The sequence below is a fragment of the Ambystoma mexicanum genome, chromosome 13 (assembly GCF_040938575.1).
Source record: "Ambystoma mexicanum isolate Mex_15411 chromosome 13, UKY_AmexF1_1, whole genome shotgun sequence".
Classification (NCBI taxonomy): Eukaryota; Metazoa; Chordata; class Amphibia; order Caudata; family Ambystomatidae; genus Ambystoma; species Ambystoma mexicanum.
Window position 1 is genome coordinate 300,957,649 of NC_090938.1, and position 72,089 is coordinate 301,029,737.

The following is a 72,089-nucleotide window of genomic DNA, read 5'->3' on the forward strand; positions in this document are numbered from 1 at the left end:
TACCTCCACAGCATCATTTGTTTTGGCAACGGTGTGACATTCTTTTATATTGCTGTTTTGTGATTTTAGTTTCTTAGGCCTCAATGGTTTTTTGGTTAAGGACCACAGCACTCCATTCACCCCATCTATGAGAGGAGACAATCTTTTCAGGCAATCTGTCCCCATCAGAAATGGAATTTCACAAATAGATGTGATCAATACCTCTTGTTTCATTCTGTGCTTTCCTATTTTTATGTCAACCTCAGTTACACCTATGATGGGCACCTCCTCCCCATTAAAGTTATGCACTGGGCCTTGATTTGCCTTCACTGTGATCTGACTCTGTGGAGGCCTCCCTTCATTGATACTCTTTACCAGCTCCTTGGACATAATTGTGGCCTGTGCGCCAGTGTCAATCATAGCGAAGGTGTGGCATTTTTCTTCTACAGTGATGGGTGCATAATATCTGTCCTCAACTTCCTCTAATACACATAAGAAATGTGAATTCTTACTGATTTCAGGGCTCACCTTTCTCAGGTCTTTTTCACTTTTGGCTAAGCACATTGGTAAATGAAAAGACATTTTTCCCTCCTGTTTACCCATTTCTGTGCGAGATATTTTATTCATTTCTCCATGTTCAGAGGTTTTTTGGAGTGTGGCCACCGTTCGCCCATCCATCTGGGTAACATCAGAGACCACATTACAACCTTCCAACTGAACATGTGTAACAACATCATTCAGCAATTTGTCATTTTTTAATTCTGTGCATTTGTGATCATTTAGTGTAATACCAGCCCTTTCAGCCTCTTCAAAAATATGTGGCTCAAAGAATTTTTCAGGCGATTGACTTGTACCCTCCTTGTGAGTATTTCCTTTTTCTGTCTGTGTTTGGTCATTGTTTTGCTTGCCCAGGGAAGGAGTTATGGCATCCCCACTTACTCCCTGTTCACTGGTATTCCCCATGCATGAGTTATTTTTCTTAAATCTGTCCCTTTGTTCTTTTGGAATTCCTAATGTTTCTTTTTCATTTGTGCAAATCTTTACTGTTTTATTTAGCTCTAAGTTAAACCGTACCTCTTTTTTAGAAGTATTTACACTTTCTATCACAATTTCATTTACTGGTACTTTCATTTTTAATCCATTAGTCACCTCAGAGTTGTCATGCAAAATTATATCAGAGCAATCTGTCATTTTGGCACTGCAGTTATCATGAGTACTTAGTCACTTTTCGGAAGCCCCCCGGTCATTGCTATGGCCATCAGCCCCCTCTTTGGAAGGTTGTTTTTGCGCTGTATAGAGCTTTCCTATTTGCTCAGCTAACATTTTCACTTGGGCCTCAAGGCACTGGAACCTTTCCATCTCTCTAGGATCCTCTTTCTGTGGCCTAGGTCGATATTGGTTGTTTTCCCCCTGATTGGATCTATTCTGATACCTCTCAGGTGATTGATACCGGTTGGGATGGTTTCTGAACTCTTGATTCATTTGTGGAGGGGAGCGGGTTGCACCCATCCTTTGATTATAGTCCCCTGGTGGGGAATCATTGTACTGGCGTGGACTGTAGTTCACGTTTTGCCTCATGTCCTGTCTCTCAGATTGTGGGTACTGGCCCCTATGTTGATTTCCATTATCAGTAAATCGATCCACATATCGGGGCCTATCCTGATTACCATATATCATGGTGTTGGGATCAAACCTACTCTGTGTCCCCAATGACTGGTAGGGACCATCATTTCTTTGATCTTGATTTTGTCTCTGGTTATTGTTCATACCTGCCATATCAGACCGGTATCTTACCCGGGGTCTATCTCCTAAATATCTAGGGCTGATGTAGCTCTCTCTATTACTAGGATCATGTGATTGGAACATTGGTACAGGAAATGGCGATCTTTGTTGATTACCCCTTTGTTCAGGTGTCACATTATTTTTACCTTGGCTTTGAGCAGACTCAAGGGACATTTTGGCTGACCTGATTTCCATTACTGTGGCTGAGGGTTCTTTAGATTTAGGCCTAGTATCTTTCATTTTATCACTTTCTCTACCCTGACAATAGAGTACCTCATATAGCTTTGTGCTTTGATGTACAATCCATTCAAGGGACTTGTCACGGTCAAATTCACGGACCAATTGAGATATGATGTCTTTCTGTAGCCCATAGAAGTATGCGGTTTTAAACTCATTGGAATTTGAGTCAAAAGATACATCAAAGCGAGAGAATGCTCTTTTTAAGTCTTGTAAAAATTGGCGAGGTGATGTATTAGGTCCAGCAGTAATAGTGTACGCGACTTTCTTTGCCTCCTGCAATGACTGAAAAGGAGAAAAATGACGCCTAATTTCTTTTTCAAACTCCAGCCATGTCATATTTTGCTGTTCATTTAATCCCCTTATGATGCTGGCCGTCGGGGCATCTAAAGTTAAATGAAAATATTGTCTGTACTGTTCCTTAGGTATCTGGAGCGCTTTAAAAATGTCATGCACCGCTTCTAAGTGATCCTCAATGCAGCATTCACCTCCCTTTTTAAATGGTTTGATCAGGGCTTTAATGGATTTCATTATTTTTATGGGGCTACTTGTTGCAATGCATGGAATTGCACTATTTTGTGATTCAATCCTGTTTTCAGGTGTATGAGATTGGTGGCTGCCCCCAATGGGAGTATCAAATCCCCCAAAGGCGCTGCAACCAAGTTCAGTCACCGGCCCAGTCACTGGGGCACTAGCTCTTTGGGCAGAGCTAGAATTCACCTCCACTCCATTGAATGTGGTACCCTGCCGCCTCTCTTGGGACCTGGGAATGCACATTTGCTGTTCTAAGTCCTTACACTTTTTAAGGAGTCTAGTTGCTTCATTCTGCAAATAATTATTTTCATCGCTCATTTTATTAATCGCCTCCTGCATATCGCACATTTGCATTTGGCATTCATTGAACTCTTTATTTCTCTTGTCTCTTTCTTGAATCATTTTAATCATTTCTTGTTCTACACTCTGGAGATCACCTTCTTTTTCGCAATGTTCTTTTTGTAAAATCTGCATTTCTGAAACAACCTCATCTTTATCCTGCCTAATGTGATCCACTAATGCTTTTAAGTGTGTCAATTCTTGCTCACTATCTTCAAATTGTTTCTTGCTTTTGGATAACTGAGTATCAAAGTCTCTGCATTTTAATTGCATGTCTTTTTGGCATACATCCAATTCTGCTCTCAACATTTCCTGATTTTTACTTGCCCCGTCTAATTCAGTCTTTAACCTGTTAATTAGCTGAGTATCATTCTCTTGCATTCGCAGGGACTTGTTTAAAATAAACCATATTTTGCCGCATAGCCGTATTAAACAGTCTTTCTCTGCACTTTTATCGGCTGCATTCAATAATCTTGTAAGGCAGACCTGAATTATGCTGCCTTCTGCAAAAATATTGTCTAGTTTTTCTTTCTGCACCTCACCCTGAATGCGGTTACTCCATTCTAACGTGGTATTCGAAGACCAATTCCCATGTGCAAATAACTTTGCCTCTAAATATTGCACTAGATCTGAGAATGTGGTTTCCCTTTGTGACATTCTGAAATTCGTTTTTAGTGGCACACTGCTATTATAAAATGGGTTCCCTTTAATGTGCAAATGGCAGTGTGAGACACGCTTGCCACGCCCAGTAGGTACTCTATGATCACTTTCCCGGCCTGCAACGCACCATAAATATGTAGGGTATTTTGTGGAGATTTGGGGCCTGACGGTATTTTATTACCGCCGAAAAATAACTTAGCAATAATCACTCTTTGTATTCAGATTTGGCCATGTGCAACAATAATACAATGGACATGCATTATTTCAGCACCCAGACCTGCTTATTTGGTATACGTGGTTGGTGGTATTTTGGTGAGCATAATTCCCTTGTTTTATTTGTGGCCCCAATGTCCAGAATCCCTTATCTTCGCTTAGATTTTTCGTGTGATCACTAGAGAGACCTCAGACCTGCATTCTAGAGATACCACATTTTCCAGTGATAGTGTTGGTGCGCCACCATGGGCAAACTCACTGACTTATTTACGACAGAGAGCTATATGTGGTAGTCTTGTGGTAATTTCCACTACCTTATATACGGTAGGGAGCTATGTTCAGAGAGTCTCTCTTCCCGTTGGCTCATGTACCTCCAACAAGTTATACTACAGTCACTCACAATTATTCATACTGATTCTGACATGCACACATCTGTCTTAAAATGACCATTGCACTGTTTAAAATCCCCCCACATCATCAGCATTGTAATGATAAACAGTAAATACACCATCCGTCTGTTTTCAAATATTTTTCTGTATTATAAAAGTTGTATTTAACACGATCTCATTCTTTACAGCAATAAAATGGCACAATCAAAGCATTTTCTATGACACACTGCAAATAGAGTGGCGGAGAACAGAACTCAAATTGCAACATTAGCACTTGATTAAGACACGCACGGGACTTTCATTTTTTCTACACTGACTGCATATCTTCGTGCACACACACAGCTCCCCCAGTTATGTAATTACCTTATCTGTTCAGAGGCTTCTCTTTGTGAATGTGGCTCTCTTGGATTAACTCCAGCAAAAAGGAACGCTTGCCTTCTCAAGCCGGGGTCATTGCCTGGAATTCTCAGCTTTTTCAGATAGGAATGCCTCAGCCAGTGGAAAGGTTTTTCTTTCAGCTCTCCCCAATGTCGACTGCAGCAGGACACCGGAATCTGCATTCAGTCAGGACCCCACAGCCAGGTCTTCTCCCCAGTAGTGCAGAAAGATGTCTGCCTGTCTTTTTCCCTGATACTGCCCACTAAATCTTTCCTCTCAGCCCTCTTTATGACGTGTCCCAATGAAATCCATCATCTCTCATCCTCCTACTCTTCAACAATAGCTTCGCTTATACATTTGCAATTGTTGCAAATCTGACTTCCTCCTTCCTGCAGTTACTGTGCACAACAACACGGAGAATCAGGCAGAGAAGAGAATAGAAAAATCTGCACACTCATTTAAATGGTTTTCAGAGTATGCCTAATTCTGCATTAGAGAACACATTTTATTAGTGGGTTATATTACAATAAGGTTTTATTAGTCAGGTTAATGGTTAATAGGTTAGCTGTTAATTTTCAAATGTGTCTCTAGCAATATAGGCATTTCAGGTGAAAAATAGTGTGCATTTTTAAATGAACACGTGTGCTTTTAACTGTAAAAATAGATTTGCATCTTATATGTTAAAATCGTTTTTTACTGAATAGTCTGTCTTTCCTTGTTAATCTGCTAACCCATATAGCAATGCACCGCACCCTTGTGGTGGTGGTGCTGCAAAAAATTGTGCTACTTGTGCAGTATTGCTGTACTGTGTACTGTAACACGCCAAATATCCTTACATATCCAAATCCTTCCCCTTCCAAACCTTAGACCCTTCCTTTATCATGAGATGTGATATCCAACTCCTTCCCATTCCAATCCTGAGACCCTTCCGATATCATGAGATTTGTTATCTCAATGCTTCTAATATCAAACTTGAGACCCTCCCTATAGCATGAGATGTGACACCCAAGTCCTTCCCATTAGAATCCTGAGACCCTTCGGATAGCAGAGATGTGATATCTCAATGCTTATACCAAACCTGAGACCCTTCCTATGGCCTGAGATGTCATATACAACTCCTTCTTATTAAAATCCTGAGACCCTTCCTATAGCATGAGATTTGATATCCAACTCCTTCCCATTCCAATCCTGAGACCCTTCCTATAACATGAGATGTGATGTCTCAATGCTTCTAATACCAAACCTGAGATCCTTCCTATAACATGAGATGTGATATCCAACTCTTTCCCATTCCAATCCTGAGACCCTTCCTATAGCATGAGATGGGATATCCAACTCCTTCCAAATCCAATACTGATACCCTTCCGATAGCATGAGATGTGATATCCCAATGCTTCTACCAAACATGAGACCCATATTATGGCATGAGATGTGATATCAAACTCCTTCCCATTCAAATCCTGAGACCCTTACTATAGCTTGAGATGTGATATCCAACTCCTTCCCATTCCAATTCTGAGACCCTTCCTATACCATGAGACTTGATATCTCAATGCTTCTAATACCAAACCTGAGACCCGTCCTATAACATGAGATGTGATATCCAAATCCTTCCCCTTCCAAACCTTAGACCCTTCCTTTATCATGAGATGTGATATCCAACTCCTTCCCATTCCAATCCTGAGACCCTTCCGATATCATGAGATGTGATATCTCAATGCTTCTAATATCAAACTTCAGACCCTCCCTATAGCATGAGATGTGATATCCAAGTCCTTCCCATTCCAATCATGAGACCCTTCCTATAGCATGAGAAGTGATATCTCAATGCTTCTAATACCAAACCTGAGACCCTTCCTATAACATGAGATGGGAATATCCAACTCCTTTCCATTCCAATCCTGAGACCATTCCGATAGCAGAGATGTGATATCTCAATGCTTATACCACACCTGAGATCCTTCCTATAACATGAGATGTGATATCCAACTCCTTCCCATTCCAATCCTGAGACACTTCCTATAGCATGAGATGTGATATCTCACTGCTTATACCAAACCTGAGACCCTTCCTATAGCATGAGATGTGATATCCAACTCCTTCCCATTCTAATCCTGAGACCCTTCCTATAGCATGAGATGTGATATCTCAATGCTTCTAATATCAAACTTGAGACCCTCCCTATAGCATGAGATGTGATATCCAAGTCCTTCCCATTCCAATCCTGAGACACTTCCTATAGCATGAGATGTAATATCTCAATGCTTCTAATACCAAACCTGAGACTCTTCCTATAACATGAGATGGGATATCCAACTCCTTCCCATTCCAATCCTGAGACCCTTTCAATTGCAGAGATGTGATATCTCAATGCTTATACCAAACCTGAGACCCTTCCTACGGCATGAGATGTCATATACAACTCCTTCCCATTCCAATCCTGAGACCCTTCCTATAGCATGAGATGTGATATCTCAATGCTTATACCTAACCTGAGACCCTTCCTATAGCATGAGATGTGATATCCAACTCCTTCCCATTCCAATCCTAAAACCCTTCCTATAGCATGAGATGTGATGTCTCAATGCCTCTAATACCAAACCTGAGATCCTTCCTCTAACATGAAATGTGATATCCAACTCCTTCCCTTTCCAAACCTGAGAGCCTATCTATAGCATGAGATGTGATATCCAAGTCCTTCCCATTCCAATACTTAGACCCTTCCTACAGCATGCAATATGATATCTCAATGATTCTAATAACAAACCTGAGACCCGTCCTATAACATGAGATGGGATATCCAACTCCTTCCCATTCCAATCCTGAGACACTTCCGATAGCAGAGATATGATATTTCAATGCTTATACCAAACCTGAGACCCTTCCTATAACATGAGATGTGATATCCAACTCCTTCCCGTTCCAAACCTGAGACCCTTCCTTTAGCATGAGATGTGATATCCAGCTCCTTCCCATTCCAATCCTGAGACATTTCCGATAGCATGAGATGTGATATCTCAATGATTCTACCAAACCTGAGACTTTTCCTTTAGCATGAGATGTGATATCTCAATGCTTCTAATATCAAACTTGAGACCCTCCCTATAGCATGAGATGTGACATCCAAGTCCTTCCCATTAAAATCCTGAGATCCTTCCGATAGCAGAGATGTGATATCTCAATGCTTATACCAAACCTGAGACCCTTCCTATGGCCTGAGATGTCATATACAACTCCTTCCCATTCCAATCCTGAGACCCTTCCTATAGCATGAGATGTGATATCTCAATACTTCTAATACCAAACCTGAGATCCTTCCGATAACATGAGATGTGATATCCAAATCCTTCCCCTTCCAAACCTGAGACCCTCCCTTTAGCATGAGATGTGATATCCAACTCCTTCCCATTCCAATCCTGAGACCCTTCTGATAGCATGAGATGTGATATCTCAATGCTTCTAATACCAAACCTGAGATCCTTCCGATAGCATGAGATGTGATATCTCAATGCTTCTAATATCAAACTTGAGACCCTCCCTATAGCATGAGATGTGACATCCAAGTCCTTCCCATTAAAATCCTGAGACCCTTCCGATAGCAGAGATGTGATATCTCAATGCTTATACCAAACCTGAGACCCTTCCTATGGCCTGAGATGTCATATACAACTCCTTCCCATTCCAATCCTGAGACCCTTCCTATAGCATGAGATGTGATATCTCAATGCTTATACCAAATCTGAGACCCTTCCTATAGCATGAGATGTGATATCCAACTCCTTCCCATTCCAATCCTGAGACCCTTCCTATAGCATGAGATGTGACGTCTCAATGCTTCTAATACCAAACCTGAGATCCTTCCTATAACATGAGATGTGATATCCAACTCCTTCCCATTCCAATCCTGAGACCCTTCCTGTAGCATGAGAAGTGCTATCTCCATGGTTATACCAAACCTGAGACCCTTCCTATAGCATGAGATGTGATATCCAAATCCTTCCCATTCCAATCCTGAGACCCTGCCTATAGCATGAGATGTGATATCTCAATGCTTATACCAAACCTGAGAGCCTACCTATAGCATGAGATGTGATATCCAAGTCCATCCCATTCCAATCCTTAGACCCTTCCTACAGCATGCGATGTGATATCTCAATGATTCTAATACCAAACCAGAGACCCGTCCTATAACATGAGATGGGATATCCAACTCCTTCCCATTCCAATCCTGAGCCACTTCCGATAGCAGAGATGTGATATCTCAATGCTTATACCAAACCTGAGACCCTTCCTGTAACATAAGATGTGATATCCAACTCCTTCCCGTTCCAAACCTGAGACACTTCCTATAGCATATGTGATATCCAACTCCTTCCCATTCCAAACATGAGACCCTTCGTATAGCAAGAATGTAATATCCAACTCCTACCCATTCCAATCCTGAGACCATTCCTATAGCATGAGATGTGATATATCAATGCTTCTAATACCAAACCTGAGATCCTTCCTATGACATGAGATGTGATGTCTCAATGCTTCTAATACCAAACCTGAGATCTTTCCTATAACATGAGATGTGATATCCAACTCCTTCCCATTCCAATTCTGAGACCCTTCCAATAGCATGAGATGTGATATCTCAATGCTTATACCAAACCTGAGACCCTTCCTATAGCTTGAGATGTGATATCCAACTCCTTCCCATTCCAATCCTGAGACCCTTCCTATAGCGTGAGATGTGATATCTCAATGCCTCTAATACCAAACCTGAGATCCTTCCTCTAACATGAAATGTGATATCCAACTCCTTCCCCTTCCAAACCTGAGAGCCTTCCCATAGCATGAGATATGATATCCAAGTCCTTCCCATTCCAATCCTGAGACCCTTCCTATAAAATGAGATGTGATATCCAACTCCTTCCCATTCCAACATGAGACCCTTCCTATAGCATGAGATGGGATATCCAACTCCTTCCAAATCCAATCCTGATACCCTTCCGATAGCATGAGATGTGATATCCCAATGCTTCTACCAAACCTGAGACCCATACTATGGCATGAGATGTGATATCAAACTCCTTCCCATTCCAATACTGAGACCCTTCCTATAGCTTGAAATGTGATATCCAACTCCTTCCCATTCCAATTCTGAGACCCTTCCTATACCATGAGACTTGATATCTCAATGCTTCTAATACCAAACCTGAGACCCATCCTATAACGTGGGATGTGATATCCAAATCCTTCCCCTTCCAAACCTTACACCCTTCCTTTATCATGAGATGTGATATCCAACTCCTTCCCTTTCCAATCCTGAGACCCTTACGATATCATGAGATTTGTTATCTCAATGCTTCTAATATCAAACTTGAGACCCTTCCTATGGCCTGAGATGTCATATACAACTCCTTCCCATTAAAATCCTGAGACCCTTCCTATAGCATGAGATGTGATATCTCAATGCTTATACCAAATCTGAGACCCTTCCTATAGCATGAGATGTGATATCCAACTCCTTCCCATTCCAATCCTGAGACCCTTCCTATAGCATGAGATCTGATGTCTGAATGCTTCTAATACCAAACCTGAGATCCTTCCTATAACATGAGATGTGATATCCAACTCCTTCCCATTCCAATCCTGAGACCCTTCCTATAGCATGAGAAGTGATATCTCCATGCTTATACCAAACCTGAGACCCTTCCTATGGCCTGAGATTTCATATACAACTCCTTCCCATTCCAATCCTGAGACCCTTCCTATAGCATGAGATGTGATATCCAACTCCTTCCCATTCCAACCTGAGACCCTTCCTATAGCATGAGATGGGATATCCAACTCCTTCCCATTCCAATCCTGAGACCCTTCCTATAGCATGAGATGTGATGTCTGAATGCTTCTAATACCAAACCTGAGATCCTTCCTATAACATGAAATGTGATATCCAACTCCTTCCCCTTCCAAACCTGAGAGCCTTCCCATAGCATGAGATATGATATCCAAGTCCTTCCCATTCCAATCCTGAGACCCTTCCTATAACATGAGATGTGATATCCAACTCCTTCCCATTCCAATCCTGAGACCCTTCCTATAACATGAGATGTGATATCCAAATCCTTCCCCTTCCAAACCTTAGACCCTTCCTTTATCATGAGATGTGATATCCAACTCCTTCCCATTCCAATCCTGAGACCCTTCCGATATCATGAGATTTGTTATCTCAATGCTTCTAATATCAAACTTGAGACCCTCCCTATAGCATGAGATGTGACATCTAAGTCCTTCCCATTCCAATCCTGAGACCCATCCTATAGCATGAGATGTGATATCTCAGTGCTTCTAATACCAAACCTGAGACCCTTCCTATAACATGAGATGGGATATACAACTCCTTCCCATTCCAATCCTGAGACCCTTCCGATAGCAGAGATGTGATATCTCAATGCTTATACCAAACCTGAGACCCTTCCTATGGCCTGAGATGTCATATACAACTCCTTCCCATTCCAATCCTGAGACCCTTCCTATAGCATGGGATGTGATATCTCAATGCTTATACCAAATCTGAGACCCTTCCTATAGCATGAGATGTGATATCCAACTCCTTCCCATTCCAATCCTGAGACCCTTCCTATAGCATGAGATGTAATATCTCAATGCTTATCCCAATCCTGAGTGCCTATATATAGCATGAGATGTGATATCCAAGTCCATCCCATTCCAATCCTTAGACCCTTCCTACAGCATACGATGTGATATCTCAATGATTCTAATACCAAACCAGAGACCCGTCCTATAACATGAGATGGGATATCCAACTCCTTCCCATTCCAATCCTGAGCCACTTTCAATAGTAGAGATGTGATATCTCAATGCTTATACCAAACCTGAGACCCTTCCTATAACATGAGATGTGATATGCAACTCCTTCCCGTTCCAAACCTGAGACACTTCCTATAGCATATGTGATATCCAACTCCTTCCCATTCCAAACATTAGACCCTTCCTATAGCAAGAATGTAATATCCAACTCCTACCCATTCCAATCCTGAGACCATTCCTATAGCATGAGATGTGATATATCAATGCTTCTAATACCAAACCTGAGATCCTTCCTATGACATGAGATGTGATATCCAAATCCTTCCCATTCCAATCCTGAGACCCTTCCTATAGCAAGAGATGTGATATCCAAATCCTTCCCATTCCAATCCTGAGACCCTTCCTATAACATGAGTTGTGATATCCAATTTCTTCCCATTCCAACCTGAGACCCTTCCTATAGCATGAGAAGGGATATCCAACTCCTTCCCAATCCAATCCTGAGACCCTTCCGATAGCAGAGATGTGATATCACAATGCTTATACCAAACCTGAGACCCTTCTTATGGCATGAGATGTGATATCCAACTCCTTGCCATTCAAATCCTGAGACCCCTACTAAAGCATGAGATGTGACATCTCAATGCTTCTACCAAACCTGAGACCCTTCCTTTAGCATGAGATGTGATATCCAAATCCTTCATATTCCAATCCTGAGGCCCTTCCTATAGCATGAGATGTGATATCTCAATGCTTCTAATACCAAACCTGAGATCCTTCCTATAACATGAGATGTGATAGCCAATTCCTTCCCATTCCAAACCTGAGACCCTTCCTATTGGATGAGATGTGATCTCCAACTCCTTCCCATTCCAACCCTGAGACCCTTCCTATACCATGAGATGTGATATCTCAATGCTTCTAATACCAAACCTGGGACCCGTCCTATAACATGAGATATGATATCCAAATCCTTCCCCTTCCAAACCTGAGACCCTTCCTTTAGCATGAGATGTGATATCCAAATCCTTCCCATTCCAATCCTAAAACCCTTCCTATAGCATGAGATGTGATATCTCAATGTTTCTAATAAAAAACCTTAGACCCTTCCTATAGCAAGAGATGTGATATCCAAATCCTTCCCATTCCAATCCTGAGACCCTTCCTATAACATGAGATGTGATATCCAACTCCTTCCCATTCCAACCTGAGACCCTATAGTATGAGAAGGGATATCCAACTCCTTCCCAATCCAATCCTGAGACCCTTCCCATAGCAGAGATGTGATATCTCAATGCTTATACCAAACCTGAGACCTGTAGGGTATTTTGTGGAGATTTGGGGCCTGACGGTATTTTATTACCGCCGAAAAATAACTTAGCAATAATCACTCTTTGTATTCAGATTTGGCCATGTGCAACAATAATACAATGGACATGCATTATTTCAGCACCCAGACCTGCTTATTTGGTATACGTGGTTGGTGGTATTTTGGTGAGCATAATTCCCTTGTTTTATTTGTGGCCCCAATGTCCAGAATCCCTTATCTTCGCTTAGATTTTTCGTGTGATCACTAGAGAGACCTCAGACCTGCATTCTAGAGATACCACATTTTCCAGTGATAGTGTTGGTGCGCCACCATGGGCAAACTCACTGACTTATTTACGACAGAGAGCTATATGTGGTAGTCTTGTGGTAATTTCCACTACCTTATATACGGTAGGGAGCTATGTTCAGAGAGTCTCTCTTCCTGTTGGCTCATGTACCTCCAACAAGTTATACTACAGTCACTCACAATTATTCATACTGATTCTGACATACACACATCTGTCTTAAAATGACCATTGCACTGTTTAAAAATCTCCCCACATCATTGGCATTGTAATGGTAAATAGAAAATAAACCACCCGTCTGTTTTCAAATATTTTCTGTATTATAAAAGTTGCACTTAGACATGATCTCATTCTTTACAGAAATAAATAAAATGGTACAGTAAAAGCATTTTCTATGTCACACTGCAAAGAGCGTGGCGGAGAACAAAACTCAAATTGCAACATTGGTATTTGATTAAGACACGCACAGGAATCCTACACTGACTGCATAATTTCGTGCACACACCCGGCTCCCACGCTTAGGTAATTACCTTATCTGAGTGTTCTTCAGTTGTTCTCTTTGTGAATGTGGCTCTCTTGGATTAACTCCAGCAAAAAGGAACGCTTGCCTTCTCAAGCCGGGGTCATTGCCTGGAATTCTCAGCTTTTTCAGATAGGAATGCCTCAGCCAGTGGAAAGGTTTTTCTTTCAGCTCTCCCCAGTCTCGACTGCAGCAGGACACCGGAATTTGCATTCAGTCAGGACCCCACAGCCAGGTCTTCTCCCCAGTAGTGCAGAAAGATGTCTGCCTGTCTTTTTCCCTGATACTGCCCACTAAAACTTTCCTCTCAGCCCTCTTTATGACGTGTCCCAATGAAATCCATCATCTCTCATCCTCCTACTCTTCAACAATAGCTTCGCTTATACATTTGCAATTGTTGCAAATCTGACTTCCTCCTTCCTGCAGTTATTGTGCACAAAAACACGGAGAATCAGGCAGAGAAGAGAAGAGAAAAATCTGCACACTCATTTAAATGGTTTTCAGAGTATGCCTAATTCTGCAGTAGAGAACACATTTTATTAGTGGGTTATATTAAAATAAGGTTTTATTAGTCAGGTTAATGGTTAATAGGTTAGCTGTTAATTTTCAAATGTGTCTCTAGCAATATAGGCATTTCAGGTGAAAAATAGTGTGCATTTTTAAATGAACACGTGTGCTTTTAACTGTAAAAATAGATTTGCATCTTATATGTTAAAATCGTTTTTTACTGAATAGTCTGTCTTTCCTTGTTAATCTGCTAACCCATATAGCAATGCACCACACCCTTGTGGTGGTGGTGCTGCAAAAAAATTGTGCTACTTGTGCAGTATTGCTGTACTGTGTACTGTAACACGCCAAATATCCTTACATATACCCTCCTTTTGTTTTTAGAACTTGGCTATAATCCAAGCCAATTCCTAAAAACAACTTGTTCTATTTTTTTTTACAATATAGCAATCCAACAAAATGAATATTCATGTGCATCAATGACAATTTGCAATCAACATTTCATCTGAGTCCATCAGTTCATAAAATGTTCCACATTTGCCTTCTCAGTGGAAGTGGCATTACTTTAAGTTTAAATTTTCCAAGTCAATCAAAAACAATGAAATAAAACAACTAACTAAAACAAATAAGTAATATAACAAGTTAAAATAAATAATTAAAATAATAAATACGTGGAACTTCATATGCCGGAACTTTTGCTTTGTCTCTTTTGGTATGTCTCGACCAGCGATGTTATTCGGTTCATTCGAGTACTCTTTCATCTTGGCAATCTTGAATCCACAGTAGTCATCTCTTTTGGCATTCCGGTTATTTTGTCTTCACCTCCACCTGGAGGCAGGCATCTTTTGGTCTTCATCCAGGGGACTCCAGGACTCCATCGTCTCCCGTGGCCTCTGATCCCGGAACCTCCGACCAAATAATGTTAATTGTCTAAATCAAAATAGAAAATAAACAGATTAAGTACATAGCACAATACTAACTTCATCCTTTTGCCAAAAATAAAACATGCTTGGTAAAAATACTTCGTTTTTTTTTTTCTTTTTTCTGAAATTAAACACAAGTTAAAAGAAAACAAACACATATAAAACAGCATTCAATATTTAATACACTTTCTCTCTGCACACCAACCACGAGCTTCCGTTATATGTGTATTTATTTATTTATTTATTTATTTATTTATTTATATTATATATTTTTACATATATTACAGTGTTTATGTGCCATCATAACAATCAACTTTTTTTTAACTTCTTTGTCACTGCCTCCTGATTACACCCATTTATTTTCTCAAGGGACTCTATCCGTTTCCACATGCTCAAGCTGCCTGATCTCATGTCTGGGATGGCATGGTTTGATTTGATTTACATGGACAAACTGCTCTATTGCTGTTTCACCTTCATTTTTCAAAATTTTATACACTACAGGAGAGACTTTATCTATAATTCGAAATGGCCCCTGCCAGGCTGCCAGAAATTTAGAATTTTTCTGTTTACATTTTCCAAAATGAAACTTGTACACCTGATCCCCTACACTGTATTCCTTTACTGATGTCTTTTTATCATAATATGACTTTGCACTGTCAGCAGCTCTTTCCAGATTTCTCTGCACAAAAGCAAATGCATGTTGCAAATGCCTCCTCAGTTCATCAATATATTCATGAACTGTGGATGCACTCACTAGAGTTTGCTCATGTGTTCTGTATAGTAGGTGTTGTGGTAACACCATTTTCCTACCTGTTAAGACCTCATGGGGGCTAACACCTGTTGCTTTGGCAGGAGTCGACCTGATTGCCATCAAAACCAATGGTAAACGCAAATCCCAGCTGGAACCTGCTTCTGCCGCAAATTTCTTTAAAATATCCACAACAGACCTATTGCTTCTTTCAACTGTACCTGAAGACGCCGCCCGATATGCGATATGTAGTTTCCTTTTCACACCTAGTATTTGCCATACCTTACTCATTAGAGTACTTGTGAAATGACTTCCTCTGTCTGACTCAATTCTTTGTGGCAACCCAAACCTTGAGAATACATGGTTCACCAGCAATGTGGCTGCTGTTTGCGCACTACAATCTGGTGCGGGAATGCACTCAATCCACTTTGACATCAAACATACCACACTCAAAATATAGCGGTGTCCCCTGCTCGACCTTTTTAAAGGACCTACATAGTCTATTTGCAAATCTGACCATGGGAGAGTTAGGCCTCTTTTCATCAATGGTGCTCTATGCATTGGTGAAGCAGGTTTAAATTGGGTGCATACTAGACATCCTCTAGTATATAATTCCACATCTTGGGACATATGAGGCCAGTAAGCATAATCTTTTAGTATTTCTAATGTTTTTTGTGAACCTCTATGGCCTGCAGTTATGGCATCGTGTGCATGGTGTAGCATTAGTCCTCTGAATGAAAGGGGTACTACCCACTGTATTTGCCCTGTTATGGACTCTCTAATCATGAGTCCATCCTGTAATCTAATTCGTGTTTTGTTCTTTAATAACACCCTCAACTCTTCTTTTCCCATACAATCATTTTCTGTTAAAGGATTTTGTTCAGGATCTATCAAATGATTATAATAGATTCCCAAAATTTGATCATTCTTTTGTGCCTCAATCAAATCTTGGTCTGGCGTGTCATGACTCCACTGCACCACCGGTTGATCTACCTCCTTTGGTGCTTTAGAACGTGTGACTGCATCAATTTGTATTTCACCCATTAAATAATCAATAGGTAGCAATTCTCCCATCACAGCCCCAATCTTAGCCAGATGGTCTGCCTTATCATTTCCCTCCTTATCCTCTCCTGGTGTTTTTAAATGCCCACGAATTTTTCTCCAGTATATTGTTAAATTATTTTCTGACACCAATTTGTCTATGGCTTGTATCATTTTTCCATGTTTAAGTGGCTTTTTGTTGTATGTAACCATGCCTCTTGCTTTCCAACCAGGCAAATACTCCACAAAGCTATTCCGTGCATAGTCAGAATCAGTCACCAGGACAATTTCACTGAACTTTTTATCAACTGCAGTAGCAATTGCTTTATAGATGGCTGCCAATTCCGCCACCTGACTGCTCCTATCTCCAATCCTCATCCCTATACTAGGAACGCCTTCACATTTCAACCAGACATTTCCTATTCCTGCCACTAATTGTTTATTACTGTCATTTTCAATGTGAAAAGCACAACCATCCACATATACAGTTGGCAAATCCTTGCATGTTTTTTCATCAAAAGCTTTGTGTGGTGATTGTTCAAATCCCTGTAAACTAGCTTCCACATCCATTTCATTTGTTATTTGTTCAGCTGCACAGTCATGTAAGTCAGCTAACCCTTGAGCAATTGGGCTCTTTTTATTTTGTCCATATCTTACTTCTACGGGAAAACCTTGTAATGCCAGCGTCCATGAAGTGATTCTGGATTGCGCTAGATTGCCTGATCTAATTCTTTTACTCTCTAAAAATTGCAAAGGTTGATGATTTGTTTCAATAATCACCTTTTCTCCCTGAACAATGGGGCGGAAATGTTGTAGCGCCCACACAGTGGTTAATAGGGCCTTTTCGCATTCATTAAATTTCATTTCAACTTGGGAAAATGCCTTACTTGCATATGCAATGGTTTTGTGATTCAAATCGTGTTTTTGTGATAACACTGCTGACATACAATGTTCAGAAAAGCCTATTTCTATAAAGAAATCCCTGTCCTTTATGGGGTATGCTAAACATGGTGCCTTTACAAGACATTCCTTCAATCTAGCCACTGCATCAGACTGCTCTCTTTCCCATCTCCAGGGAGTATTTAGTTTAAGCAGTTTAGTCAATGGTTGAGTGATTTCTGCATAATTCTCAATGAACTTTCTGTTATAGCCTGTCATCCCTAATAAACTTTTTACTCCTTTCACATTTTTAGGATCTTTTAATCTTTGTATGGCCTCTATTTTCTTCCTTTGTGGATTTAGCCCATGTTCAGTCACTTCATGCCCTAGAAAGTTCACTTTTTTCTTGCACCATTATGCTTTTTGCAAAGATACTTTGGCGCCTGCTTTCTGCAATTGGCCAAGCACATGTCTTATTTCATCAAAATGGCTTTTAAGGTTTTCATTTTTTATCAAGACATCATCCACATAAACTATTGTTCCTCTTTCCGCTGCATCTGGCATGGCCTTTCTCAAAAATATGCCAAATTCACTCCCACTATTGATGTACCCGAACGGAGCTCTAAGCCAGGCATATTGAGTCCTGTCAAATGTAAAGGAAAATAGGTGTTGTATCTCCTCTGCCAAAGGCACACACCAATATCCAGATGTGAGATCTAACGTGGTAAATACATTTGAACCATGTATCTGAGCTAGGCCCTGATCAATGAATGGTAGTGGCCATCTAGATACTGGTACTCTTTTATTTAACTCTCTTAAGTCTGCACACAGCCGCCATTGACCATTTGGCTTTAACACACCTAAAATAGGCGTATTGGATGTGCTATGAATGGGCCTAATTATTCCCCGTGATTCCAAATTTTTAATAATCTCTGCCAATGATTCCAAACATGCCAGCGGTAGTCTATACTGGCGTACAAACACTGGATTTCTGCTACAACCTTCTGGTAGTGTGGCCACATGTAAATCAGTTAAACCACAATCATAAGCATCTTTTGCAAATACATCCTTAAACTCCATAAATATTTCCCTCAGTTTGCGTCGATCCTCATCGCTGTCACATGCATCCGCTAAGGAGATCTGCTCTTCTACCATTCTGGAAAATTCTGGAAACTCTTCTGGTAAAGGAATCTCAGCGCTTTCCTCTAACTGTGTGGCTGTGTCTTTTTGTAGAGCTGCCACTTTCAAATATTTTGGCATATCAGCTTCCACTTCAATGGGCTGATTTCCTGTTTCATTTTCATTTAAATTAAATATTATGCAATCCTCTTGATGGCAGCACACTGTCTCATTTGAATCATAAGGATACACAGAATGAATTTTAAATATTCCTTTGGGCTGAGAGTCCAGGTGTTCTGGCAACTCGCCCTTGGCATCTACATATTTTTCAGGAATATTCCCAATCACCATGTTATTTAAATCTGCCGTATAATGTGATTTTTGTATGGCCATTCCTAATGGGGAGTTTTCCTCTAAATGAATGTCCTGACAACCTTTATTATTTACCATGATTTTTACAGATCCTTCACCAATGTCTACCAATGGAATGTATTCATAATCCAGGCCTTGCTGTTTTATGGATTCATTCAGACATACAAATGCATCAGAGCCTTTCATCTGCTGTCCATTTTTGCATTTCAGTGTTATTGCAAACTGTTTTGTAAATGCAGGAACAATAGTATTTTTCCTCATCTGTAATTCGACTGCATAAGGAACTAGTTGTGCACAATGATAAGCCCTTCTTTTGTCTTCAAATTCAGGCGCCGGCCCACCTAGGCGTGACCATATTTTTTGATTAAGGAAATCTAACACCATACACATTCTGTGCATGATGTCATTGCCCATGTAAAATTCATTTTGTGCTCCATTCACTATCCATACATTATGGTAAATTGTTTTCTGCCCAATGCTAATTTTAAGCATGCATCTGCCTGTAATTCGGTTTTCAAAGTCTGGACTGTCCAACCCAGAAACATATTGGTTTTTAATCCTAAATTTCGGGATTTCTTCCCTCTCCATAATTTTTTGCAACAATTTCTCATTAATGAAACTCCTTTCATGTTCAAGCGCTAAAGTGGCTTTTATTGTTTTAAGATAATCATTTATACCAACGTGAACCCATGGTTACTCATCTTCCAGGTGTATTTCTGCCAGAGTGGTAATGTGTTTTTCTGAATCTGTTTTAGGAACAATATTCTGTTTGCATGTATTCTCTTTTAAGTAAAAACGTAATGTGTGCTCATCTATAGCAGTCTGCCAATCTTTCCTTGGGTCCAAGTATATTTGTACAGGTAGTTTTTCATTGTCGCTCTGATCTTTGTCTTGACACATTAATATAACAGTGACACTAGGTATGCAGCTATTCTGGAGATATACCTCCACAGCATCATTTGTTTTGGCAACGGTGTGACATTCTTTTATATTGCTGTTTTGTGATTTTAGTTTCTTAGGCCTCAATGGTTTTTTGGTTAAGGACCACAGCACTCCATTCACCCCATCTATGAGAGGAGACAATCTTTTCAGGCAATCTGTCCCCATCAGAAATGTCATGCAAAATTATATCAGAGCAATCTGTCATTTTGGCACTGCAGTTATCATGAGTACTTAGTCACTTTTCGGAAGCCCCCCGGTCATTGCTATGGCCATCAGCCCCCTCTTTGGAAGGTTGTTTTTGCGCTGTATAGAGCTTTCCTATTTGCTCAGCTAACATTTTCACTTGGGCCTCAAGGCATTGGAACCTTTCCACTTCTCTAGGATCCTCTTTCTGTGGCCTAGGTCGATATTGGTTGTTTTCCCCCTGATTGGATCTATTCTGATACCTCTCAGGTGATTGATACCGGTTGGGATGGTTTCTGAACTCTTGATTCATTTGTGGAGGGGAGCGGGGTGCACCCATCCTTTGATTATAGTCCCCTGGTGGGGAATCATTGTACTGGCGTGGACTGTAGTTCACGTTTTGCCTCATGTCCTGTCTCTCAGATTGTGGGTACTGGCCCCTATGTTGATTTCCATTATCAGTAAATCGATCCACATATCGGGGCCTATCCTGATTACCATATATCATGGTGCTGGGATCAAATCTGCTCTGTGTCCCCAATGACTGGTAGGGACCATCATTTCTTTGATCTTGATTTTGTCTCTGGTTATTGTTCATACCTGCCATATCAGACCGGTATCTTACCCGGGGTCTATCTCCTAAATATCTAGGGCTGATGTAGCTCTCTCTATTACTAGGATCATGTGATTGGAACATTGGTACAGGAAATGGCGATCTTTGTTGATTACCCCTTTGTTCAGGTGTCACATTATTTTTACCTTGGCTTTGAGTAGACTCAAGGGACATTTTGGCTGACCTGATTTCCATTACTGTGGCTGAGGGTTCTTTAGATTTAGGCCTAGTATCTTTCATTTTATCACTTTCTCTACCCTGACAATAGAGTACCTCATATAGCTTGGTGCTTTGATGTACAATCCATTCAAGGGACTTGTCACGGTCAAATTCACGGACCAATTGGGATATGATGTCTTTCTGTAGCCCATAGAAGTATGCGGTTTTAAACTCATTGGAATTTGAGTCAAAAGATACATCAAAGCGAGAGAATGCTCTTTTTAAGTCTTGTAAAAATTGGCGAGGTGATGTATTAGGTCCAGCAGTAATAGTGTACGCGACTTTCTTTGCCTCCTGCAATGACTGAAAAGGAGAAAAATGACGCCTAATTTCTTTTTCAAACTCCAGCCATGTCATATTTTGCTGTTCATTTAATCCCCTTATGATGCTGGCCGTCGGGGCATCTAAAGTTAAATGAAAATATTGTCTGTACTGTTCCTTAGGTATCTGGAGTGCTTTAAAAATGTCATGCACCGCTTCTAAGTGATCCTCAATGCAGCATTCACCTCCCTTTTTAAATGGTTTGATCAGGGCTTTAATGGATTTCATTATTTTATGGGGCTACTTGTTGCAATGCATGGAATTGCACTATTTTGTGATTCAATCCTGTTTTCAGGTGTATGAGATTGGTGGCTGCCCCCAATGGGAGTATCAAATCCCCCAAGGGCGCTGCAACCAAGTTCAGTCACCGGCCCAGTCACTGGGGCACTAGCTCTTTGGGCAGAGCTAGAATTCACCTCCACTCCATTGAATGTGGTACCCTGCCGCCTCTCCTGGGACCTGGGGATGCACATTTGCTGTTCTAAGTCCTTACACTTTTTAAGGAGTCTGTTGGCTTCATCATGCAAGTAATTATTTTCATCACTCATTTTATTAATTGCCTCCTGCATATCGCACATTTGCATTTGGCATTCATTGAACTCTTTATTTCTCTTGTCTCTTTCTTGGATCATTTTAATCATTTCTTGTTCTGCACTCTGGAGATCACCTTCTTTTTCGCAATGTTCTTTTGTAAAATCTGCATTTCTGAAACAACCTCATCTTTATCCTGCCTAATGTGATCCACTAAGGCTTTTAAGTGTGTCAATTCTTGCTCACTATCTTCAAATTGTTTCTTGCTTTTGGATAACTGAGTATCAAAGTCTCTGCATTTTAATTGCATGTCTTTTTTGCATACATCCAATTCTGCTCTCAACATTTCCTGATTTTTACTTGCCCCGTCTAATTCAGTCTTTAACCTGTTAATTAGCTGAGTATCATTCTCTTGCATTCGCAGGGACTTGTTTAAAATAAACCATATTTTGCCGCATAGCCGTATTAAACAGTCTTTCTCTGCACTTTTATCGGCTGCATTCAATAATCTTGTAAGGCAGACCTGAATTATGCTGCCTTCTGCAAAAATATTGTCTAGTTTTTCTTTCTGCACCTCACCTTGAATGCGGTTACTCCATTCTAACGTGGTATTCGAAGACCAATTCCCATGTGCAAATAACTTTGCCTCTAAATATTGCACTAGATCTGAGAATGTGGTTTCCCTTTGTGACATTCTGAAATTCGTTTTTAGTGGCACACTGCTATTATAAAATGGGTTCCCTTTAATGTGCAAATGGCAGTGTGAGACACACTTGCCACGCCCAGTAGGTACTCTATGATCACTTTCCCGGCCTGCAACGCACCATAAATATGTAGGGTATTTTGTGGAGATTTGGGGCCTGACGGTATTTTATTACCGCCGAAAAATAACTTAGCAATAATCACTCTTTGTATTCAGATTTGGCCATGTGCAACAATAATACAATGGACATGCATTATTTCAGCACCCAGACCTGCTTATTTGGTATACGTGGTTGGTGGTATTTTGGTGAGCATAATTCCCTTGTTTTATTTGTGGCCCCAATGTCCAGAATCCCTTATCTTCGCTTAGATTTTTCGTGTGATCACTAGAGAGACCTCAGACCTGCATTCTAGAGATACCACATTTTCCAGTGATAGTGTTGGTGCGCCACCATGGGCAAACTCACTGACTTATTTACGACAGAGAGCTATATGTGGTAGTCTTGTGGTAATTTCCACTACCTTATATACGGTAGGGAGCTATGTTCAGAGAGTCTCTCTTCCTGTTGGCTCATGTACCTCCAACAAGTTATACTACAGTCACTCACAATTATTCATACTGATTCTGACATACACACATCTGTCTTAAAATGACCATTGCACTGTTTAAAAATCTCCCCACATCATTGGCATTGTAATGGTAAATAGAAAATAAACCACCCGTCTGTTTTCAAATATTTTCTGTATTATAAAAGTTGCACTTAGACATGATCTCATTCTTTACAGAAATAAATAAAATGGTACAGTAAAAGCATTTTCTATGTCACACTGCAAAGAGCGTGGCGGAGAACAAAACTCAAATTGCAACATTGGTATTTGATTAAGACACGCACAGGAATCCTACACTGACTGCATAATTTCGTGCACACACCCGGCTCCCACGCTTAGGTAATTACCTTATCTGAGTGTTCTTCAGTTGTTCTCTTTGTGAATGTGGCTCTCTTGGATTAACTCCAGCAAAAAGGAACGCTTGCCTTCTCAAGCCGGGGTCATTGCCTGGAATTCTCAGCTTTTTCAGATAGGAATGCCTCAGCCAGTGGAAAGGTTTTTCTTTCAGCTCTCCCCAGTCTCGACTGCAGCAGGACACCGGAATTTGCATTCAGTCAGGACCCCACAGCCAGGTCTTCTCCCCAGTAGTGCAGAAAGATGTCTGCCTGTCTTTTTCCCTGATACTGCCCACTAAAACTTTCCTCTCAGCCCTCTTTATGACGTGTCCCAATGAAATCCATCATCTCTCATCCTCCTACTCTTCAACAATAGCTTCGCTTATACATTTGCAATTGTTGCAAATCTGACTTCCTCCTTCCTGCAGTTATTGTGCACAAAAACACGGAGAATCAGGCAGAGAAGAGAAGAGAAAAATCTGCACACTCATTTAAATGGTTTTCAGAGTATGCCTAATTCTGCAGTAGAGAACACATTTTATTAGTGGGTTATATTAAAATAAGGTTTTATTAGTCAGGTTAATGGTTAATAGGTTAGCTGTTAATTTTCAAATGTGTCTCTAGCAATATAGGCATTTCAGGTGAAAAATAGTGTGCATTTTTAAATGAACACGTGTGCTTTTAACTGTAAAAATAGATTTGCATCTTATATGTTAAAATCGTTTTTTACTGAATAGTCTGTCTTTCCTTGTTAATCTGCTAACCCATATAGCAATGCACCGCACCCTTGTGGTGGTGGTGCTGCAAAAAAATTGTTCTACTTGTGCAGTATTGCTGTACTGTGTACTGTAACACGCCAAATATCCTTACAGACCCTTCCTATGGCATGAGATGTGATATCCAACTCCTTGCCATTCAAATCCTGAGACCCTCCCTATAACAAGAGATGTCATATCCAACTCCTTCCCATTCCAAACCTGAGACCCTTCCTTTAGCATGAGATGTGATATCCAAATCCTTCACATTCCAATCCTGAGACCCTTCCTATAGCATGAGATGTGATATCTCAATGCTTCTAATACCAAACCTGAGATCCTTCCTATAACATGAGATGTGATATCCAACTACTTCCCATTCCAAACCTGAGACCCTTCCGATAGCATGAGATGTAATATCTCAATGCTTCAAAAACCAAACATGAGAACCATCCTATAACATGAGATGTGAAATCCAAATCCTTTCCTTCCCAAACCTGAGACTCTTCCTATAGCATGAGATGTGATATCTCAATGCTTCTACCAAACCTGAAACCCTTCCTATAGCATGAGATGTGATATCCAACTCCTTCCCATTCCAATCCTGAGACCCTTCCTATAGCATGAGATGTGATATCTCAATGCTTCTAATACCAAACCTGAGACCCGTCCTATATCATGAGATGTGATATCCAAATCCTTCCCCTTCCAAACCTGAGACCCTTCCATTAGCATGAGATGTGATATCCAGCTCCTCCCATTCCAATCCTGAGACCCTTCCGATAGCATGAGATGTGATATCTCAATGCTTCTAATATCAAAATTGAGACCCTCCTTATAGCATGAGATGTGATATCTAAGTCCTTCCCATTCCAATCCTGAGACCCTTCCGATAGCAGAGATGTGATATCTCAATGCTTATACCAAACCTGAGACCCTTCCTATAGCATGAGATGTGATATCCAACTCCTTCCCATTCCAATCCTGAGACCCTTCCTATAGCATGAGATGTGATATCTCAATGCTTCTACCAAAACTGAGACCCTTCCTTTAGCATGAGATGTGATATCCAACTCCTTCCCATTCCAATCCTGAGACCCTTCCTATAGCATGAGATGTGATATCTCAATGCTTCTAATACCAAACCTGAGACCCTTCCTATAACATGAGATGTGATATCCAACTCCTTCCCATTCCAATCCTGAGACCCTTCCTATAGCATGAGATGTGATATCTCAATGCTTCTAATACCAAACCTGAGATCCTTCCGATAGCATGAGTTGTGATATCTCAATGCTTCTAATACCAAACCTGAGATCCTTCCTATAACATGAGATGTGATATCCAAATCCTTCCCCTTCCAAACCTGAGACCCTCCCTTTAGCATGAGATGTGATATCCAACTCCTTCCCATTCCAATCCTGATACCCTTCTGATAGCATGAGATGTGATATCTCAATGCCTCTAATACCAAACCTGAGATCCTACCTCTAACATGAAATGTGATAGCCCACTCCTTCCCTTTCCAAACCTGAGAGCTTTCCTACAGCATGAGATGTGATATCCAACTCCTTCCCATTCCAATCCTGAGACCCTTCCGATAGCATGAGATGTGATATCTCAATGCTTCTAATATCAAAACTGAGACCCTCCCTATAGCATGAGATGTGATATCTAAGTCCTTCCCATTCCAATCCTGAGACCCTTCCGATAGCAGAGATGTGATATCTCAATGCTTATACCAAACCTGAGACCCTTCCTATAGCATGAGATGTGATATCCAACTCCTTCCCATTCCAATCCTGAGACCCTTCCTATAGCATGAGATGTGATATCTCAATGCTTCTACCAAAACTGAGACCCTTCCTTTAGCATGAGATGTGATATCCAACTCCTTCCCATTCCAATCCTGAGACCCTTCCTATAGCATGAGATTTGATATCTCAATGCTTCTAATACCAAACCTGAGATCCTTCCTATAACATGAGATGTGATATCCAACTCCTTCCCATTCCAATCCTGAGACCCTTCCTATAGCATGAGATGTGATATCTCAATGCGTCTAATACCAAACCTGAGATCCTTCCGATAGCATGAGTTGTGATATCTCAATGCTTCTAATACCAAACCTGAGATCCTTCCTATAACATGAGATGTGATATCCAAATCCTTCCCCTTCCAAACCTGAGACCCTCCCTTTAGCATGAGATGTGATATCCAACTCCTTCCCATTCCAATCCTGATACCCTTCTGATAGCATGAGATGTGATATCTCAATGCCTCTAATACCAAACCTGAGATCCTACCTCTAACATGAAATGTGATAGCCCACTCCTTCCCTTTCCAAACCTGAGAGCCTTCCTACAGCATGAGATGTGATATCCAAGTCCTTCCCATTCCAATCCTGAGACCCTTCCTATAACATGAGATGTGATATCCAACTCCTTCCCATTCCAACCTTAGACCCTTCCTATAGCATGAGATGGGATATCCAACTCCTTCCAAATCCAATCCTGATACCCTTCCGATAGCATGAGATGTGTTATCCCAATGCTTCTACAAAACCTGAGACCCATACCATGGCATGAGATGTGATATCAAACTCCTTCCCATTCCAATCCTGAGACTCATCCTATAGCTTGAGATGTGATATCCAACTCCTTCCCATTCCAATCCTGAGACCCTTCCTATAGCATGAGATGTGATATCTCAATGCGTCTAATACCAAACCTGAGATCCTTCCGATAGCATGAGTTGTGATATCTCAATGCTTCTAATACCAAACCTGAGATCCTTCCTATAACATGAGATGTGATATCCAAATCCTTCCCCTTCCAAACCTGAGACCCTCCCTTTAGCATGAGATGTGATATCCAACTCCTTCCCATTCCAATCCTGATACCCTTCTGATAGCATGAGATGTGATATCTCAATGCCTCTAATACCAAACCTGAGATCCTACCTCTAACATGAAATGTGATAGCCCACTCCTTCCCTTTCCAAACCTGAGAGCCTTCCTACAGCATGAGATGTGATATCCAAGTCCTTCCCATTCCAATCCTGAGACCCTTCCTATAACATGAGATGTGATATCCAACTCCTTCCCATTCCAACCTTAGACCCTTCCTATAGCATGAGATGGGATATCCAACTCCTTCCAAATCCAATCCTGATACCCTTCCGATAGCATGAGATGTGTTATCCCAATGCTTCTACAAAACCTGAGACCCATACCATGGCATGAGATGTGATATCAAACTCCTTCCCATTCCAATCCTGAGACTCATCCTATAGCTTGAGATGTGATATCCAACTCCTTCACATTCCAATCCTGAGACCCTTCCTATAGCTTGAGATGTGATATCCAACTCCTTCCCATTCCAATTCTGAGACCCGTCCTATACCATGAGACTTGATATCTCAATGCTTCTAATACCAAACCTGAGACCCTTCCTATAACATGTCGATGTGATATCCAAGTCCTTCCCATTACAATCCTGAGACCCTTCCTATAGCTTGAGATGTGATATCCAACTCCTTCCCATTCCAATTCTGAGACCCGTCCTATACCATGAGACTTGATATCTCAATGCTTCTAATGCCAAACCTGAGACCGGTCCTACACCATGAGATGTGATATACAAATCCTTCCCCTTCCAAACCTTAGACCCTTCCTATAGCATGAGATGTGATATCGCAATGCTTCTAATACCAAACCTGAGACCCTTCTTATAACGAGATGGGATATCCAACTCCTTCCCATTCCAATCCTGAGACCCTTCCGATAGCAGAGATGTGATAACTCAATGCCTATACCAAACCTGAGACCCTTCCTATGGCATGAGATGTCATATACAACTCCTTTCGATTCCAATCCTGAGACCCTTCCTAGAGCATGAGATGTGATATCCAACTCCTTCCCATTCAAATCCTGAGACCCTTCCTATAGCATGAGATGTGATATCTCAATGCTTCTAATACCAAACCTGAGATCCTTCCTATAACATGAGATGTGATATCAAACTCCTTCCCCTTCCAAACCTGAGACCCTCCCTTTAGCATGAGATGTGATATCCAAATCCTTCCCCTTCCAAACCTGAGACCCTCCCTTTAGCATGAGATGTGATATCCAACTCCTTCCCATTCCAATCCTGAGACCCTTCTGATAGCATGAGATGTGATATCTCAATGCCTCTAATACCAATCCTGAGACCCTTCCTATAACATGAGATGTGATATCCAACTCCTTCCCATTCCAACCTGAGACCCTTCCTATAGCATGAGATGGGATATCCAACTCCTTCCAAATCCAATACTGATACCCTTCCGATAGCATGAGATGTGATATCCCAATGCTTCTACCAAACCTGAGACCCATACTATGGCATGAGATGTGATATCAAACTCATTCCCATTCCAATCCTGAGACCCTTCCTATAGCTTGAGATGTGATATCCAACTCCTTCCCATTCCAATTCTGAGATCCTTCCTATACCATGAGACTTGATATCTCAATGCTTCTAATACCAAACCTGAGACCCGTCCTATAACATGAGATGTGATATCCAAATCCTTCCCCTTCCAAACCTAAGACCCTTCCTTTATCATGAGATGTGATATCCAACTCCTTCCTATTCCAATCCTGAGACCCTTCCGATATCATGAGATGTGATATCTCAATGCTTCTAATATCAAACTTGAGACCCTCCCTATAGCATGAGATGTGATATCCAAGTCCTTCCCATTCCAATCCTGAGACCCTTCCTATAGCATGAGATGTGATATCTCAATGCTTCTAATACCAAACCTGAGACCCTTCCTATAACATGAGATGGGAATATCCAACTCCTTCCCATTCCAATCCTGAGACCCTTCCGATAGCAGAGATGTGATATCTGAATGCTTATACCAAACCTGAGATCCTTCCTATAACATGAGATGCGATATCCAACTCCTTCCCATTCCAATCCTGAGACACTTCCTATAGCATGAGATGTGATATCTCACTGCTTATACCAAACCTGAGACCCTTCCTATAGCATGAGTTGTGATATCCAACTCCTTCCCATTCCAATCCTGAGACCCTTCCTATAGCATGAGATGTGATATCTCAATGCTTCTAATATCAAACTTGAGACCCTCACTATAGCATGAGATGTGATATCCAAGTTCTTCCCATTCCAATCCTGAGACACTTCCTATAGCATGAGATGTGATATCTCAATGCTTCTAATACCAAACCTGAGACTCTTCCTATAACATGAGATGGGATATCCAACTCCTTCCCATTCCAATCCTGAGACCCTTCCGATAGCAGAGATGTGATATCTCAATGCTTATACCAAACCTGAGACCCTTCCTATGGCATGAGATGTCATATACAACTCCTTCCCATTATAATCCTGAGACCCTTCCTATAGCATGAGATGTGATGTCTCAATGCTTCTAATACCAAACCTGAGATCCTTCCTATAACATGAGATGTGATATCCAACTCCTTCCCATTCCAATCCAGAGACCCTTCCTATAGTATGAGATGTGATATCTCAATGCTTATACCAAACCCGAGACCCTTCCTATAGCATGAGATGTGATATCCAACTCCTTCCCATTCCAATCCTGAGACCCTTCCTATTGCATGAGATGTGATATCTCAATGCCTCTAATACCAAACCTGAGATCCTTCCTCTAACATGAAATGTGATATCCAACTCCTTTCCTTTCCAATCCTGAGAGCCTACCTATAGCATGAGATGTGATATCCAAGTCCTTCCCATTCCAATCCTTAGACCCTTCCTACAGCATGCAATATGATATCTCAATGATTCTAATAACAAACCTGAGACCCGTCCTATAACATGAGATGGGATATCCAACTCCTTCCCATTCCAATCCTGAGACACTTCCGATAGCAGAGATGTGATATCTCAATGCTTATACCAAACCTGAGACCCTTCCTATAACATGAGATGTGATATCCAACTCCTTCCCGTTCCAAACCTGTGACCCTTCCTATAGCATATGTGATATCCAACTCCTTCCCATTCCAAACATGAGACCCTTCCTATAGCAAGAATGTAATATCCAACTCCTTCCCATTCCAATCCTGAGACCATTCCTATAGCATGAGATGTGATATCTCAATGCTTCTAATACCAAACCTGAGATCCTTCCTATGACATGAGATGTGATATCCAATTCCTTCCCATTCCAAACCTGAGACCCTTCCTATAGCATGAGATGTGATATCCAACTCCTTCCCGTTCCAAACCTGAGACCCTCCCTTTAGCATGAGATGTGATATCCAACTCCTTCCCGTTCCAATCCTGAGACCCTTCTGATAGCATGAGATGTGATATCTCAATGCCTCTAATACCAAACCTGAGATCCTACCTCTAACATGAAATGTTATATCCAACTGCTTCCCTTTCCAAACCTGAGACCCTGCCTAAAGCATGAGATGTGATATCCAAGTCCTTCCCATTCCAATCCTGAGACCCTTCCTATAGCATGTGATGTGATATCTCAATGCTTATACCAAACCTGATACCCTTCCTATGGCATGAGATGTCATATACAACTCCTTCCCATTCCAATCCTGAGACCCTTCCTATAGCATGGGATGTGATATCTCAATGCTTATACCAAACCTGAGACCCTTCCTATAGCATGAGATGTGATATCCAACTTCTTCCCATTCCAATCCTGAGACCCTTCCTATAACATGAGATGTGATGTCTCAATGCTTCTAATACCAAAACTGAGATCTTTCCTATAACATGAGATGTGATATCCAACTCCTTCCCATTCCAATTCTGAGACCCTTCCTATAGCATGAGATGTGATATATCAATGCTTATACCAAACCTGAGACCCTTCCTATAGCTTGAGATGTGATATCCAACTCCTTCCCATTCCAATCCTGAGACCCTTCCTATAGCATGAGATGTGATATCTCAATGCCTCTTATACCAAACCTGAGATCCTTCCTCTAACATGAAATGTGATATCCAACTCCTTCCCCTTCCAAACCTGAGAGCCTTCCTATAGCATGAGATATGATATCCAAGTCCTTCCCATTCCAATCCTGAGACCCTTCCTATAACATGAGATGTGATATCCAACTCCTTTCCCTTCCAAACCTGAGAGCCTTCCTATAGCATGAGATATGATATCCAAGGCCTTCCCATTCCAATCCTGAGACCCTTCCTATAACATGAGATGGGATATCCAACTCCTTCCAAATCCAATACTGATACCCTTCCGATAGCATGAGATGTGATATCCCAATGCTTCTACCAAACCTGAGACCCATACTATGGCATGAGATGTGATATCCAACTCCCTCCCATTCCAATCCTGAGACACTTCCTATAGCATGAGATGTGATATCTCACTGCTTATACCAAACCTGAGACCCTTCCTATAGCATGAGATGTGATATCTCAATGCCTCTTATACCAAACCTGAGATCCTTCCTCTAACATGAAATGTGATATCCAACTCCTTCCCCTTCCAAACCTGAGAGCCTTCCTATAGCATGAGATATGATATCCAAGTCCTTCCCATTCCAATCCTGAGAATCTTCATATAACATGAGATGTGATATCCAACTCCTTCCCATTCCAACCTGAGACCCTTCCTATAGCATGAGATGGGATATCCAACTCCTTCCAAATCCAATACTGATACCCTTCCGATAGCATGAGATGTGATATCCCAATGCTTCTACCAAACCTGAGACCCATACTATGGCATGAGATGTGATATCAAACTCCTTCCCATTCCAATCCTGAGACCCTTACTATAGCTTGAGATGTGATATCCAACTCCTTCCCATTCCAATTCTGAGACCCTTCCTATACCATGAGACTTGATATCTCAATGCTTCTAATACCAAACCTGAGACCCTTCCTATAACATGAGATGTGATATCCAAATCCTTCCCCTTCCAAACCTTAGACCCTTCCTTTATCATGAGATGTGATATCCAACTCCTTCCCATTCCAATCCTGAGACCCTTCCGATATCATGAGATGTCATATCTCAATGCTTCTAATATCAAACTTCAGACCCTCCCTATAGCATGAGATGTGATATCCAAGTCCTTCCCATTCCAATCCTGAGACCCTTCCTATAGCATGAGAAGTGATATCTCAATGCTTCTAATACCAAACCTGAGACCCGTCCTATAACATGAGATGTGATATCCAAATCCTTCCCCTTCCAAACCTTAGACCCTTCCTTTATCATGAGATGGGAATATCCAACTCCTTCCCATTCCAATCCTGAGACCATTCCGATAGCAGAGATGTGATATCTCAATGCTTATACCAAACCTGAGATCCTTCCTATAACATGAGATGTGATATCCAACTCCTTCCCATTCCAATCCTGAGACACTTCCTATAGCATGAGATGTGATATCTCACTGCTTATACCAAACCTGAGACCCTTCCTATAGCATGAGAAGTGATATCCAACTCCTTCCCATTCTAATCCTGAGACCCTTCCTATAGCATGAGATGTGATATCTCAATGCTTCTAATATCAAACTTGAGACCCTCCCTATAGCATGAGATGTGATATCCAAGTCCTTCCCATTCCAATCCTGAGACACTTCCTATAGCATGAGATGTAATATCTCAATGCTTCTAATACCAAACCTGAGACTCTTCCTATAACATGAGATGGGATATCCAACTCCTTCCCATTCCAATCCTGAGACCCTTTCGATTGCAGAGATGTGATATCTCAATGCTTATACCAAACCTGAGACCCTTCCTACGGCATGAGATGTCATATACAACTCCTTCCCATTCCAATCCTGAGACCCTTCCTATAGCATGAGATGTGATATCTCAATGCTTATACCTAACCTGAGACCCTTCCTATAGCATGAGATGTGATATCCAACTCCTTCCCATTCCAATCCTGAGACCCTTCCTATAGCATGAGATGTGATGGCTCAATGCCTCTAATACCAAACCTGAGATCCTTCCTCTAACATGAAATGTGATATCCAACTCCTTCCCTTTCCAAACCTGGGAGCCTATCTATAGCATGAGATGTGATATCCAAGTCCTTCCCATTGCAATACTTAGACCCTTCCTACAGCATGCAATATGATATCTCAATGATTCTAATAACAAACCTGAGACCCGTCCTATAACATGAGATGGGATATCCAACTCCTTCCCATTCCAATCCTGAGACACTTCCGATAGCAGAGATATGATATCTCAATGCTTATACCAAACCTGAGACCCTTCCTATAACATGAGATGTGATATCCAACTCCTTCCCGTTCCAAACCTGAGACCCTTCCTTTAGCATGAGATGTGATATCCAGCTCCTTCCCATTCCAATCCTGAGACATTTCCGATAGCATGAGATGTGATATCTCAATGATTCTACCAAACCTGAGACCCTTCCTTTAGCATGAGATGTGATATCCAACTCCATCCCATTCCAATCCTGAGACCCTTCTTATAGCATGAGATGTGATATCTCAATACTTCTAATACCAAACCTGAGATCCTTCCGATAACATGAGATGTGATATCCAAATCCTTCCCCTTCCAAACCTGAGACCCTCCCTTTAGCATGAGATGTGATATCCAACTCCTTCCCATTCCAATCCTGAGACCCTTCTGATAGCATGAGATGTGATATCTCAATGCTTCTAATACCAAACCTGAGATCCTTCCGATAGCATGAGATGTGATATCTCAATGCTTCTAATACCAAACCTGAGATCCTTCCTATAACATGAGATGTGATATCCAAATCCTTCCCCTTCCAAACCTGAGACCCTCCCTTTAGCATGAGATGTGAAATCCAACTCCTTCCCATTCCAATCCTGAGACCCTTCTGATAGCATGAGATGTGATATCTCAATGCCTCTAAAACGAATCCTGAGACCCTTCCTATAACATGAGATGTGATATCCAACTCCTTCCCATTTCAACCTGAGACCCTTCCTATAGCATGAGATGGGATATCCAACTCCTTCCAAATCCAATTCTGATACCCTTCCGATAGCATGAGATGTGATATCCCAATGCTTCTACCAAACCTGAGACCCTTCCTTTAGCATGAGATGTGATATCCAACTCCATCCCATTCCAATCCTGAGACCCTTCTTATAGCATGAGATGTGATATCTCAATGCTTCTAATACCAAGCCTGAGATCCTTCCTATAACATGTGATGTGATATCCAAATCCTTCCCCTTCCAAACCTGAGACCCTCCCTTTAGCATGAGATGTGAAATCCAACTCCTTCCCATTCCAATCCTGAGACTCTTATGATAGCATGAGATGTGATATCTCAATGCCTCTAATACCAAACCTGAGATACTTCCGATAGCATGAGATGTGATATCTCAATGCTTCTAATACCAAACCTGAGATCCTTCCTATAACATGAGATGTGATATCCAAATCCTTCCCCTTCCAAACCTGAGACCCTCCCTTTAGCATGAGATGTGATATCCAACTCCTTCCCATTCCAATCCTGAGACCCTTCTGATAGCATGAGATGTGATATCTCAATGCCTCTAATACCAAACCTGAGATCCTACCTCTAACATGAAATGTGATATCCAACTCCTTCCCTTTCCAAACCTGAGACCCTGCCTATAGCATGAGATGTGATATCCAAGTCCTTCCCATTCCAATCCTGAGACCCTTCCTATAGCATGTGATGTGATATCTCAATGCTTATACCAAACCTGAGACCCTTCCTATGGCATGAGATTTCATATACAACTCCTTCCCATTCCAATGCTGAGAGCCTTCCTATAGCATGAGATGTGATATGTCAATGCTTATACCAAACCTGAGACCCTTCATATAGCATGAGATGTGATATCCAACTTCTTCCCATTCCAATCCCGAGACCCTTCCTATAACATGAGATTTGATGTCTCAATGCTTCTAATACCAAACCTGAGATCTTTCCTATAACATGAGATGTGATATCCAACTCCTTCCCATTCCAATTCTGAGACCCTTCCTATAGCATGAGATGTGATATCTCAATGCTTATACCAAACCTGAGACCCTTCCTATAGCTTGAGATGTGATATCCAACTCCTTCCCATTCCAATCCTGAGACCCTTCCTATAGCATGAGATGTGATATCTCAATGCTTCTAATACCAAACCTGAGACCCTTCCTATAGCTTGAGATGTGATATCCAACTCCTTCCCCTTCCAAACCTGAGAGCCTTCCCATAGCATGAGATATGATATCCAAGTCCTTCCCATTCCAATCCTGAGACCCTTCCTATAACATGAGATGTGATATCCAACTCCTTCCCATTCCAACCTGAGACCCTTCCTATAGCATGATGGGATATCCAACTCCTTCCAAATCCAATACTGATACCCTTCCGATAGCATGAGATGTGATATCCCAATGCTTCTACCAAACCTGAGACCCATACTATGGCATGAGATGTGATATCAAACTTCTTCCCATTCCAATCCTGAGACCCTTCCTATAGCTTGAGATGTGTTATCCAACTCCTTCCCATTTCAATTCTGAGACCCTTCCTATACCATGAGACTTGATATCTCAATGCTTCTAATACCAAACCCGAGACCCGTCCTATAACATGAGATGTGATATCCAAATCCTTCCCCTTCCAAACCTTAGACCCTTCCTATATCATGAGATGTGATATCCAACTCCTTCCCATTCCAATGTGAGACTATTCCGATATCATGAGATTTGTTATCTCAATGCTTCTAATATCAAACTTGAGACCCTCCCTTATAGCATGAGATGTGACATCCAAGTCCTTCCCATTCCAATCCTGAGACCCTTCCGATAGCAGAGATGTGATATCTCAATGCTTATACCAAACCTGAGACCCTTCCTATGGCCTGAGATGTCATATACAACTCCTTCCCATTCCAATCCTGAGACCCTTCCTATAGCATGAGATGTGATATCTCAATGCTTATACCAAATCTGAGACCCTTCCTATAGCATGAGATGTGATATCCAACTCCTTCCCATTCCAATCCTGAGACCCTTCCTATGGCATGAGAAGTGATATCTCCATGCGTATACAAAACCTGAGACCCTTCCTATAGCATGAGATGTGATATCCAAATCCGTCCCATTCCAATCCTGAGACCCTTCCTATAGCATGAGATGTGATATCTCAATGCTTATACCAAACCTGAAAGCCTACCTATAGCATGAGATGTGATGTCCAAGTCCATCCCATTCCAATCCTTAGACCCTTCCTACAGCATGCGATGTGATCTCTCAATGATTCTAATACCAAACCAGAGACCCGTCCTATAACATGAGATGGGATATCCAACTCCTTCCCATTCCAATCCTGAGCCACTTCCGATAGCAGAGATGTGATATCTCAATGCTTATACCAAACCTGAGACCCTTCCTATAACATGAGATGTGATATCCAAATCATTCCCATTCCAATCCTGAGACCCTTCCGATAGCATGAGATGTGATATCTCAATGCTTCTAATACCAAACCTGAGATCCTTCCTATAGCATATGTGATATCCAACTCCTTCCCATTCCAAACATGAGACCCTTCCTATAGCAAGAATGTAATATCCAACTCCTACTCATTCCAATCCTGAGACCATTCCTATAGCATGAGATGTGATATATCAATGCTTCTAATACCAAACCTGAGATCCTTCCTATGACATGAGATGTGATATCCAAATCCTTCCCATTCCAATCCTGAGACCCTTCCGATAGCATGAGATGTGATATCTCAATGCTTCTAATACCAAATCTGAGATCCTTCCTATAGCATGAGATGTGATATCCAACTTCTTCCCATTCCAATCCTGAGACCCTTCCTATAGCATGAGATGTGATAACTCAATGCTTATACCAAACCTGAGACCCTTCCTATAGCATGAGATGTGATATCCAACTTCTTCCCATTCCAATCCTGAGACCCTTCTTATAACATGAGATGTGATGTCTCAATGCTTCTAATACCAAACCTGAGATCTTTCCTATAACATGAGATGTGATATCCAACTCCTTCCCATTCCAATTCTGAGACCCTTCCTATAGCATGAGATATGATATCCAAGTCCTTCCCATTCCAATCCTGAGACCCTTCCTATAACATGAGATGTGATATCCAACTCCTTCCCATTCCAACCTGAGACCCTTCCTATAGCATGAGATGGGATATCCAACTCCTTCCAAATCCAATACTGATACCCTTCCGATAGCATGAGATGTGATATCCCAAAGCTTCTACCAAACCTGAGACCCATACTATGGCATGAGATGTGATATCAAACTCCGTCCCCTTCCAAACCTGGGACCCTCCCTTTAGCATGAGATGTGATATCCAACTCCTTCCCATTCCAATCCTGAGACCCTTCTGATAGCATGAGATGTGATATCTCAATGCCTCTAATACCAAACCTGAGATCCTACCTCTAACATGAAATGTGATATCCAACTCCTTCCCTTTACAAACCTGAGACCCTGCCTATAGCATGAGATGTGATATCCAAGTCCTTCCCATTCCAATCCTGAGACCCTTCCTATAGCATGTGATGTGATATCTCAATGCTTATACCAAACCTGAGACCCTTCCTATGGCATGAGATGTCATATACAACTCCTTCCCATTCCAATCCTGAGACCCTTCCTATAGTATGAGATGTGATATCTCAATGCTTATACCAAACCTGAGACCCTTCCTATAGCATGAGATGTGATATCCAACTTATTCCCATTCCAATCCTGAGACCCTTCCTATAACATGAGATTTGATGTCTCAATGCTTCTAATACCAAACCTGAGATCTTTCCTATAACATGAGATGTGATATCCAACTCCTTCCTATTCCAATTCTGAGACCCTTCCTATAGCATGAGATATGATATCCAAGTCCTTCCCATTCCAATCCTGAAACCCTTCCTATAACATGAGATGTGATATCCAACTCCTTCCCATTCCAACCTGAGACCCTTCCTATAGCATGAGATGGGATATCCAACTCCTTCCAAATCCAATACTGATACCCTTCCGATAGCGTGAGATGTGATATCCCAATGCTTCTACCAAACCTGAGACCCATACTATGGCATGAGATGTGATATCAAACTCCTTCCCCTTCCAAACCTGAGACCCTCCCTTTAGCATGAGATGTGATATCCAACTCCTTCCCATTCCAATCCTGAGACCCTTCTGATAGCATGAGATGTGATATCTCAATGCCTCTAATACCAAAACTGAGATCCTACCTCTAACATGAAATGTGATATCCAACTCCTTCCCTTTCCAAACCTGAGACCCTGCCTATAGCATGAGATGTGATATCCAAATCCTTCCCATTCCAATCCTGAGACCCTTCCTATAGCATGTGATGTGATATCTCAATGCTTATACCAAACCTGAGACCCTTCCTATGGCATGAGACGTCATATACAACTCCTTCCCATTCCAATCCTGAGACCCTTCCTATAGCATGAGATGTGATATCCAACTTCTTCCCATTCCAATCCTGAGACCCTTCCTATAACATGAGATTTGATGTCTCAATGCTTCTAATACCAAACCTGAGATCTTTCCTATAACATGAGATGTGATATCCAACTCCTTCCCATTCTAATTCTGACACCCTTCCTATAGCATGAGATGTGATATCTCAATGCTTATACCAAACCTGAGACCCTTCCTATAGCTTGAGATGTGATATCCAACTCCTTCCCATTCCAATCCTGAGACCCTTCCTATAGCATGAGATGTGATATCTCAATGCTTCTAATACCAAACCTGAGACCCTTCCTATAGCTTGAGATGTGATATCCAACTCCTTCCCCTTCCAAACCTGAGAGCCTTCCCATAGCATGAGATATGATATCCAAGTCCTTCCCATTCCAATCCTGAGACCCTTCCTATAACATGAGATGTGATATCCAACTCCTTCCCATTCCAACCTGAGACCCTTCCTATAGCATGATGGGATATCCAACTCCTTCCAAATCCAATACTGATACCCTTCCGATAGCATGAGATGTGATATCCCAATGCTTCTACCAAACATGAGACCCATACTATGGCATGAGATGTGATATCAAACTTCTTCCCATTCCAATCCTGAGACCCTTGCTATAGCTTGAGATGTGTTATCCAACTCCTTCCCATTCCAATTCTGAGACCCTTCCTATACCATGAGACTTGATATCTCAATGCTTCTAATACCAAACCTGAGACCCGTCCTATAACATGAGATGTGATATCCAAATCCTTCCCCTTCCAAACCTGAGACCCTTCATATATCATGAGATGTGATATCCAACTCCTTCCCATTCCAATCCTGAGACCCTTCCGATATCATGAGATTTGTTATCTCAATGCTTCTAATATCAAACTTGAGACCCTCCCTATAGCATGAGATTTGACATCCAAGTCCTTCCCATTCCAATCCTGAGACCCTTCCGATAGCAGAGATGTGATATCTCAATGCTTATACCAAACCTGAGACCCTTCCTATGGCCTGAGATGTCATATACAACTCCTTCCCATTCCAATCCTGAGACCCTTCCTATAGCATGAGATGTGATATCTCAATGCTTATACCAAATCTGAGACCCTTCCTATAGCATGAGATGTGTTATCCAACTCCTTCTCATTCCAATCCTGAGACCCTTCCTATAGCATGAGAAGTGATATCTCCATGCGTATACCAAACCTGAGACCCTTCCTATAGCATGAGATGTGATATCCAAATCCGTCCCATTCCAATCTTGAGACCCTTCCTATAGCATGAGATGTGATATCTCAATGCTTATACCAAACCTGAGAGCCTACCTATAGCATGAGATGTGATGTCCAAGTCCATCCCATTCCAATCCTTAGACCCTTCCTACAGCATGCGATGTGATATCTCAATGATTCTAATACCAAATCAGAGACCCGTCCTATAACATGAGATGGGATATCCAACTCCTTCCCATTCCAATCCGGAGCCACTTCCGATAGCAGAGATGTGATATCTCAATGCTATACCAAACCTGAGACCCTTCCTATAACATGAGATGTGATATCCAAATCATTCCCATTCCAATCCTGAGACCCTTCCGATAGCATGAGATGTGACATCTCAATGCTTCTAATACCAAACCTGAGATCCTTCCTATAGCATATGTGATATCCAACTCCTTCCCATTCCAAACATGAGACCCTTCCTATAGCAAGAATGTAATATCCAACTCCTACCCATTCCAATCCTGAGACCATTCCTATAGCATGAGATGTGATATCTCAATGCTTATACCAAACCTGAGACTCTTCCTATAGCATGAGATGTGATATCCAACTCCTTCCCCTTCCAAACCTGAGAGCCTTCCTATAGCATGAGATATGATATCCAAGTCCTTCCCATTCCAATCCTGAGACCCTTCCTATAACATGAGATGTGATATCCAACTCCTTTCCCTTCCAAACCTGAGAGCCTTCCTATAGCATGAGATATGATATCCAAGGCCTTCCCATTCCAATCCTGAGACCCTTCCTATAACATGAGATGGGATATCCAACTCCTTCCAAATCCAATACTGATACCCTTCCGATAGCATGAGATGTGATATCCCAATGCTTCTACCAAACCTGAGACCCATACTATGGCATGAGATGTGATATCCAACTCCTTCCCATTCCAATCCTGAGACACTTCCTATAGCATGAGATGTGATATCTCACTGCTTATACCAAACCTGAGACCCTTCCTATAGCATGAGATGTGATATCTCAATGCCTCTTATACCAAACCTGAGATCCTTCCTCTAACATGAAATGTGATATCCAACTCCTTCCCCTTCCAAACCTGAGAGCCTTCCTATAGCATGAGATATGATATCCAAGTCCTTCCCATTCCAATCCTGAGACCCTTCCTATAACATGAGATGTGATATCCAACTCCTTCCCATTCCAACCTGAGACCCTTCCTATAGCATGAGATGGGATATCCAACTCCTTCCAAATCCAATACTGATACCCTTCCGATAGCATGAGATGTGATATCCCAATGCTTCTACCAAACCTGAGACCCATACTATGGCATGAGATGTGATATCAAACTCCTTCCCATTCCAATCCTGAGACCCTTACTATAGCTTGAGTTGTGATATCCAACTCCTTCCCATTCCAATTCTGAGACCCTTCCTATACCATGAGACTTGATATCTCAATGCTTCTAATACCAAACCTGAGACCCGTCCTATAACATGAGATGTGATATCCAAATCCTTCCCCTTCCAAACCTTAGACCCTTCCTTTATCATGAGATGTGATATCCAACTCCTTCCCATTCCAATCCTGAGACCCTTCCGATATCATGAGATGTCATATCTCAATGCGTCTAATATCAAACTTCAGACCCTCCCTATAGCATGAGATGTGATATCCAAGTCCTTCCCATTCCAATCCTGAGACCCTTCCTATAGCATGAGAAGTGATATCTCAATGCTTCTAATACCAAACCTGAGACCCGTCCTATAACATGAGATGTGATATCCAACTCCTTCCCATTCCAACCTGAGACCCTTCCTATAGCATGATGGGATATCCAACTCCTTCCAAATCCAATACTGATACCCTTCCGATAGTATGAGATGTGATATCCCAATGCTTCTACCAAACATGAGACCCATACTATGGCATGAGATGTGATATCAAACTTCTTCCCATTCCAATCCTGAGACCCTTGCTATAGCTTGAGATGTGTTATCCAACTCCTTCCCATTCCAATTCTGAGACCCTTCCTATACCATGAGACTTGATATCTCAATGCTTCTAATACCAAACCTGAGACCCGTCCTATAACATGAGATGTGATATCCAAATCCTTCCCCTTCCAAACCTGAGACCCTTCATATATCATGAGATGTGATATCCAACTCCTTCCCATTCCAATCCTGAGACCCTTCCGATATCATGAGATTTGTTATCTCAATGCTTCTAATATCAAACTTGAGACCCTCCCTATAGCATGAGATTTGACATCCAAGTCCTTTCCATTCCAATCCTGAGACCCTTCCGTTAGCAGAGATGTCACTTTTCAATACGTCTAGAGGGTTACGGCTCTAAGTTGAATAAAGGGTGTTATAAAGCATTCTGAGCGCTGGATCTTATGGAGCTCATTTGTTATTTTGAAGGCATCGGGAAGAGGAGAGAAGGCAGGGAACACGCGTCTAAACCAGAGCTGGGAAGCAAGCACTTGCAACGCGAAACTGCAGGGAACAGGAAAAGAAAGGAAGAACGCCTCTGAGGAGGACCAACTGGATTAGCCTACTTTGGAGAGAACGAGATCACCAGGGGAGTGCAGCTTGTAAACTAGAAGGCACACATGGTGACTGGATTAACAGATGGCAAATACACGTTCCAGAACAGTAAGGAAAGCTGATAATGCATTGAAGATTTCAGCAGTATACCTTCAGCCTGTAAACAAAGTATATTTTGATCCCACTTGTATAGGAGACGAGTGGTTAAAAATATTAGGTTTGACTGAACAAACGCACGTACACTGACAAACAGGAAACTCAACACAATTAGCATTTACCAAAACGCGAGGAAAGTACATTTTCTAGCTGTTTTTGATAGTTTTTAGCACGTTTCAATAAGTCTAGCGGGTTACAGCTATAAGTTGAATAATAGGAGTTATAAAGCATTCTGAGCACTGTGTATTTTTTGGAGCTCATTTGTTGTTTTGAAGGCAGCGGGAAGAGGAGAGAAGGCAGGGAACTCGCGTCTAAATTAGAGGTCTGAGACCAGAAAATCCAGAGTATTCCCTGCAAAGTGTGGAGGGCCAGCGGCATGAAGAGTTGCAGATTTCGTTAGAGTCCAGGTCAGGAACCTGTAGGTTAATGAAAGAAGGAAGCCGAAGAAGGGAGAGACGAGACAGCGAACAGGATCAATCCGGGAGCTAGGAGTAGTGAGAAGTTAGGGAGATCTGAGTCTCAGGATTGGAAAGGGAAGGAGTTGGATATCACATGTCATGCCATAGGAAGGGTCTCAGGTTTGGTATTAGAAGCACTGAGGTATCACATCTCATGCTATCGGAAGGGTCTCAGGATTGGAATACGAAGGTGTTGAATATCAAATCTCATGCAATAGGAACAATATCAGGTTTGGTAGAAGCATTGAGATATCACATCTAATGCTATAGGAAGGGTCTCAGGATTGGAATGGGAAGCATTTGGATATCACATCTCTTGCAATAGGAAGGGTCTCAGGTTTGGTACTAGAAACATTGAGATATCACATCTCATGGTATAGGAAGTGTCTCAGGATTGGAATCGGAAGGAGTTGGATATCACATCTCATAGGAAGGGTCTCAGGTTTTGTATTAGAAGCACTGAGATATCAAATTCCATGCTATATGAAGAGACGCGGGATTGGAATGGGAAGAAGTTGGATATCACATCTCATGCTATAGGAAGGGTCTCAGGTTTGGAATGGGAAGGATTAGGATATCACATCTCTTGCAATAGGAAGGGTCTCAGGTTTGTTATTAGAAACATTAAGATATCACATCTCATGCCATAGGAAGGGTCTCAGGAGTGGAATCGGCAGAAGTTGGATATCACATCTCATGTTATAGGAAGTGTCTCAGGTTTGGTATTAGAAGCACTGAGATCTCAAATCCCATGCTAAATGAAGGGACGCAGGATTGGAATGGGAAGGAGTTGGATATCACATCTCATGGTATAGGAACGGTCCGACTTTGGTATTAGAAGCATTGAGATATCACATCTCATGGAAGGGGTTCAGGATTAGAATGGGAAGGAGGTGGATATCATCTCGTGTTATAGGAAAGATCCCAGGTTTGGTAATAAGAGCATTGAGATATCACATCTCATGCTATAGGAAGGGCCTCATGATTGGAATGCGAAGGAGTTGGATATCACATCTCATGTTATAGGAAGGGACTCAGGTTTGGTATTAGAAGCACTGAGATATCAGATCTCATCCTTTAGGAAGGGACTCAAGTTTGGTATTTGAAGGAGTGAGATAATAAATCTCATCCTATCGTAAGGGTCTCAGGATTGGAATGGGAAGGAGTTGAATATCACATCTCATGCTATAGGGAGGGTCTCAGGATTGGAATGGGAAGGAGTTGGATATCACATCTCATGCTATAGGGAGGGTCTCAGGATTGGATTGGGAAGGAGTTGGATATCACATCTCATGTTATAGGAAGGGTCTCAGGATTGGAATGGGAAGGAGTTGGATATCACATCTCATGCTATTGGAAGGGTCTCAGGATTGGAATGGGAAGGAGTTGGATATCACATTTCATGCTTTAGGAAGGGTCTCAGGATTGGAATGGGAGGGAGTTGGATATCACATCTCATGCCATGGGAAGGTCTCAGGTATGGTAGAAGCATTAAGATATCACATCTCATGCTATCGGAAGGGTCTCAGGATTGGATTGGGAAGGAGTTGGATATCCCATCTCATGCTATAGGAAGGGTCATAGGTTGGAATTGGAAGGAGTTGGATATCACATCTCATGCTATCGGAAGGGTCTTAGGATTGGATTGGGAAGGAGTTGGATATCACATCTCATGCTATAGGGAGGGTCTCAGGTTTGATATTAGAAGCATTGAAATATCACATCTAATGCTATCGGAAGGGTCTCAGGATTGGATTGGGAAGGAGTTGGATATCACATCATGCAATAGGAAAGGTCTCAGGTTTGGAATGGGAAGGGTTTGGATATCACATCTCTTGCAATAGGAAGGGTCTCAGGTCTGGTATTAGAAACATTGAGATATCACATCTCATGGTATAGGAAGGGTCTCAGGATTGGAATGGGAAGGAGTTGGATATCATCTCATGCTATAGGAAGGGTCTCAGGATTGGAATGGGAAGGTGTTGGATATCACTTCTCATCCTGTAGGAAGGGTCTCAGGTTTGGAATGGGAAGCATTTGGATATCACATCTCTTGCAATAGGAATGATCCAAGGTTTGGTATTAAGAGCCTTGAGATATCACATCTCATGCTATAGGAAGGGTCTCAGGATTGGAATGGGAAGGAGTTGGATATCACATCTCATGCTATAGGAAGGGTCTCAGGTTTGGTAGAAGCATTGAGATATCACATCTCATGCTATAGCAAGGGCCTCATGATTGAAATGGGAAGGAGTTGGATATCACATCTCTTGCAATAGGAAGGGTCTCAGGTTTGTTATTAGAAACATTGAGATATCACATCTCATGCCATAGGAAGGGTCTCAGGAGTGGAATCGGCAGGAGTTGGATATCACATCTCATGTTATAGGAAGTGTCTCAGGTTTGGTATTAGAAGCACTGAGATCTCAAATCCCATGCTAAATGAAGGGACGCAGGATTGGAATGGGAAGGAGTTGGATATCACATCTCATGGTGTAGGAACGGTCCGACTTTGGTATTAGAAGCAGTGAGATATCACATCTCATGAAAGGGGTTCAGGATTGGAATGGGAAGGAGGTGGATATCATCACGTGTTATAGGAATGATCCCAGGTTTGGTAATAAGAGCATTGAGATATCACATCTCATGCTATAGGAAGGGCCTCATGATTGGAATGGGAAGGAGTTGGATATCACATCTCATGTTATAGGAAGGGACTCAGGTTTGGTATTAGAAGCACTGAGATATCAGATCTCATCCTTTAGGAAGGGACTCAAGTTTGGTATTTGAAGGAGTGAGATAATAAATCTCATCCTATCGTAAGGGTCTCAGGATTGGAATGGGAAGGAGTTGAATATCACATCTCATGCTTTAGGAAGGATCTCAGGTTTGGTAGAAGCATTGAGATATCACATCTCATGCTAAAGGAAGGGTGTCAGGATTGGAATGGGAAGGAGTTGGATATCACACCTCATGCTATAGGAAGGGCCTCATGATTGGAATGGGAAGGAGTTGGATATCACATCTCAGGCTATGGGAAGGGTCAAAGGATTGGAATGGGAAGGAGTTGGATATCACATCTCATGCTATAGGGAGGGTCTCAGGATTGGATTGGGAAGGAGTTGGATATCACATCTCATGCCATAGGAAGGTCTCAGGTATGGTAGAAGCATTAAGATATCACATCTCATGCTATCGGAAGGGTCTCAGGATTTGATTGGGAAGGAGTTGGATATCCCATCTCATGCTATAGGAAAGTTCAGAGGTTGGAATTGGCAGGAGTTGGATATCACATCTCATGCTATCGGAAGGGTCTCAGGATTGGATTGGGAAGGAGTTGGATATCACATCTCATGCTATAGGGAGGGTCTCAGGTTTGATATTAGAAGCATTGAGATATCACATCTCATGCCATAGGAAGGGTCTCAGGAGTGGAATCGGCAGGAGTTGGATATCACATCTCATGTTATAGGAAGTGTCTCAGGTTTGGTATTAGAAGCACTGAGATCTCAAATCCCATGCTAAATGAAGGGACGCAGGATTGGAATGGGAAGGAGTTGGATATCACATCTCATGGTGTAGGAACGGTCCGACTTTGGTATTAGAAGCAGTGAGATATCACATCTCATGAAAGGGGTTCAGGATTGGAATGGGAAGGAGGTGGATATCATCACGTGTTATAGGAATGATCCCAGGTTTGGTAATAAGAGCATTGAGATATCACATCTCATGCTATAGGAAGGGCCTCATGATTGGAATGGGAAGGAGTTGGATATCACATCTCATGTTATAGGAAGGGACTCAGGTTTGGTATTAGAAGCACTGAGATATCAGATCTCATCCTTTAGGAAGGGACTCAAGTTTGGTATTTGAAGGAGTGAGATAATAAATCTCATCCTATCGTAAGGGTCTCAGGATTGGAATGGGAAGGAGTTGAATATCACATCTCATGCTTTAGGAAGGATCTCAGGTTTGGTAGAAGCATTGAGATATCACATCTCATGCTAAAGGAAGGGTGTCAGGATTGGAATGGGAAGGAGTTGGATATCACACCTCATGCTATAGGAAGGGCCTCATGATTGGAATGGGAAGGAGTTGGATATCACATCTCAGGCTATGGGAAGGGTCAAAGGATTGGAATGGGAAGGAGTTGGATATCACATCTCATGCTATAGGGAGGGTCTCAGGATTGGATTGGGAAGGAGTTGGATATCACATCTCATGCCATAGGAAGGTCTCAGGTATGGTAGAAGCATTAAGATATCACATCTCATGCTATCGGAAGGGTCTCAGGATTTGATTGGGAAGGAGTTGGATATCCCATCTCATGCTATAGGAAAGTTCAGAGGTTGGAATTGGCATGAGTTGGATATCACATCTCATGCTATCGGAAGGGTCTCAGGATTGGATTGGGAAGGAGTTGGATATCACATCTCATGCTATAGGGAGGGTCTCAGGTTTGATATTAGAAGCATTGAGATATCACATCTAATGCTATCGGATGGGTCTCAGGATTGGATTGGGAAGGAGTTGGATATCACATCTCATGCAATAGGAAATGTCTCAGGTTTGGAATGGGAAGGAGTTGGATATCATCTCATGCTATAGGAAGGGTCTCAGGATTGGAATGGGAAGGTGTTGGATATCACTTCTCATCCTATAGGAAGGGTCTCAGGTTTGGTATGAGCATTGAGATATCACATCTCATGCTATCGGATGGGTCTCAGGATTGGAACGGGAAAGAGTTGGATATCACATCTCATGCTATAGGGAGGGTCTCAGGTTTGGAAGGGGATTTGGATATCACATCTCATGTTATAGGAAGGATCTCAGGTTTGGTATTAGAAGCATTGAGATATCACATCTCATGCTATCGGATGGGTCTCAGGATTGGAACGGGATGGAGTTGGATATCACATCTCATGCTATAGGAAGGGTCTTAGGTTTGGAACTGGAAGGAGTTGGATATCACATCTCATGTTATAGGAAGCGTCTCAGGTTTGGTATAAGCATTGAGATATCACATCTCTGCTATCGGAAGTATCTCAGGATTGGAATGGGAAGGAGTTGGATATCCCATCTCATGTTATAGGACGGGTCTCAGGTTTGGTATTAGAATCATTGAGATATCACATTGCATGCTGTAGGAAGGGTCTAAGGATTGGAATGGGAAGGACTTGGATATCACATTTCATGCTACAGGTAGGCTCTCAGGTTTGGAAAGGGAAGGAGTTGGATATCACATTTCATGTTAGAGGAAGGATCTCAGGTTTGATATTAGAGGCATTGAGATATCACATCTCATGCTATAGGAAGGGTCTCAGGATTGGAATGGGAAGGAGTTGGATATCATATCTCATGCTATAGGAAGGGTCTCAGGTTTGGTATAAGCATTGAGATATCATATTGCATGCTGTAGGAAGGGTCTAAGGATTGGAATGGGAAGGACTTGGATATCACATCTCATGCTATAGGTAGGCTCTCAGGTTTGGAAAGGGAAGGAGTTGGATATCACATTTCATGTTAGAGGAAGGATCTCAGGTTTGGTATTAGAGGCATTGAGATATCACATCACATGCTATAGGAAGGGTCTCAGGATTGGAATGGGAAGGAGTTGGATATCACATCTCATGCTATAGGAAGGGTCTCAGGTTTGGTATAAGCATTGAGATATCACATCTCATGCTATAGGAAGGGTCTCAGGATTGGAATGGGATGGATTTGGATATCACATCTCATGCTAAAGGATGGGTCTCAGGTTTTTTATTAGAAACATTGAGATATCACATCTCTTGCCATAGGAAGGGTTTCAGGATTGGAATGGGAAGGATTTGGATATCACATCTCTTGCTATAGGAAGGGTCTCAGGTTTGGAATGGGAAGGATTTGTATATCACATCTCTTGCTATAGGAAGGGTCTCAGGTTTGGTAGAAGCATTGAGATATCACATCTCATGCTATAGGAAGGGTCCCAGGATTGGAATGGGAAGGAGTAGTATATGACATCTCATGTCATAGGAAGGGTCTCAGGTTTGGTATAAGCATTGATATATCACATCTCTGCTATCGGAAGGGTCTCGGGATTGGAATGGGAAGGAGTTGGATATCCTATCTCATGTTATAGGAAGGGTCTCAGGTTTGGTATTAGAAGCATTGAGATATCACATCTCATGTTATAGGAAGGGTTTCAGGATTGGAATGGAAAGGACTTGGATATCACATCTCATGCTATAGGGAGGGTCTCAGGTTTCATATTAGAATCATTGAGATATCACATCTCATGCTATCGGAAGGGTCTCAGGATTGGAATGGGAAGAAGTTGGATATCACATCTCATGCTAAAGGAAGGGTCTCAGGCTTGGAAGGGGAAGGATTAGGACATTACATCTCATGTTATAGGACGGGTCTCAGGTTTAGTATTAGAAGCATTGAGATATCACATCTCATGGTATAGGAAGGGTCTCAGGATTGGATTGGGAAGGAGTTGGATATCCCACCTCATGCTATAGGAAGGGTCTCAGGTTTGGTATTAGAAGCATTGAGATATCACATCTCATGCTATAGGAAGGGTCTCAGGTTTCGTATTAGAAGCATTGAGATATCAAGTCTCATGGTATAGGAAGGGTCTTAGAATTGGAATGGGAAGGAGTTGGATATCACATCCCAAGCTATAGGAAGGGTCTCAGGATTGGAATGGGAAGGAGTTTGATATCACATCTCATGCCATAATATGGGTCTCAGGTTTGGTAGAAGCATTGAGATATCACATCTCATGCTATCTGAAGGGTCTCAGGATTGGATTTGGATGGAGTTGGATATCCCATCTCATGCTATAGGAAGGGTCTCAGGTTGGAATGGGAAGGAGTTGGATATCACATCTCATGTTATAGGAAGGGTCTCAGGATTGGAATGGGAAGGACTTGGATATCACATCTCATGCTATAGGAAGGCTCTGAGGTTTGGAAAGGGAAGGAGTTGGATATCACATTTCATGTTAGAGGAAGGATCTCAGGTTTGGTATTAGAGGCATTGAGATATCACATCTCATGCTATCGGAAGGGTCTCAAGATTGGAATGGGAAGGAGTTGGATATCACATCTCATGGTATAGGAAGGCTCTCAGGTTTGGAAAGGGAAGGAGTTGGATATCACATTTCATGTTAGAGGAAGGATCTCAGGTTTGGTATTAGAGGCATTGAGATATCACATCTCATGCTATCGGAAGGGTCTCAGGTTTGGAACTGGAAGGAGTTGGATATCACATCTCATGCTATAGGGAGGGTCTCAGGTTTGGAAGGGGATTTGGATATCACATCTCATGTTATAGGAAGGATCTCAGGTTTAGTATTAGAAGCATTGAGATATCACATCTCATGCTATCGGATGGGACTCAGGATTGGAATGGGAAGGAGTTGGATATCACATCTCATGCTATAGGAAGGGTCTCAGGTTTGGAACTGGAAGGAGTTGGATATCACATCTCATGTTAAGGGAAGTGTCTCAGGTTTGGTATAAGCATTGAGATATCACATCTCTGCTATCGGAAGTGTCTCAGGATTGGAAAGGGAAGGAGTTGGATATCACATTTCATGTTAGAGGAAGGATCTCAGGTTTGGTATTAGAGGCATTGAGATATCACATCTCATGCTATAGGAAGGGTCTCAGGATTGGAATGGGAAGGAGTTGGATATCACATCTCATGCTATAGGAAGGGTCTCAGGTTTGGTATAAGCATTGAGATATCATATTGCATGCTGTAGGAGGGGTCTAAGGATTGGAATGGGAAGGACTTGGATATCACATCTCATGCTATAGGTAGGCTCTCAGGTTTGGAAAGGGAAGGAGTTGGATATCACATTTCATGTTAAAGGAAGGATCTCAGGTTTGGTATTAGAGGCATTGAGATATCACATCTCATGCTATAGGAAGGGTCTCAGGATTGGAATGGGAAGGAGTTGGATATCACATCTCAGGCTATAGGAAGGGTCTCAGGTTTGGTATAAGCATTGAGATATCACATCTCATGCTATAGGAAGGGTCTCAGGATTGGAATGGGAAGGATTTGGATATCACATCTCATGCTAAAGGATGGGTCTCAGGTTTTTTATTAGAAACATTGAGATATCACATCTCATGCCATATGAAGGGTTTCAGGATTGGAATGGGAAGGATTTGGATATCACATCTCATGCTAAAGGAAGGGTCTCAGGTTTGGAAGGGGAAGGATTTGGATATCATATCTCATGTTATAGGACGGGTCCCAGGTTTGGTATTAGAAGCATTGAGATATCACATCTCATGGTATAGGAAGGGTCTCAGGATTGGAATGGGAAGGAGTTGGATATCACATCTCATCCAATAGGAAGGGTCTCAGGTTTGGAATGGGAAGGAATTGGATATCACATCTCATGTTATAGGAAGGATCTCAGGATTGGAATGGGAAGGATTTGGATATCACATCTCATGCCATAGGAAAGGTCTCAGGTTTGGTATAAGCATTGAGATATCACATCTCTGCTACCGGAAGGGTCTCAGGATTGGAATGGGAAGGAGTTGGATATACCATCTCATGTTATAGGAAGGGTCTCAGGTTTGGTATTAGAAGCATTGAGATATCACATCCCATGCTATAGGAAGGGTCTCAGGATTGGAATGGGAAGGACCTGGATATCCCATCTCATGTTATTGGATGGGTCTCAGGTGTGGTATTAGAAGCATTGAGATATTCACATCGCATTCTGTAGGAAGGGTCTCAGGTTTGGAATGGAAAGGAATTGGATATCACATCTCATGTCATAGGAAGGATCTCAGGTTTGCTATTAGAAGCATTGAGATATCACATCTCATGCTATAGGAATGGTCTCAGGATTGGAATGAGAAGGAGTTGGATATTACATTCTTGCTATAGGATGGGTCTCAGGTTTGGAATGGGAAGGAGTTGGATATCACATATGCTATAGGAAGGGCCTCAGGTTTGGAATGAGAAGTAGTTGGATATCACATCTCATGCTTTAAGACGGGTCTCAGTTTTGGTATTAGAAGCATTGAGATATCACATCTCATGCTATAGGAAGGGTCTCAGGTTTGGTATTACAAGCATTGTGATATCACAGCTCACGCTATAGGAAGGGTCTCTGGTTTGGAATGGGAAGGATTTGTATATCACAACTCATGCCATAGGAAGGGTCTCAGGTTTCGTATAAGCATTGAGATATCACATCTCTGCTATCAGAAGGATCTCAGGATTGGAATGGGAAGGACTTAGATATCACATCTCATGCTATAAGGAGGGTCTCAGTTTTGATATTAGAAGCATTGAGATATCACATCTCATGCTATCGGAAGGGTCTCAGGATTGGAATGGGAAGGAGCTGGATATCACATCTCATGCTAAAGGAAGGGTCTCAGTTTTGGAAGGGGAAGGATTTGGATATCACATCTCATGTTATAGGACGGGTCTCAGGTTTGGTATTAGAAGCATTGAGATTTCACACCTCATGGTATAGGAAGGGTTTCCGGATTGGAATGGGGAGGAGTTGGATATCATATCTCATGCTATAGGAAGGGTCTCAGGATTGGAATGGGAAGGAGTGTGATATCAAATCTCATGCCATAGGAAGGGTCACAGGTTTGGTATTAGAAGCATTGAGATATCACATCTCATGCTATAGAAAGTGTCTGAGGATTGGAATGGGAAGGAGTTGGATATCACATCTCATGCTATAGGAAGGGTCTCAGGTTTGGTAGAAGCATTGAGATATCACATCTCATGCTATAGGAAGAGTCTCAGGATTGGAATGGGAAGGAGTTGGATATCACGTCTCATGTTATAGGAAAGGTCTCAGATTTGGTAGTAGAAACATTGAGATATCAAATCTCATGCTATAGGAAGGGACGCAGGATTGGAATGGGACGGAGTTTTATATCACATTTCATGCTATAGGAAGTATCCAGGTTTGGTATTAGAAGCATTGAGATATCACATCTCATGCTATATGAAGGGTCTTAGATTTGGAATGGGAAGGAGTTGGATATCCCATCTCATGTTATAGGACGGGTCTCAGGTTTGGTATTAGAAGCATTGAGATATGACATCACATGCTGTAGGAAGGGTCTCAGGTTTGGAATGGGAAGGAATTGGATATCACATCTCATGCTATAGGAAGGGTCTCAGGTTTCGTATTAGAAGCATTGAGATATCAAGTCTCATGGTATAGGAAGGGTCTCAGAATTGGAATGGGAAGGAGTTGGATATCACATCTCAAGCTATAGGAAGGGTCTCAGGATTGGAATGGGAAGGAGTTTGATATCACATCTCATGCCATAGTATGGGTCTCAGGTTTGGTAGAAGCATTGAGATATCACATCTCATGCTATCGGAACGGTCTCAGGATAGGATGAGTTGGATATCCCATCTCATGCTATAGGAAGGGTCTCAGGATTGGAATGGGAAGGAGTTGGATATCATATCTCATGCTATAGGAAGGGTCTCAGGTTTGGTATAAGCATTGAGATATCATATTGCATGCTGTAGGAAGGGTCTAAGGATTGGAATGGGAAGGACTTGGATATCACATCTCATGCTATAGGTAGGCTCTCAGGTTTGGAAAGGGAAGGAGTTGGATATCACATTTCATGTTAGAGGAAGGATCTCAGGTTTGGTATTAGAGGCATTGAGATATCACATCACATGCTATAGGAAGGGTCTCAGGATTGGAATGGGAAGGAGTTGGATATCACATCTCATGCTATAGGAAGGGTCTCAGGTTTGGTATAAGCATTGAGATATCACATCTCATGCTATAGGAAGGGTCTCAGGATTGGAATGGGATGGATTTGGATATCACATCTCATGCTAAAGGATGGGTCTCAGGTTTTTTATTAGAAACATTGAGATATCACATCTCTTGCCATAGGAAGGGTTTCAGGATTGGAATGGGAAGGATTTGGATATCACATCTCTTGCTATAGGAAGGGTCTCAGGTTTGGAATGGGAAGGATTTGTATATCACATCTCTTGCTATAGGAAGGGTCTCAGGTTTGGTAGAAGCATTGAGATATCACATCTCATGCTATAGGAAGGGTCCCAGGATTGGAATGGGAAGGAGTAGTATATGACATCTCATGTCATAGGAAGGGTCTCAGGTTTGGTATAAGCATTGATATATCACATCTCTGCTATCGGAAGGGTCTCGGGATTGGAATGGGAAGGAGTTGGATATCCTATCTCATGTTATAGGAAGGGTCTCAGGTTTGGTATTAGAAGCATTGAGATATCACATCTCATGTTATAGGAAGGGTTTCAGGATTGGAATGGGAAGGACTTGGATATCACATCTCATGCTATAGGGAGGGTCTCAGGTTTCATATTAGAATCATTGAGATATCACATCTCATGCTATCGGAAGGGTCTCAGGATTGGAATGGGAAGGACTTGGATATCACATCTCATGCTATAGGGAGGGTCTCAGGTTTCATATTAGAATCATTGAGATATCACATCTCATGCTATCGGAAGGGTCTCAGGATTGGAATGGGAAGAAGTTGGATATCACATCTCATGCTAAAGGAAGGGTCTCAGGATTGGAAGGGGAAGGATTAGGACATTACATCTCATGTTATAGGACGGGTCTCAGGTTTAGTATTAGAAGCATTGAGATATCACATCTCATGGTATAGGAAGGGTCTCAGGATTGGATTGGGAAGGAGTTGGATATCCCATCTCATGCTATAGGAAGGGTCTCAGGTTTGGTATTAGAAGCATTGAGATATCACATCTCATGCTATAGGAAGGGTCTCAGGTTTCGTATTAGAAGCATTGAGATATCAAGTCTCATGGTATAGGAAGGGTCTTAGAATTGGAATGGGAAGGAGTTGGATATCACATCCCAAGCTATAGGAAGGGTCTCAGGATTGGAATGGGAAGGAGTTTGATATCACATCTCATGCCATAATATGGGTCTCAGGTTTGGTAGAAGCATTGAGATATCACATCTCATGCTATCTGAAGGGTCTCAGGATTGGATTTGGATGGAGTTGGATATCCCATCTCATGCTATAGGAAGGGTCTCAGGTTGGAATGGGAAGGAGTTGGATATCACATCTCATGTTATAGGAAGGGTCTCAGGATTGGAATGGGAAGGACTTGGATATCACATCTCATGCTATAGGAAGGCTCTGAGGTTTGGAAAGGGAAGGAGTTGGATATCACATTTCATGTTAGAGGAAGGATCTCAGGTTTGGTATTAGAGGCATTGAGATATCACATCTCATGCTATCGGAAGGGTCTCAAGATTGGAATGGGAAGGAGTTGGATATCACATCTCATGGTATGGGAAGGCTCTCAGGTTTGGAAAGTGAAGGAGTTGGATATAACATTTCATGTTAGAGGAAGGATCTCAGGTTTGGTATTAGAGGCATTGAGATATCACATCTCATGCTATCGGAAGGGTCTCAGGTTTGGAACTGGAAGGAGTTGGATATCACATCTCATGCTATAGGGAGGGTCTCAGGTTTGGAAGGGGATTTGGATATCACATCTCATGTTATAGGAAGGATCTCAGGTTTAGTATTAGAAGCATTGAGATATCACATCTCATGCTATCGGATGGGACTCAGGATTGGAATGGGAAGGAGTTGGATATCACATCTCATGCTATAGGAAGGGTCTCAGGTTTGGAACTGGAAGGAGTTGGATATCACATCTCATGTTAAGGGAAGTGTCTCAGGTTTGGTATAAGCATTGAGATATCACATCTCTGCTATCGGAAGTGTCTCAGGATTGGAAAGGGAAGGAGTTGGATATCACATTTCATGTTAGAGGAAGGATCTCAGGTTTGGTATTAGAGGCATTGAGATATCACATCTCATGCTATAGGAAGGGTCTCAGGATTGGAATGGGAAGGAGTTGGATATCACATCTCATGCTATAGGAAGGGTCTCAGGTTTGGTATAAGCATTGAGATATCATATTGCATGCTGTAGGAGGGGTCTAAGGATTGGAATGGGAAGGACTTGGATATCACATCTCATGCTATAGGTAGGCTCTCAGGTTTGGAAAGGGAAGGAGTTGGATATCACATTTCATGTTAAAGGAAGGATCTCAGGTTTGGTATTAGAGGCATTGAGATATCACATCTCATGCTATAGGAAGGGTCTCAGGATTGGAATGGGAAGGAGTTGGATATCACATCTCAGGCTATAGGAAGGGTCTCAGGTTTGGTATAAGCATTGAGATATCACATCTCATGCTATAGGAAGGGTCTCAGGATTGGAATGGGAAGGATTTGGATATCACATCTCATGCTAAAGGATGGGTCTCAGGTTTTTTATTAGAAACATTGAGATATCACATCTCATGCCATATGAAGGGTTTCAGGATTGGAATGGGAAGGATTTGGATATCACATCTCATGCTAAAGGAAGGGTCTCAGGTTTGGAAGGGGAAGGATTTGGATATCATATCTCATGTTATAGGACGGGTCCCAGGTTTGGTATTAGAAGCATTGAGATATCACATCTCATGGTATAGGAAGGGTCTCAGGATTGGAATGGGAAGGAGTTGGATATCACATCTCATCCAATAGGAAGGGTCTCAGGTTTGGAATGGGAAGGAATTGGATATCACATCTCATGTTATAGGAAGGATCTCAGGATTGGAATGGGAAGGATTTGGATATCACATCTCATGCCATAGGAAAGGTCTCAGATTTGGTATAAGCATTGAGATATCACATCTCTGCTACCGGAAGGGTCTCAGGATTGGAATGGGAAGGAGTTGGATATACCATCTCATGTTATAGGAAGGGTCTCAGGTTTGGTATTAGAAGCATTGAGATATCACATCCCATGCTATAGGAAGGGTCTCAGGATTGGAATGGGAAGGACCTGGATATCCCATCTCATGTTATTGGATGGGTCTCAGGTGTGGTATTAGAAGCATTGAGATATTCACATCGCATTCTGTAGGAAGGGTCTCAGGTTTGGAATGGAAAGGAATTGGATATCACATCTCATGTCATAGGAAGGATCTCAGGTTTGCTATTAGAAGCATTGAGATATCACATCTCATGCTATAGGAATGGTCTCAGGATTGGAATGAGAAGGAGTTGGATATTACATTCTTGCTATAGGATGGGTCTCAGGTTTGGAATGGGAAGGAGTTGGATATCACATATGCTATAGGAAGGGCCTCAGGTTTGGAATGAGAAGGAGTTGGATATCACATCTCATGCTTTAAGACGGGTCTCAGTTTTGGTATTAGAAGCATTGAGATATCACATCTCATGCTATAGGAAGGGTCTCAGGTTTGGTATTACAAGCATTGTGATATCACAGCTCACGCTATAGGAAGGGTCTCTGGTTTGGAATGGGAAGGATTTGTATATCACAACTCATGCCATAGGAAGGGTCTCAGGTTTCGTATAAGCATTGAGATATCACATCTCTGCTATCAGAAGGATCTCAGGATTGGAATGGGAAGGACTTAGATATCACATCTCATGCTATAAGGAGGGTCTCAGTTTTGATATTAGAAGCATTGAGATATCACATCTCATGCTATCGGAAGGGTCTCAGGATTGGAATGGGAAGGAGCTGGATATCACATCTCATGCTAAAGGAAGGGTCTCAGTTTTGGAAGCGGAAGGATTTGGATATCACATCTCATGTTATAGGACGGGTCTCAGGTTTGGTATTAGAAGCATTGAGATTTCACACCTCATGGTATAGGAAGGGTTTCCGGATTGGAATGGGGAGGAGTTGGATATCATATCTCATGCTATAGGAAGGGTCTCAGGATTGGAATGGGAAGGAGTGTGATATCAAATCTCATGCCATAGGAAGGGTCTCAGGTTTGGTATTAGAAGCATTGAGATATCACATCTCATGCTATAGAAAGTGTCTGAGGATTGGAATGGAAAGGAGTTGGATATCACATCTCATGCTATAGGAAGGGTCTCAGGTTTGGTAGAAGCATTGAGATATCACATCTCATGCTATAGGAAGAGTCTCAGGATTGGAATGGGAAGGAGTTGGATATCACGTCTCATGTTATAGGAAAGGTCTCAGGTTTGGTAGTAGAAACATTGAGATATCAAATCTCATGCTATAGGAAGGGACGCAGGATTGGAATGGGACGGAGTTTTATATCACATTTCATGCTATAGGAAGGATCCAGGTTTGGTATTAGAAGCATTGAGATATCACATCTCATGCTATATGAAGGGTCTTAGATTTGCAATGGGAAGGAGTTGGATATCCCATCTCATGTTATAGGACGGGTCTCAGGTTTGGTATTAGAAGCATTGAGATATGACATCACATGCTGTAGGAAGGGTCTCAGGTTTGGAATGGGAAGGAATTGGATATCACATCTCATGCTATAGGAAGGGTCTCAGGTTTCGTATTAGAAGCATTGAGATATCAAGTCTCATGGTATAGGAAGGGTCTCAGAATTGGAATGGGAAGGAGTTGGATATCACATCTCAAGCTATAGGAAGGGTCTCAGGATTGGAATGGGAAGGAGTTTGATATCACATCTCATGCCATAGTATGGGTCTCAGGTTTGGTAGAAGCATTGAGATATCACATCTCATGCTATCGGAACGGTCTCAGGATAGGATGAGTTGGATATCCCATCTCATGCTATAGGAAGGGTCTCAGGATTGGAATGGGAAGGAGTTGGATATCATATCTCATGCTATAGGAAGGGTCTCAGGTTTGGTATAAGCATTGAGATATCATATTGCATGCTGTAGGAAGGGTCTAAGGATTGGAATGGGAAGGACTTGGATATCACATCTCATGCTATAGGTAGGCTCTCAGGTTTGGAAAGGGAAGGAGTTGGATATCACATTTCATGTTAGAGGAAGGATCTCAGGTTTGGTATTAGAGGCATTGAGATATCACATCACATGCTATAGGAAGGGTCTCAGGATTGGAATGGGAAGGAGTTGGATATCACATCTCATGCTATAGGAAGGGTCTCAGGTTTGGTATAAGCATTGAGATATCACATCTCATGCTATAGGAAGGGTCTCAGGATTGGAATGGGATGGATTTGGATATCACATCTCATGCTAAAGGATGGGTCTCAGGTTTTTTATTAGAAACATTGAGATATCACATCTCTTGCCATAGGAAGGGTTTCAGGATTGGAATGGGAAGGATTTGGATATCACATCTCAAGCTATAGGAAGGGTCTCAGGATTGGAATGGGAAGGAGTTTGATATCACATCTCATGCCATAGTATGGGTCTCAGGTTTGGTAGAAGCATTGAGATATCACATCTCATGCTATCGGAACGGTCTCAGGATAGGATGAGTTGGATATCCCATCTCATGCTATAGGAAGGGTCTCAGGATTGGAATGGGAAGGAGTTGGATATCATATCTCATGCTATAGGAAGGGTCTCAGGTTTGGTATAAGCATTGAGATATCATATTGCATGCTGTAGGAAGGGTCTAAGGATTGGAATGGGAAGGACTTGGATATCACATCTCATGCTATAGGTAGGCTCTCAGGTTTGGAAAGGGAAGGAGTTGGATATCACATTTCATGTTAGAGGAAGGATCTCAGGTTTGGTATTAGAGGCATTGAGATATCACATCACATGCTATAGGAAGGGTCTCAGGATTGGAATGGGAAGGAGTTGGATATCACATCTCATGCTATAGGAAGGGTCTCAGGTTTGGTATAAGCATTGAGATATCACATCTCATGCTATAGGAAGGGTCTCAGGATTGGAATGGGATGGATTTGGATATCACATCTCATGCTAAAGGATGGGTCTCAGGTTTTTTATTAGAAACATTGAGATATCACATCTCTTGCCATAGGAAGGGTTTCAGGATTGGAATGGGAAGGATTTGGATATCACATCTCTTGCTATAGGAAGGGTCTCAGGTTTGGAATGGGAAGGATTTGTATATCACATCTCTTGCTATAGGAAGGGTCTCAGGTTTGGTAGAAGCATTGAGATATCACATCTCATGCTATAGGAAGGGTCCCAGGATTGGAATGGGAAGGAGTAGTATATGACATCTCATGTCATAGGAAGGGTCTCAGGTTTGGTATAAGCATTGATATATCACATCTCTGCTATCGGAAGGGTCTCGGGATTGGAATGGGAAGGAGTTGGATATCCTATCTCATGTTATAGGAAGGGTCTCAGGTTTGGTATTGGAAGCATTGAGATATCACATCTCATGTTATAGGAAGGGTTTCAGGATTGGAATGGGAAGGACTTGGATATCACATCTCATGCTATAGGGAGGGTCTCAGGTTTCATATTAGAATCATTGAGATATCACATCTCATGCTATCGGAAGGGTCTCAGGATTGGAATGGGAAGAAGTTGGATATCACATCTCATGCTAAAGGAAGGGTCTCAGGCTTGGAAGGGGAAGGATTAGGACATTACATCTCATGTTATAGGACGGGTCTCAGGTTTAGTATTAGAATCATTGAGATATCACATCTCATGGTATAGGAAGGGTCTCAGGATTGGATTGGGAAGGAGTTGGATATCCCATCTCATGCTATAGGAAGGGTCTCAGGTTTGGTATTAGAAGCATTGAGATATCACATCTCATGCTATAGGAAGGGTCTCAGGTTTCGTATTAGAAGCATTGAGATATCACATCTCATGTTATAGGAAGGGTTTCAGGATTGGAATGGGAAGGACTTGGATATCACATCTCATGCTATAGGGAGGGTCTCAGGTTTCATATTAGAATCATTGAGATATCACATCTCATGCTATCGGAAGGGTCTCAGGATTGGAATGGGAAGAAGTTGGATATCACATCTCATGCTAAAGGAAGGGTCTCAGGCTTGGAAGGGGAAGGATTAGGACATTACATCTCATGTTATAGGACGGGTCTCAGGTTTAGTATTAGAATCATTGAGATATCACATCTCATGGTATAGGAAGGGTCTTAGAATTGGAATGGGAAGGAGTTGGATATCACATCCCAAGCTATAGGAAGGGTCTCAGGATTGGAATGGGAAGGAGTTTGATATCACATCTCATGCCATAATATGGGTCTCAGGTTTGGTAGAAGCATTGAGATATCACATCTCATGCTATCTGAAGGGTCTCAGGATTGGATTTGGATGGAGTTGGATATCCCATCTCATGCTATAGGAAGGGTCTCAGGTTGGAATGGGAAGGAGTTGGATATCACATCTCATGTTATAGGAAGGGTCTCAGGATTGGAATGGGAAGGACTTGGATATCACATCTCATGCTATAGGAAGGCTCTGAGGTTTGGAAAGGGAAGGAGTTGGATATCACATTTCATGTTAGAGGAAGGATCTCAGGTTTGGTATTAGAGGCATTGAGATATCACATCTCATGCTATCGGAAGGGTCTCAAGATTGGAATGGGAAGGAGTTGGATATCACATCTCATGCTATAGGAAGGCTCTCAGGTTTGGAAAGGGAAGGAGTTGGATATCACATTTCATGTTAGAGGAAGGATCTCAGGCTTGGTATTAGAGGCATTGAGATATCACATCTCATGCTATCGGAAGGGTCTCAGGTTTGGAACTGGAAGGAGTTGGATATCACATCTCATGCTATAGGGAGGGTCTCAGGTTTGGAAGGGGATTTGGATATCACATCTCATGTTATAGGAAGGATCTCAGGTTTGGTATTAGAAGCATTGAGATATCACATCTCATGCTATCGGATGGGACTCAGGATTGGAATGGGAAGGAGTTGAATATCACATCTCATGCTATAGGAAGGGTCTCAGGTTTGGAACTGGAAGGAGTTGGATATCACATCTCATGTTAAGGGAAGTGTCTCAGGTTTGGTATAAGCATTGAGATATCACATCTCTGCTATCGGAAGTGTCTCAGGATTGGAATGGGAAGGAGTTGGATATCCCATCTCATGTTATAGGACGGGTCTCAGGTTTGGTATTAGAATCATTGAGATATCACATTGCATGCTGTAGGAAGGGTCTCAGGATTGGAATGGGAAGGACTTGGATATCACATCTCATGCTATAGGTAGGCTCTCAGGTTTGGAAAGGGAAGGAGTTGGATATCACATTTCATGTTAGAGGAAGGATCTCAGGTTTGGTATTAGAGGCATTGAGATATCACATCTCATGCTATAGGAAGGGTCTCAGGATTGGAATGGGAAGGAGTTGGATATCACATCTCATGCTATAGGAAGGGTCTCAGGTTTGGTATAAGCATTGAGATATCATATTGCATGCTGTAGGAGGGGTCTAAGGATTGGAATGGGAAGGACTTGGATATCACATCTCATGCTATAGGTAGGCTCTCAGGTTTGGAAAGGGAAGGAGTTGGATATCACATTTCATGTTAGAGGAAGGATCTCAGGTTTGGTATTAGAGGCATTGAGATATCACATCTCATGCTATAGGAAGGGTCTCAGGATTGGAATGGGAAGGAGTTGGATATCACATCTCAGGCTATAGGAAGGGTCTCAGGTTTGGTATAAGCATTGAGATATCACATCTCATGCTATAGGAAGGGTCTCAGGATTGGAATGGGAAGGATTTGGATATCACATCTCATGCTAAAGGATGGGTCTCAGGTTTTTTATTAGAAACATTGAGATATCACATCTCATGCCATAGGAAGGGTTTCAGGATTGGAATGGGAAGGATTTGGATATCACATCTCATGCTAAAGGAAGGGTCTCAGGTTTGGAAGGGGAAGGATTTGGATATCATATCTCATGTTATAGGACGGGTCCCAGGTTTGGTATTAGAAGCATTGAGATATCACATCTCATGGTATAGGAAGGGTCTCAGGATTGGAATGGGAAGGAGTTGGATATCACATCTCATCCAATAGGAAGGGTCTCAGGTTTGGAATGGGAAGGAATTGGATATCACATCTCATGTTATAGGAAGGATCTCAGGATTGGAATGGGAAGCATTTGGATATCACATCTCATGCCATAGGAAAGGTCTCAGGTTTGGTATAAGCATTGAGATATCACATCTCTGCTATCGGAAGGGTCTCAGGATTGGAATGGGAAGGAGTTGGATATACCATCTCATGTTATAGGAAGGGTCTCAGGTTTGGTATTAGAAGCATTGAGATATCACATCCCATGCTATAGGAAGGGTCTCAGGATTGGAATGGGAAGGACCTGGATATCCCATCTCATGTTATTGGATGGGTCTCAGGTGTGGTATTAGAAGCATTGAGATATTCACATCGCATGCTGTAGGAAGGGTCTCAGGTTTGGAATGGAAAGGAATTGGATATCACATCTCATGTCATAGGAAGGATCTCAGGTTTGCTATTAGAAGCATTGAGATATCACATCTCATGCTATAGGAATGGTCTCAGGATTGGAATGAGAAGGAGTTGGATATTACATTCTTGCTATAGGATGGGTCTCAGGTTTGGAATGGGAAGGAGTTGGATATCACATATGCTATAGGAAGGGCCTCAGGTTTGGAATGAGAAGGAGTTGGATATCACATCTCATGCTTTAAGACGGGTCTCAGTTTTGGTATTAGAAGCATTGAGATATCACATCTCATGCTATAGGAAGGGTCTCAGGTTTGGTATTACAAGCATTGTGATATCACAGCTCACGCTATAGGAAGGGTCTCTGGTTTGGAATGGGAAGGATTTGTATATCACAACTCATGCCATAGGAAGGGTCTCAGGTTTCGTATAAGCATTGAGATATCACATCTCTGCTATCAGAAGGATCTCAGGATTGGAATGGGAAGGACTTAGATATCACATCTCATGCTATAAGGAGGGTCTCAGTTTTGATATTAGAAGCATTGAGATATCACATCTCATGCTATCGGAAGGGTCTCAGGATTGGAATGGGAAGGAGCTGGAATATCACATCTCATGCTAAAGGAAGGGTCTCAGTTTTGGAAGGGGAAGGATTTGGATATCACATCTCATGTTATAGGACGGGTCTCAGGTTTGCTATTAGAAGCATTGAGATTTCACACCTCATGGTATAGGAAGGGTTTCCGGATTGGAATGGGGAGGAGTTGGATATCATATCTCATGCTATAGGAAGGGTCTCAGGATTGGAATGGGAAGGAGTGTGATATCAAATCTCATGCCATAGGAAGGGTCTCAGGTTTGGTATTAGAAGCATTGAGATATCACATCTCATGCTATAGAAAGTGTCTGAGGATTGGAATGGGAAGGAGTTGGATATCACATCTCATGCTATAGGAAGGGTCTCAGGTTTGGTAGAAGCATTGAGATATCACATCTCATGCTATAGGAAGAGTCTCAGGATTGGAATGGGAAGGAGTTGGATATCACGTCTCATGTTATAGGAAAGGTCTCAGGTTTGGTAGTAGAAACATTGAGATATCAAACCTCATGCTATAGGAAGGGACGCAGGATTGGAATGGGACGGAGTTTTATATCACATTTCATGCTATAGGAAGGATCCAGGTTTGGTATTAGAAGCATTGAGATATCACATCTCATGCTATATGAAGGGTCTTAGATTTGGAATGGGAAGGAGTTGGATATCCCATCTCATGTTATAGGACGGGTCTCAGGTTTGGTATTAGAAGCATTGAGATATGACATCACATGCTGTAGGAAGGGTCTCAGGTTTGGAATGGGAAGGAATTGGATATCACATCTCATGCTATAGGAAGGGTCTCAGGTTTCGTATTAGAAGCATTGAGATATCAAGTCTCATGGTATAGGAAGGGTCTCAGAATTGGAATGGGAAGGAGTTGGATATCACATCTCAAGCTATAGGAAGGGTCTCAGGATTGGAATGGGAAGGAGTTTGATATCACATCTCATGCCATAGTATGGGTCTCAGGTTTGGTAGAAGCATTGAGATATCACATCTCATGCTATCGGAACGGTCTCAGGATAGGATGAGTTGGATATCCAATCTCATGCTATAGGAAGGGTCTCAGGATTGGAATGGGAAGGAGTTGGATATCATATCTCATGCTATAGGAAGGGTCTCAGGTTTGGTATAAGCATTGAGATATCATATTGCATGCTGTAGGAAGGGTCTAAGGATTGGAATGGGAAGGACTTGGATATCACATCTCATGCTATAGGTAGGCTCTCAGGTTTGGAAAGGGAAGGAGTTGGATATCACATTTCATGTTAGAGGAAGGATCTCAGGTTTGGTATTAGAGGCATTGAGATATCACATCACATGCTATAGGAAGGGTCTCAGGATTGGAATGGGAAGGAGTTGGATATCACATCTCATGCTATAGGAAGGGTCTCAGGTTTGGTATAAGCATTGAGATATCACATCTCATGCTATAGGAAGGGTCTCAGGATTGGAATGGGATGGATTTGGATATCACATCTCATGCTAAAGGATGGGTCTCAGGTTTTTTATTAGAAACATTGAGATATCACATCTCTTGCCATAGGAAGGGTTTCAGGATTGGAATGGGAAGGATTTGGATATCACATCTCTTGCTATAGGAAGGGTCTCAGGTTTGGAATGGGAAGGATTTGTATATCACATCTCTTGCTATAGGAAGGGTCTCAGGTTTGGTAGAAGCATTGAGATATCACATCTCATGCTATAGGAAGGGTCCCAGGATTGGAATGGGAAGGAGTAGTATATGACATCTCATGTCATAGGAAGGGTCTCAGGTTTGGTATAAGCATTGATATATCACATCTCTGCTATCGGAAGGGTCTCGGGATTGGAATGGGAAGGAGTTGGATATCCTATCTCATGTTATAGGAAGGGTCTCAGGTTTGGTATTAGAAGCATTGAGATATCACATCTCATGTTATAGGAAGGGTTTCAGGATTGGAATGGGAAGGACTTGGATATCACATCTCATGCTATAGGGAGGGTCTCAGGTTTCATATTAGAATCATTGAGATATCACATCTCATGCTATCGGAAGGGTCTCAGGATTGGAATGGGAAGAAGTTGGATATCACATCTCATGCTAAAGGAAGGGTCTCAGGCTTGGAAGGGGAAGGATTAGGACATTACATCTCATGTTATAGGACGGGTCTCAGGTTTAGTATTAGAAGCATTGAGATATCACATCTCATGCTATAGGAAGGGTCTCAGGATTGGATTGGGAAGGAGTTGGATATCCCATCTCATGCTATAGGAAGGGTCTCAGGTTTGGTATTAGAAGCATTGAGATATCACATCTCATGCTATAGGAAGGGTCTCAGGTTTCGTATTAGAAGCATTGAGATATCAAGTCTCATGGTATAGGAAGGGTCTTAGAATTGGAATGGGAAGGAGTTGGATATCACATCCCAAGCTATAGGAAGGGTCTCAGGATTGGAATGGGAAGGAGTTTGATATCACATCTCATGCCATAATATGGGTCTCAGGTTTGGTAGAAGCATTGAGATATCACATCTCATGCTATCTGAAGGGTCTCAGGATTGGATTTGGATGGAGTTGGATATCCCATCTCATGCTATAGGAAGGGTCTCAGGTTGGAATGGGAAGGAGTTGGATATCACATCTCATGTTATAGGAAGGGTCTCAGGATTGGAATGGGAAGGACTTGGATATCACATCTCATGCTATAGGAAGGCTCTGAGGTTTGGAAAGGGAAGGAGTTGGATATCACATTTCATGTTAGAGGAAGGATCTCAGGTTTGGTATTAGAGGCATTGAGATATCACATCTCATGCTATCGGAAGGGTCTCAAGATTGGAATGGGAAGGAGTTGGATATCACATCTCATGCTATAGGAAGGCTCTCAGGTTTGGAAAGGGAAGGAGTTGGATATCACATTTCATGTTAGAGGAAGGATCTCAGGTTTGGTATTAGAGGCATTGAGATATCACATCTCATGCTATCGGAAGGGTCTCAGGTTTGGAACTGGAAGGAGTTGGATATCACATCTCATGCTATAGGGAGGGTCTCAGGTTTGGAAGGGGATTTGGATATCACATCTCATGTTATAGGAAGGATCTCAGGTTTAGTATTAGAAGCATTGAGATATCACATCTCATGCTATCGGATGGGACTCAGGATTGGAATGGGAAGGAGTTGGATATCACATCTCATGCTATAGGAAGGGTCTCAGGTTTGGAACTGGAAGGAGTTGGATATCACATCTCATGTTAAGGGAAGTGTCTCAGGTTTGGTATAAGCATTGAGATATCACATCTCTGCTATCGGAAGTGTCTCAGGATTGGAAAGGGAAGGAGTTGGATATCACATTTCATGTTAGAGGAAGGATCTCAGGTTTGGTATTAGAGGCATTGAGATATCACATCTCATGCTATAGGAAGGGTCTCAGGATTGGAATGGGAAGGAGTTGGATATCACATCTCATGCTATAGGAAGGGTCTCAGGTTTGGTATAAGCATTGAGATATCATATTGCATGCTGTAGGAGGGGTCTAAGGATTGGAATGGGAAGGACTTGGATATCACATCTCATGCTATAGGTAGGCTCTCAGGTTTGGAAAGGGAAGGAGTTGGATATCACATTTCATGTTAAAGGAAGGATCTCAGGTTTGGTATTAGAGGCATTGAGATATCACATCTCATGCTATAGGAAGGGTCTCAGGATTGGAATGGGAAGGAGTTGGATATCACATCTCATGCTATAGGAAGGGTCTCAGGTTTGGAACTGGAAGGAGTTGGATATCACATCTCATGTTAAGGGAAGTGTCTCAGGTTTGGTATAAGCATTGAGATATCACATCTCTGCTATCGGAAGTGTCTCAGGATTGGAATGGGAAGGAGTTGGATATCCCATCTCATGTTATAGGACGGGTCTCAGGTTTGGTATTAGAATCATTGAGATATCACATTGCATGCTGTAGGAAGGGTCTAAGGATTGGAATGGGAAGGACTTGGATATCACATCTCATGCTATAGGTAGGCTCTCAGGTTTGGAAAGGGAAGGAGTTGGATATCACATTTCATGTTAGAGGAAGGATCTCAGGTTTGGTATTAGAGGCATTGAGATATCACATCTCATGCTATAGGAAGGGTCTCAGGATTGGAATGGGAAGGAGTTGGATATCACATCTCATGCTATAGGAAGGGTCTCAGGTTTGGTATAAGCATTGAGATATCATATTGCATGCTGTAGGAGGGGTCTAAGGATTGGAATGGGAAGGACTTGGATATCACATCTCATGCTATAGGTAGGCTCTCAGGTTTGGAAAGGGAAGGAGTTGGATATCACATTTCATGTTAGAGGAAGGATCTCAGGTTTGGTATTAGAGGCATTGAGATATCACATCTCATGCTATAGGAAGGGTCTCAGGATTGGAATGGGAAGGAGTTGGATATCACATCTCAGGCTATAGGAAGGGTCTCAGGTTTGGTATAAGCATTGAGATATCACATCTCATGCTATAGGAAGGGTCTCAGGATTGGAATGGGAAGGATTTGGATATCACATCTCATGCTAAAGGATGGGTCTCAGGTTTTTTATTAGAAACATTGAGATATCACATCTCATGCCATAGGAAGGGTTTCAGGATTGGAATGGGAAGGATTTGGATATCACATCTCATGCTAAAGGAAGGGTCTCAGGTTTGGAAGGCGAAGGATTTGGATATCATATCTCATGTTATAGGACGGGTCCCAGGTTTGGTATTAGAAGCATTGAGATATCACATCTCATGGTATAGGAAGGGTCTCAGGATTGGAATGGGAAGGAGTTGGATATCACATCTCATCCAATAGGAAGGGTCTCAGGTTTGGAATGGGAAGGAATTGGATATCACATCTCATGTTATAGGAAGGATCTCAGGATTGGAATGGGAAGGATTTGGATATCACATCTCATGCCATAGGAAAGGTCTCAGGTTTGGTATAAGCATTGAGATATCACATCTCTGCTATCGGAAGGGTCTCAGGATTGGAATGGGAAGGAGTTGGATATACCATCTCATGTTATAGGAAGGGTCTCAGGTTTGGTATTAGAAGCATTGAGATATCACATCCCATGCTATAGGAAGGGTCTCAGGATTGGAATGGGAAGGACCTGGATATCCCATCTCATGTTATTGGATGGGTCTCAGGTGTGGTATTAGAAGCATTGAGATATTCACATCGCATGCTGTAGGAAGGGTCTCAGGTTTGGAATGGAAAGGAATTGGATATCACATCTCATGTCATAGGAAGGATCTCAGGTTTGCTATTAGAAGCATTGAGATATCACATCTCATGCTATAGGAAGGGTCTCAGGTTTGGTATTACAAGCATTGTGATATCACAGCTCACGCTATAGGAAGGGTCTCTGGTTTGGAATGGGAAGGATTTGTATATCACAACTCATGCCATAGGAAGGGTCTCAGGTTTCGTATAAGCATTGAGATATCACATCTCTGCTATCAGAAGGATCTCAGGATTGGAATGGGAAGGACTTAGATATCACATCTCATGCTATAAGGAGGGTCTCAGTTTTGATATTAGAAGCATTGAGATATCACATCTCATGCTATCGGAAGGGTCTCAGGATTGGAATGGGAAGGAGCTGGATATCACATCTCATGCTAAAGGAAGGGTCTCAGTTTTGGAAGGGGAAGGATTTGGATATCACATCTCATGTTATAGGACGGGTCTCAGGTTTGGTATTAGAAGCATTGAGATTTCACACCTCATGGTATAGGAAGGGTTTCCGGATTGGAATGGGGAGGAGTTGGATATCATATCTCATGCTATAGGAAGGGTCTCAGGATTGGAATGGGAAGGAGTGTGATATCAAATCTCATGCCATAGGAAGGGTCTCAGGTTTGGTATTAGAAGCATTGAGATATCACATCTCATGCTATAGAAAGTGTCTGAGGATTGGAATGGGAAGGAGTTGGATATCACATCTCATGCTATAGGAAGGGTCTCAGGTTTGGTAGAAGCATTGAGATATCACATCTCATGCTATAGGAAGAGTCTCAGGATTGGAATGGGAAGGAGTTGGATATCACGTCTCATGTTATAGGAAAGGTCTCAGGTTTGGTAGTAGAAACATTGAGATATCAAATCTCATGCTATAGGAAGGGACGCAGGATTGGAATGGGACGGAGTTTTATATCACATTTCATGCTATAGGAAGGATCCAGGTTTGGTATTAGAAGCATTGAGATATCACATCTCATGCTATACGAAGGGTCTTAGATTTGGAATGGGAAGGAGTTGGATATCCCATCTCATGTTATAGGACGGGTCTCAGGTTTGGAATGGGAAGGAATTGGATATCACATCTCATGCTATAGGAAGGGTCTCAGGTTTCGTATTAGAAGCATTGAGATATCAAGTCTCATGGTATAGGAAGGGTCTCAGAATTGGAATGGGAAGGAGTTGGATATCACATCTCAAGCTATAGGAAGGGTCTCAGGATTGGAATGGGAAGGAGTTTGATATCACATCTCATGCCATAGTATGGGTCTCAGGTTTGGTAGAAGCATTGAGATATCACATCTCATGCTATCGGAACGGTCTCAGGATAGGATGAGTTGGATATCCCATCTCATGCTATAGGAAGGGTCTCAGGTTGGAATGGTAAGGAGTTGGATATCACATCTCATGTTATAGGAAGTGTCTCAGGATTGGAATGGGACGGAGTTTTATATCACATTTCATGCTATAGGAAGGATCCAGGTTTGGTATTAGAAGCATTGAGATATCACATCTCATGCTATACGAAGGGTCTCAGATTTGGAATGGGAAGGAGTTGGATATCCCATCTCATGTTATAGGACGGGTCTCAGGTTTGGTATTAGAAGCATTGAGATATGACATCGCATGCTGTAGGAAGGGTCTCAGGTTTGGAATGGGAAGGAATTGGATATCACATCTCATGCTATAGGAAGGGTCTCAGGTTTCGTATTAGAAACATTGAGATATCAAGTCTCATGGTATAGGAAGGGTCTCAGAATTGGAATGGGAAGGAGTTTGATATCACATCTCATGCCATAGTATGGGTCTCAGGTTTGGTAGAAGCATTGAGATATCACATCTCATGCTATCGGAACGGCCTCAGGATAGGATGAGTTGGATATCCCATCTCATGCTATAGGAAGGCTCTCAGGTTTGGAAAGGGAAGGAGTTGGATATCACATTTCATGTTAGAGGAAGGATCTCAGGTTTGGTATAAGAGGCATTGAGATATCACATCTCATGCTATTGGAAGGGTCTCAGGATTGGAATGGGAAGGAGTTGGATATCACATCTCATGCTATAGGAAGGGTCTCAGGTTTGGAACTGGAAGGAGTTGGATATCACATCTCATGCTATAGGGAGGGTCTCAGGTTTGGAAGGTGATTTGGATATCACATCTCATGTTATAGGAACGATCTCAGGTTTGGTATTAGAAGCATTGAGATATCACATCTCATGCTAACGGATGGGTCTCAGGATTGGAATGGGAAGAAGTTGGATATCACATCTCATGCAATAGGAAGGTTCTCAGGTTTGGAACTGGAAAGAGTTGGATATCACATCTCATGTTATAGGAAGCGTCTCAGGTTTGGTATAAGCATTGAGATATCATATGTCTGCTATTGGAAGTGTCTCAGGATTGGAATGGGAAGGAGTTGGATATCACATCTCATGCTATAGGTAGGCTCTCAGGTTTGGAAAGGGAAGGAGTTGGATATCACATTTGATGTTAGATGAAGGATCTCAGGTTTGGTATTAGAGGCATTGAGATATCACATCTCATTCTATAGGAAGGGTCTCAGGATTGGAATGGGAAGGAGTTGGATATCACATCTCATGCTATAGGAAGGGTCTCAGGTTTGGTATAAGCATTGAGATATCACATCGCATGCTGTAGGAAGGGTCTAAGGATTGGAATGGGAAGGACTTGGATATCACATCTCATGCAATAGGTAGGCTCTCAGGTTTGGAAAGGGAAGGAGTTGGATATCACATTTCATGTTAGAGGAAGGATCTCAGGTTTGGTATTAGAGGCATTGAGA